Below are 70,440 nucleotides of genomic sequence, written 5' to 3'. Positions count from 1 at the left end.
GACACCGGCCAGTCGCATGAAGGTGTGCATGTCTTCGATGGTGTTGAGTGCGCTTCGCACCGCCGCTGCGATGCCGTCCTGCTTGATGGACGCAAGATCAGCTAGACTTTTCAGAAGGAACGAATGGCGGTGGACCTCTTCCAGGGCTGACGCGTGGTACCTGTGGAAAGAGAAATACCCTTGTTGGTAGTAGGTGTAAAGCTTTCGATATGCTTCTATGTTGTTCCTAAACCTGGACTGATCAACACACTCTTAAGCTTGAGCTTACAGACAAATAATATAATTGGTTTTTGGGGAAAGGAAATGGCGCAGTATCTGTCTCATATATCGTTGGACGCCTGAACCGCGCCGTAAGGGGAGGGATAAGGAGGGAGTGAAAGAAAAAAGGAAGAAAGAGATGCCGTAGTGGAGGGCTCCGGAATAATTTCGACCGCCTGGAGATCTTTAACGTGCACTGGCATCGCACAGCACACGGGTGCCTTAGCATTTTTCCTCCATAAAAACGCAGCTGCCGCGGTCGGGTTCGAACCCGGGAACTCCGGATCAGTAGCCGACAAATGCTTTTTTAAGGAGCTCGTGAGGCCGAAAAGACGGCGTCGGCGTCTCAACGGCCGCTGCTGCCGTGGCTCCGTCGCGTCGTTAGTGCAGGAAAAACCTTGTGCAAGCTTTCAACTTCTCGCGGTGCCCCCCCCCAGGAGCGTAATGTCAGTATTGTTAGAAGCCACGCGCTCCAAAGCATCTCACAAGCACAGAGGTCCAAAACCTAATGCTCCTATCGCCGATGTTCTACCCTCTACTGAAACGTTTCGAATAATCTGCATATGTAGAATTATGGCAATATGGACTACCTAGGGGTATAGAAAAAATGTGGGAAATCACGCATTTTTGATACACTTTGCCCATGTTTTTCATATGCTGCTAGTTTGGTTTGTACACTATTTCTATATGTGTACAGGGTGAAGCGGACTGCGTAAATATTTCGAAACTCCGTGTGCGTTGTCCATATAGTCCTTGCACACTCCGTGGTTCAACACGGTGCTTATATTTACCATACGAAAAACACGGAAGTCGTTTCGTCAGAGGGCCGTACAGTCAAGGCGTTCATGAGCAATCGTTTGTTTATCTCGGCTGGTGTTAGTGCAGAAAGGCGGCCTAGAGTTACAGTAGAGGCTCCCCACGGGAGGCATAGTTTCGCTTTTGCTTCTCACAGGTCTCTCGCGCCGCAATTGGCCGAATGCCATCACGTGGCCTCAAAGCCTCCAGGCATTGCAGATAAGCCAGCACATCCACGCCCTTGCGCACTCACTGTCGGAAATCCTTTAATTCACCAATCCTCCTCGTTATTCATAATAATTAATAATAATTGGTTTTTGGGGAAGGAAATGGAGCAATATCTGTCTCATATATCTTTGGACACCTGAACCGCGCCGTGAGGGAAGGGATAAAGGAGGGAGTGAAAGAAGAAAGGAAGAATAGGTGCCGTAGTGGAGGGCTCCGGAATAATTTCGACCACCTGCGGATCTTTAACGTGCACAGACATCGCACAGCACACAGCCGCCTTAGCGTTTTTCCTCCATAAAAACGCAGCCGCCACGGAAAGAAAGCATTAGAAACTTGTGGCGTCCTGAAAAAAGATGATGTTACCTATCCGCAAAGCTTGTAATTTCTAGATAACTTATTGAGGAAGGCCTGAGTGGAACCGACGCTCTACTGGCAAGTGTGTGAATCACTGAGACAGTATTTTAATGAAAATAAAGCAAATTATACACGCGCGATTTTGTGAATAGTGCTAACATCGGCTCTAAACGCATAACCAAGCATGAAGGGACAATAGCGCTGCTTTTAAGAGGCCTGGATCACCGGGATACTTTAGCGAGCAAAATGGCAAACCAACGCCCAACTCTACTCTCAAAGGAAACAGTAAAGACCATAGAGGAAGGAAAACTCAGGAGAGGCCTCGCTACCCGAGCAGCACGCCAGAAAGTGTGCCGGAAGTCACGCGCTTTCACAAAGACTACTGGGAATCTATGGCCGAAGGCGCAGCCAATAGTAACGCCGGGCGCAGCGCCGTCGTCTGCTGCTTTGTCTGCTGCGCATGCGCAAGAGTGCTGAGACGGCAGCTAAGTAGGGGGGATGCATGGGGGAGCCGGCTTCAAAAAACGCGACGTAACAGCCACTCCCGAGTTTTTTTCCTTCCTCCATGAAAGTAACTCCAAGGCGGCTAACCCTAGCACGTGCTATACGCTGCGCTTCCGTACCTGTCGAACCGGAATCCGTTCACGAAGAGCGCGGCACGTGTCAGGAGGTCGGAGTTGCGCCTCGCCGTGTCCCTGACAGCAAACCAGCACTCGGGCGCGTCCACGAAAGAATCGTCACAGAGGGTGGCGCTCATCAGGGTACGGTTGTCCCGGATACCGTCGGCCAGACGTCGGGTGACCGTGCACGAATCGCTGAAAATCGCCACTCCTCTGATGCTTCGGCTCACTATGACCACGTCTGCCAGGCTTTCCAGCTCATGGACGTCCATTAAGGTACCGGCAACGAATCTCAGCGTTTTTATGGTCTCGTTTCGAGACAGGGGTTCGAGGATGACAGTCCACCACGCATTTGGAGCGCTGACGATTTCGTCCTCCGATTCTACGGTAATTGAGAGGAATTGAAGCGCTGACGCAGTTCTCAGGTAGTTCGCCAATGCTGAAGACACTGCTTGGTCGCCTCTTGTGACCTCCAGGCTCAGTGACGTCACGTGGTCTGCTGAAGGCATCGTGCCGAATAGAGTTATGTCAGTCAGTCTATGCTTGAAAGTAGGCTCCTCCAAAGTAAGGCCGCATTCCAACGGTTCAAAATAGTCGAGAACTCGGCATGTTTTCAGAGACACTTTTTCTTGTTGTCCGCTCTCCTTTAGGGCCTTGAAGACCCGCTTACAGTCGCCGAGATCTGAATAATGTTCTTTCTGAATGGTCACTATTCTCAGATTTGCCCTCCCCGCAAGAATGGTGAAGAAACGCTCCCACATCTCCGCCGTCCAAATATGTAAAGGAAGAGTGAGTTCTTCTAATCTGTCATTGCCAGCGAGTGCGGCAAGCCAGCTGTCATAGCTGCTTCCATCCTGACAGCACTCAGTCCTAGGAGTGTCGATGATGTGCAGCGCACGAATCGCATCGTTCTCCGATATGATTTTCTCAAGGAGGATTGCACTTTCAGGCCCGAATCGAAATCCTCTCAGCGTGAACGTTGCGATGGTCTTGTTCTCCAGGAGAGCCCGAAGCAAGTCGTTTAGAAAGCCTTGATCTTCTTGGTCGGGGTCTGCCTTCACGCTCAGCGTAGTCAGCGTAGCGCTGTTTCTCACACATTCTGTGAACGTTACGCCACAGGCTTCGCCTAACACCGACTCGTCCAGCGATATTTCTTTCACAGTGGTGTTGCCCCTCAGAGCGCTGAGCAATTCATTCCCTGAACTCTGGTCCATTTGCAACTCGGGTATTCTCAGGGCGGTCAATGGCGCCGTGCGAAGAAGTGTCGACAGTGCGGAGGAGAATTCCGGCGAGCATTCCGGGACTCGGCATTCGAACTCTTCCAAGGCCGTCAGGGTCGAGATGGCGGCACACGCATCCTCTGACATGTCACCGTAGGTCGTATCGAGCACAAGCTTTTTCAGATATACGTTGTCCTGCAAAGCATCGAAGAGAACCTCTTCGGGTACATTCAGCTCGTTTAGGTTGGCGCAGACCGATGTGACGCAGCAGTGTGTCTTCAGAAGCAATCGCACGAGAGCGGCGACTTGGCGAAGCGTCACTTCTGGTCGGTGCCTTTTTACGGGAGGTATAGCGGAGAAGGTGAACAGACACAGTTGGCCATTTCTCTCGGGCAGGTAGCGAATTTCTAGCCCACCGTGGCACAAGAACTCGTTCCACGTTGAAAGGTTCTGAGCTATTTGGCACGTCCGTCCTTCGGTCCCTGTACAGTGGAGGCAGCGGCCGATGTCCTGTCCTGAGAAGGGGCCTGTTGCGGCGTCTAGGTTTACCTGATCGATGCAGGCAAGCACCAGTGGGTCTGCCGCGAGGAACGCGCTGGAGAGCTGGCTGGCTTGCCAGTGATCTGCCATGTCCACTGCGCACAAAAGAATGCGGGGCTTGCGCGATATGCTTAATTGTGCGTATCAGAACGGCCGGCACCACTGCGGATATTCGTATTCCTTCGGAAGAGCTTAAGTTCGCTCATTTGTGGCCGCGAAAGTAACACAGGTAGTTTCAGCCGAGGTTCTACAAGCATTATTGTGCTTTACTTCAGAAGTAAGCGAAGTCACTTCTAATACGTGCGGTAACTAATTATGTAAGTTTTGTCTTGCTTGAACGGTCCCTAAGAAGCACAAAACAATCACGACATATGACTGCGGTACTACTGAGGCAGGCCTTGGCGACCGTGATATCTTTATTCCTGTAAACTCACGGGCTATGTGCTCCTTCTCTCAACACTCACACTACAGAAGTCTTATTTAAGTTGTGAAATTTATTTTACAGAGACCAATCCAGATGCGCCAAGGGCGGTTTAGAGGACCATTAAACCCTAGGTTCCTGGATTCAGTCGAGATGTGTCCAGTACATTTCACAACATACCTTATACTGGAGTAGGATCACGAGGCTACACCTTCTACTGTAGTAACCAGTCCTCACGTGCCAACCACGCGCTATGCGGGATCGAAGCTGTATGACACCTGGCTCACAACTGTTTCACTGCAACAAGTTGTGAAGTATGAAATGAATGCCACTTGTGCGTTCTGGGCGTACATTCTCAACGGGCACTGAAACTTCATTGGACGTCTGCAGGACGTCTCCGACGTTTCCAGGAAGCCCAAGGGAGTTTCAGTGCTTATTGGGTTTTCGAATTGGAAACTGGACGAGCGTGGGATCAAAACCCTGTCACTGAAGCCTGTGTCGAGTTGTAATTTTGTTTCGTTCAGGGCGCATTTGGTTTGCGGTGCTTACTAAGAGCGGTGGCCTCACAAAATCAATCAGCCGGTCAGTCACTCAAGCATTCAATAATATTTAATCAGAGATAATTGCGCCGAACCTAGCATGTTCATTGGACACGCTGTATTCAGCATTACGCTACGACACAGTAACCTATTTTTTAGAACTTCCGGTTTATTCAAACTGATGCTTCGCGCCTTCTATATCCCCCCCCCCCCTCTCCTAATTAAAGAAATCGTTTTATTAGAACACATTTCTCGTCACCCTTAGCTCGAACCATCCTGACTGAACCATATAATGCGTTCGAGTTAAGCCATCATCCGAAGGAAAAAAGCTGCCTGCCTCTTTGATACGTCCAATAGGCGTTTGAATGCGCGCCTGCTTTGGCTTCAAAAAAAGAGAGAGAAAACCGAATTTTTTTCCACGCTTAAAAAAAAAAAAACGCAACACTTTCTTTTTGCCCACAGTTTGATAATTATGATAGCGAATGCAGAAGGCGCCCCTTTTTTTCGACACCAAAACAACGCCGCCTCATCTGCCGAATGTCAAGACTGCTTTACCTTACCTCACGGGATAAGCAGCCAATAAAAATTTTTCGCAAGGAAGCCGAGAACTAAAACAAGCGATGCCTGTCCACAGATGGTTTATTACAAACGCTTTCTCAGACAGAAAATCATACAAGGTCTACCAGTGCATGAACTGCAGGCATAACAACTTTTGCTTACATATGCGTAATGTTGTACGGTGAGCTTCGGTTTCCATGTACTTGGAAGTTGTTTGTTGCCTAGGAGTATTATTGCTCTGTGCGTTACGTGATATGGCTTAATATAAAATTTAAATAAGTTTTTTTACAATACCGGCAGACGGCAGAATAGCCCGCAGGGAACTTTTCCGGCAGTTTGACTCCATTGGCTGATTACGGTCACATGACGGCATACAGCCAATGAAACGACACTGCCGGAACTCTCTTTTTCCAGCTGTTTTGCTCGCGAAGTACCCTGGACAAAAAGTTGCAACAGCCGGCAATTAAACCTAACCCAATGAATCTCAGAACGCTACCTAAAGGCGGCATACTCCTAGGGGAAACAACTATTGATTTGAAAAAAAATTGATTTTTGGGGAGGAGAAATGGCGCAGTATCTGTCTCACATATCGGCGGGCACGTGAACCGCGCCGTAGGAGATGGGATAAAGGAGGGACTAAGAGAAGAAAGGAAGAAGCAGGTGCAGTAGTAGAGGGCTCCGAAATAATTTCCACCACCCGGGGATCTTTAACGTGCACTGACATCGTATCACACGGGCGCCTTTGCGTTTCGCCTCCATCGAAACGCGGCAGCCGCTGTTTTCTTTTTCCACTTTTAAAAACGAGAACAAAAAATTCCTTCTCGAGAGGTTATGTGCACGTCACGTCACTACAGCGAACCAATCAAACAGCACTTCCGACATCCTAACCTGACGGCTATTCTTCCTGCTAGCAGGATAGCTACTCCCATTATATAAGCCCCTCAGTTTGCGCTTCATGAACTGGCCTGGTCATGGTCTCGTCTTGGGCCTTCAGTCGGCTTCCACGCTAGTCAGCCTTGTCCCGATTCATTCGACCCGCTTCATATCACTTTACTTATACTATAACAAAATGCATTCGCTATGGTTTGCGCTGCAGTAACAAAACTCGCAACAGAAAGTGGATATACCAAATCAGTGGCATGTCTCATAAATAATATAGTGGTCGGTAACAGCGCAATGCCTGACATCCACCAGGGAAGTGCAAAGGTTTATAGTGCTAGGCATTTAATATTGAACAGCGCTCACCGCAACACATGAGCCACGCACGAAGAGACCAATGCCGCCTTAAGTGGTTCTTTCTCACTTACCAATTTCGGGCGACAGCTGACAATGTCGCGGTTTTCTGGCGTGAAGTAGAAATGCCCTCAGCGGGGCAACGAACGCCTGTGAACAAAGGCTTCCTCTTCTTTGCCCTCAGTACCGCGTTGAATCGTAGTTGGTGTTGTTAGCCTTTCACAAGATGACCGACCCACACTTTGGGATCGGCCAAAAATCGGGAGGCAGAGGTTTCTATTCACCTGTACTCAGTAAAGGCAAAGGAAAAGCACGGGGGCGAGCAACACCAGTGGATTCTACCTCAAGAAGGGCATGGAATGAAAAGGGATAAGATTTTTGCGAAAAAAAGAGGGATAAAAAAGGAGTAATTAAGTAAAAATGTAATAATGCGTAGAAAAGAAAATATTGTAACGCTTAGCAAGGCAGTCGATGAAATTCTAGCAAGAAATTTTGAACAGCGCTACAAACAGATCTGTGGCCGAACCCAAGTGTGGTGGCGCCAAATGATAGCAAGAGCGGGCTGCTCAAACTAAGGCCAAGATGCTGCAAGGAATCGTGCCTTCATGTGCAGCCTCAGTGAAGAGGAAGGGGGAGGAAGGAAAAAGACGAAGAGGAAAAAGAGAATTGATATCGATGACATGTTGAAAAGGCAACCCTCCAACGTGGAGGCAGGTGTTCGGAAGCAGGGAACGAGAGAAAGTGTAGACCAGAATGGAGAGCCCGTTCTCCGGCGCGGCCATTTTCCGCCGAGTGGCGTGCCGCGGTGCGGGAATTTCTTTCGGGAATGCTGGGCTGCGGCAGCTACTCGGCGGCGCCTGCATACAGCCGCGATTTTCGTCACTTCGGGTAGTTGTGTTTCAGGAAGTCTTTGCGTTATCAAAGTGATAAACTTGATGCGTTAATCATGACATTTAGTTCAACATTAGGCAGTTTCACGTACGTACAGGGTTACACGTACGCGTTGTTTCCAGCGCCGTCTACTAACAGATGCAGACACTGCTGTAGCCACTCTAATACAAAACGAGTCAAAATCAAGCCAGTCGAACTGCGTCGCACGCGTCGCAGCATAGAGAGAGAGAGAGAAACTCTTTAACGAATAATAATAATAATAATTGGTTTTTGGTGGAAAGAAAAATGCGCAGTGTCTGTCTCATATATTGTTGGACACCTGAACCGCGCCGTAAGGGAAGGAATAAAGGAGGGAGTGAATTTAGCCGACGTTTAAAAATCGCTAGCATGCTACTCTGCGTGGGAAAGGGAATTTGGAAGGTAAAGACGGAAGGAGAGGAGGTCGCAGCATTGTTATGACCATAGTCCTTCAATGCTTTGAAGGACTGTGCTATGACGAAGACAAACGCTACTTCGTCAGGCATAACAGCTGAAAAATCACCCTTTTATCTGAAAAACAAAAGCTATTTGTCACTTGAAACATTATGCGAGGGTAAGAACGGGTAAACTGAAGGCGAATACAATAGTTTAGAATACGCTATCGCGTCAAGATATTAGCGACAAAGTTGTTATCGCTGTGAAGCGGGCGGGCAGGGCGCCGCCATGTCAGCGCTATGTACGCAAGCAACGCAAAGACCGCAACGTAAAAACCCGAATCTCACGTACGCCCGTGAGACTCACGCAGACTCTTTGCATTCAGCGCATGCGCACTGGTCACCCGTAAGAGCTCTACGTATGTGAAGCTTCTACGTACGTGAAACTTTCACGTTGGTTGTGAAGGCGCTTAGCACACCCTCGTGTTATCGCTACTGTTTTAGTGCTGCATCGCCGAGAAAACTTTTTTGGTCAGTATCAAGCATTAGGTGTATGGCTAGCACGCAGTTACAATTGCAATACGAGCCGCCGCGGTGGCTGAGTGGCTATGGCGCTCGGCTGCTGGCCCGAAAGACACGTGTTTGATTCCGGCCGCGGCGATCGAATTTCGATGGAGGCGGAATTCTAGAAGCCCGTGTACTGTGCGATGTCACTACAAGTTAAGGAACCCTAAGTGGACGAAATTACCTGAGCCCTTCACTACGGCGTCTCTCATAGACTGAGTCGCTTTGGGACGTTAAACCCCCATAAACCAAACAATTGCAATACGCTGTTAATCCTACTTGCCAGCCATTAAGCTATCCCCCCACAAACAGGGCTTCGTTGTCGCCTGCGTGGTTGAACACGGAAAACGTTGCACAAGCTGCGGCATGTGCATGCATGGCTATACTTGAGCGTCTAAAGCAGTCTTGATATCGCTTCATCTAGACGGACCAGAGGCAGACAGCGAAAACAAAAAGAAAAGTCTGGCGACCATAGATGTCACCGTCACTCGTTCGTTGCTGCTAGCCACGGAACTTATTTTCGCCGTACAAGCGGCTGTGCTTCTAGACATGAGTTTGTGCCCGTTGCCAGTGGGCTGCTGTCGTGTTCTCCGTCCAGGGGAGACTCGTAGGAGCCGTTGCCCTCACGACCGACTGACGACTACCGAAGAATACTCCTCCGAGCCAGGCCGTCGGCATCGAAGGTGAGTGCGAGGCTAAGCCTCGCGGCGAGGGTGACGTGTCCGTGAAACCTGCTCTCGGCTGTTAGAGCGAATTTAAAGTTCTTTCGCGCTGCTTCCGCAAGCAATGAATAATAATCAGCAAGCAACACGGGGCGTGTAGAGGAGAGGTTTTATGAACCATCGCCATCGGGTTTCTGGTCCGTGACGGAAGCATTAGGCTTAGCTCACTATAGGCAGGCCAGCTGTAGGTACTGAGCCAGCCAGGAAGCTCGCTGCCTCAAGGCGGTTTAGATATGCGAGCCCGCTGCTGTTCGTGTCACGGAACAACGTGTCACGGAACAAAAACTCGTTTCGAACGGTTTGCGACCAAGCCACCCTGTCGTGCCACCGAACGCCCAGGGGCGGATATGCACTTGAGCGACATGTGGTTTGGGGCCGTAAATGCGGTCGGAAATTCTCGCCAGCCATTTCCAGCAACTCAGAAGAACGGACGCTGCCTACGGTCTGCTGCACATCGTCTTTCCGCCGCAGTCAAGGTCGGCAGTTAGCTATTCCTACTTTTTCAGCACCGCGGCGTAGGCTTCAGTCGCGCTTACTTTGGTTCCACGGTGAGTAGTGTGTGCAACTGGGATATATTTGCGTTTCTGTCACCTTTTTTGTTCTTTGCAGATGTGCTCACTCCAGCATTCTCATACTTGATCCAACGGCACTGGTGCATTTGGCCCGCGATGACATCTGGCCCAATATGGAAGCTGCGGGTCGTGCAAGCTCCTTTCGGGCACTCACTGTCTCCAGCCACAAACGCTGTGTTGTCGGGTGTTTCTAGTACACTGCATCGCAGCCTCCAGTCTTCTGCGTTTTAGATAAATGTGACCAATATTTATCGAAACGAGAAGACTGGCATGACTGCAGATGAAAGCGCTACCCCCAAAGGCTGTATCAACACCATGGTGTCGCTGAAGGGCTGTCGAGGATGCAGTTGAGTGGAAGCCCCCACAGTACAGCCAGTGTACAGCGTGACCCTAGGACGTCTTCGGAATGCGCACGACAACCATGGTTGCAAGAAGAGGGCTTAGTCGGGCTGCTTGGCGCATGCTGATGGGACTGACAGGACAGCAGAGAACACAGGCTCTTCCGTCCCGTCTGTCAGCAGTGTTCAGCCGGTTGCATCCATGGTTGCGTTTGGCAAATTTCCCCCTTTTATCTTTGCAGATATGCCCGCTTAGGGTCTCCCTTGGACACGGACAGCATGGAGGCTAATTAGGAAGTCCCAGCTCGGATGTCTGGCCCCGGTCCGGCATCCATGCACGGCGCAAGATGTTCTCGTGCTGTTTTGTGTGTGCTGCTGCCTCCCGCCACGAGCTTTGTACTACACAAGCGACGGCATCGCAGCGTCAAGTTTTCTGCGTTTTTCGTAAGGCGGACCACGACGGATCGAAGCGATAAGACATGGCTGCAGATGAAAGCACCCTCTCCTCATATTTTTGCCGTCTTGAAACATGGAATAGGAAGTAAGCCCAGTTCGATCGAAGCTCGCGTGACATACTCCATTTTTGCTCCGGACTGTACGGGAAGTGTGCAGAATGTCAGAAAGGAGTGAAAAGGCAGTGAGCTGTCCTCCAGCGCACTCCATTTTATAAAAAGGAGTATGTTAAAGGACAGCTTACTCTTTTTACTCCCTTATAGGCGTATTCATGTTTATAGTGTAGCATGCACACATCCATGTTTTGCAGATACGCCGACTTGAGTTGTCGACGGCATCTCAGCAAATGCGAGCTCGGGTCTCTGGCCCGGTCCGGTATCCAAACGTTACGTAAGATGCTCCATTCCTCCCACGTATGAAGTCTCCTCCATCCACAAGAGCTGTATCAACTTACAAGCCTGTGTTATGTATCTACAACAGTTGATGGCGCACGTAACACTTGGTCTGTTCCCCCTTCATTCAATATAAATTCTCTTCCGGCTTGTAAGCCGCCGCGGTGGCTGAGTGGTTATGGCGCTCGGCTGCTGGCCCGAAAGACGCGGGTTCGATCCCGGCCGCGGCGGTCGAATTTTGATGGAGGTGAAATTCTAGAGGCCCGTGTACTGTGCGATGTCAGTGCGCGTTAAAGAACCCCAGGTGGTCGAAATCTCCGGAGCCCTTCACTACGGCGTCCCTCATAGCCTGAGTCGCTTTGGGACGTTGAACCCTTTAAAAACCAAATCTACCGGCTCGTCTCTGTCTTGCTTAGTCATGTTAGTGCCAGTCACCCACGTCGCTCTAATTCCACCAAATACAACTGCAGTTAGTGCCCTTATTTATGGCCACACACTTCAGAGTTTACTTTCACTTCGCCAAATTCGCACGTATTGCATTTATTGCTCTACACAGCAGTTATTGTCTCAAGTAAGACAGCGAGGTCTATTTTTGTGTGCGTAATATTCTTAATATCAACAAATACTTTTTTCCCGCAGACTTCCCGGTGACATCGTTATGGGCTAAAGGTGTTTATTTGGCATCACGTTACAAACTGCCAAACAATTTCATCCATATTGCTCATTCTCTAAGTTATTGCAAATTATGTCTTACCTCTGCCTGCGCAGTTAAAAAAAAAACAGGCCTTCTCATCAGTATCCATTGCTGATCGCCTGTATGTGCGAATTAGCTACTTTTGCATACTTTCAAGGGGGCCTCTTGGCCAGGCAAGATGGACGTCAGTCCGGCTCTTTTGCTGTGTGCAAAGTTGCTTTTTTTTCTCTAAAATATTTGTCTCTTTCTACTTCGCTTCTTCGTTTCCTTGCATATTTCACCTGTACTTTTATATATGAGCCCTTCAGTTTTTCTTTATATTAGTGTACAGAGATGTTCAGTGTACTTCCTCCTCTCATGTGTTATTAGTGCACAAGGTTGGATGAAAACTTGGGGGCACCAGGAATAGGAAGGCAAGCGCAGTTGTGTCGAAGCTCGCGTGGCATACGCCATTTCGCATACGCATGCGAAAGCATGTATTTTGAAGGAAGGAAAAGTTTTCGAGGTGAGGAAAGGGCACAGTAGCTCTCATATTGCGACATATCGGTGGACACCTCATCCGCGCCTTAGAGCATAGATCTGAATGTGCTTATGTCATCGGTGTGAACCCCTGTCGCAAACTAGCCTCCAACTTTACTAAAACATGTAAGCTAGGTATGTGCAAAGAGAAATGCTATGACACCACCCGGAACGCTGTACGATGAACGGTTGCTCAACATTTTGGTGCGAATGTAGTCGGGAATACTGCTACCATCGCTGGGATTTCATCTACACCTGCATAGATAAGGCGGTGGGGATAGGGGCATGTCGCTTACTTGTCGTGTGGCCTGAACTCTTTGCAATCATCTATCACGCGACTTGATATGACGTCACATTACGTCGTTGTCACGTGACCTGGTTAACGTCACACTACATCACTGTCACGTAACTCGATATGTCGTCACATTCATATGATGTCACAACTAATCACACTAGTATTTACGTTACCTAATTATATTAGCATTAATTGCGCATGCTAATCACACTTCGCTAATTATGTTAATCAGCATTAATTCATGATGTGACATCTTCATCACGTCATAGTACACAACTCACAAGTTCCCCTCACGACATATTACACCGATCCCGTGACTTGGCATGACGTCGACTCGTGATGTCACATGGTGCCGTTTTCTGCGGACCAATCTGGCGGAAGACCTTGAAAGTAAGCCATATAATGCTTTCGCATTAATAAATACCAGGAAGCGAAACCAAAGAGACTTGTGGAACGTGCTCACAAGAGAAAGGCGAAGCGAGGATTGTAAAAGCAAAGGGAGGATCTTATGTGCCATGTTCACTAAGGTGAATAAAAGCAAAAAAAAAAAACCCGACATGCCACAACGACTTTGCACAGGGGCAGAATAACGGTCTATTCTCCGATGGTGCAATGCGGCAAGCGGGCTTCGTCGTCTCCTTCCCGAAGCCCACCTACGGTGCGTGAACACCAACGCTTTCCACGCTGCTGCTTCCCGTCAACGCAACGAGGGTCCCTCCTCAGCGCCTCTGGGAGATCGGTGCGGTGACCTGCTGCTTCCGGACCGTCGTCGCCGCTGCGAGGGCTCCAGTGTGCCAGCTCCGAGTCACTGCCGACGTGGCGTATAGATCTGCCGCCTTGATCTCTCCCTCTCCGCGGCCATCAGTGACGCGAGGCGGCCGTCGAGGCCCTAAATGTCTACCCAAATGTGAGTAAACTGCTTTCGCATTTTGGTTTCCTCTGTTTTGGTCAAATTGATTAGCTATCGATAGTACTCGCCCTCGGTTTTGTTTGCCATGTATGTATGAACTTTGCGAGTTATGCGTGGTATGAAATGTGTCGCTTGCAACCGCCCTGTTCTATTGATCTTTTTTTTTTTTCAGCTGCCGTGCCTTCGTCTCCTCGAGGTTCCTTCCGCCTTGAAACCGGCTCGTCGGTATAGCCGCCTCAACTTTAATGTTCTTTGTGAGCGTTTTTTCACTCACTTTTTTGTTTTGTTTTCCTGCCAGTTACATTTGAGAGATTGCTCCGTTTGATTATTTCACTTTGATCTGATTGCAACCAAGCCCGCTCCAAAGAGCTTTTATTTACTTTTTCTTCTCATTTCCACTTATCAGCCCTAGGTGTCGTACTGTGAGGTCGCGTCGTCCACGCGCGCCCTTACACGCATGTGATGTAGAGTACACACAGCCTGCACAGCCGCCACACTCAAGGTCAAACTGAGGGGTAAAATCCTCTTTTGCACCATTAAACTCCACACCTCCAATCCCCAGACCCGCACCGGTTGACTGCTTACTGTACCTGCCTAGTCCTACGTTATCAACGCCGCATTCCCACAATCGCTTCTGTGCCTAAGCATATGTTATGGACGGATGAGTGACCGTGCGTGAATCATGCGTACCGTACCCCAACAACACACCGCTACCCTTGGTTAGAGGGTAAGCGTCCGGTCACTCTTCGTCGACCATAGACGATAGCTACCCACGAAATTCGCCTTACCACAAGGGCCTCATTTTTTGCTACAAAATAAATTTGCCGGACCCATAAAAATGTTGGTTGGGTGCTGTCAGGGTGCGCGCGCGGATTCCCTGCTTGCGTCATTTTCTTTACATCGCCGCCTTCTGTGTCTGCAGGTGCGCTGGCTCTGGCTTTCCCGTACTACACACGCCAAGTAGGCATGATATTATTTCGTGCATCAAGCGTGGCCTCTTCTGACCTCGGATCTGGCCCTGCAGTGACAGCCGCGTGTCGTGCAAGATTTTTCTGTTCCTCACGAGGAGTGCGATAGGCCGGAAGCATCGCCTTGTCCTCCTCCATCTGGAATGTGCACCGTTACTGCATTCAGCGTGCTCTTGCCACGACCGGCATGCATCGGCTTCGCTGCGGCATTAAGCGTGTTCTGCGAGCAACGTGCTCCTCGGCCTTCATCTCTCATCACAATATCTGACTCTGAAAAAAAAAAAAATCTTCCGTGCTTTCTAACGTGGCCCTTTTCACAAGAATTGCCAATAAATCTTTTGCAAAGCAGTTTCGTACAAACTTGTCGCCACTTGAGTGCTTGAACGAGTTGTGGTTGATGTGACTATCACGCTTTTCAGTGCTTCCTGGCGCTGCAGCCAAAATGCAAGCCCCTCCACAATCTAGAGATTTAGGTATCCCTGGGCGTCGCCACATTGCTCGTTGGGCTGTTGTGTGCACTTGGCGCTAGCACGGTGGAAGCGGCAGCGGTACCAATATAGGAGGCGTTCCAACAGCCTCCTGGCCTAGTCTGTCAAAAAGGGATTCAGCGGGCTTCAGTCTCGCAGTGATTTGCCCTAAAACTAAGAATTGAAAAGTAAAAAAGTAGTCACTTTGCACATCCAGACCATTAACTCCAATTGCAGAGCAACAGAAGGAACAAAGACCATGACGTGAGCATCTACGTATTTCCTATTAAAGTATATTACCTAGACTGCCACAAATATATGGAGCATTCGCAGCCACATTTTGGAGCAGTTACATCTGCCCGTTAGACAAAAAGAAATTTGTTACGAATTATGGGGGCATCTTCAGAAAAACAAGGTAGTGTGTACCCCCCCCCCCCCCTTTATTTAGGGGTGTGTAGGCAAATCACTACTCGTTAAGTGTGGCCGGAGCAGCAGTAGACGGCAACGCGTTACCGTAATCGCCGTATGGCTTCCGTCTGCGCTAAAACTCTCTAATTACGTTTCCGTGGTTTCAAAAACAGGTATGACATTGTCGTGTTCGTGGCTACGAACTATAGATAGGCACTAATCACCAGACTGCAAATAAAACGTGGATTATTAAATTATAGCTCACTAATTAGCGTAATTGTTACAATTTATTTCCTCGCGGCTGGCAGTTTGTTCCTGAAAACTTTTTCCTTCTATTTTTTAAATCACCGTATCTATAAGATCTTCTGAAAGTCGAAAGAAAAATACTGTTCATCCTTTGCGTGGTTTCTGTGCATATGACCACTCTGGTCCGGCTAATATATGAGTTAGAATTTCGCCGTACTTCAAGAGTATATCGTAATTTTGATTTGGAATCACGTTTATGAAACGCTAATTAGCTCAAACTTTCGCAGCGTTTTTACCAAGCACAGTCCCTTTCAATTAAACTTCGACCAAAGAGGCGCGAATTGGTATGTAGTGCTTTTTGTGCTTCAGATAGTTCGAAATGCGTCCGGAAAGCCTTTTAATCTCAACAATTTGAGGACTCTATACATATGTCTCCACACACGCGAAAACCTAACGGCAACTTGGGAATCAGATAAGATGGTTAAACAGCTCACACATCTTTATTGTTATTAAATTAACTCAAAGAAGGCTACAGGGTTATTCAGCCAATTAGAATGCATTTTCTTAGCGCAAATTCAGACAGGACGTATACGAATGAGACACTAGCATGCAGACAAATGCTGAACTTGAACTCATGGTTTAATGACACGGACTAGGTGGGCAACTTCATGAGATTTCGACCTCATGAGGTCGACCTCAGTCTCAAAATGACAACCTCACGTCGTGAGGTTGAGGTGAGGTGGGCGACGGCTCGAAATTTTGCGAGTGAGGTCAGCAAATCAGACCTCAACCTCACGCGTGTGTGAGGTTGAGTGGGGTCCTCATTCAGTGAGGTCGAAATTTTGAGGTCGAGACTTTTTGCAGTTGCCACGTCTTACTTCGACGAGTGCCGTTTCCGAAGCGGAGTTGAAGCGCATCACCGCAGTGTTCATGCAATGACGCTTGGTGTTCGGTTTACCCTGTTTGGACAACAGGATGCGACAGTTCCCTCTTAGCTTCCGGTGCAGTGCCGTAATGTCCGTTCAGTCCAAGCCTACAGGAAGGCGCACCCTTTGGTCTTCCCGGAAGGAGTGTTACTGTCACAGCACGCCACTCTCCCTCCCCCTTGCCCCTCTGGCGTAGCACCCGGCTGCCTGCCGGTCGGCTCAAACTCCCAGGAGCGCGCAAAGCACGAAACTCACGTTGACCCGCGGTAGCTTTGTTTGATGCCGCAAACATAAGTTCAGTCCAACAAGCACGCAATAAATTCTTCGCAGCGCGGATAGCCCCGAGCAAGACTGCTTCGTGTTCTAGCTCGTTGCCGGTGCTGACTTCATGGCTTTTGCCTTGCAGTCAAATAAAGGGGACCCTGCTGTACATTACAGGGTGACTTAACAGAAACTGGAGTAGTCGGCACAGGCGAGAGAATGTGATTCAGGTGGTTCCTAACATGGACACCTGCTGATTTGACTGAAAAGCACGAAGCCAGAAAAACCTGTATAACACCATCGAAGCTTTTGATCGTCTGCATACCGTCGCATTGGAAGGTACATCGACGACCACTTCCTTTATATTTGGTAACTATTCTCAAGCCTGAAAAGACTATCGTGAATACCTCCCCCCTCCTCCCAATTTCTGGGAGGTGGTGTAGAAGGGCTGTGTTTGTCAATTACCGGTTCGTACGTGAATGAACGAGAGGCTTCCAATACTAACCAGTGTACACGAAGCAGGTTGCCGAATATTGACACGTATAAAGTACCCACCGACGTACTGGTGGTAACCGCGTACGGGACACCCCTATCCGCAGGCCATATACTCTCTCAGTGTTCATCCCAGATTATAAGCTTCTCTTATTGCGTGCACATCAGTAGAGTCTGTACACACCTTATTAAATAATATCATTATCATTTTGGCTTTCCTGTCTCACAGGATTCTCAGCATTGTTTTTAACTGAAAAACTTCTTAATCGCTTTTTGTTTTGTTTTTCGTTTGTTTTCTGAGGTAGAGCAGCCGACCTCAACCTCACAATTTGAGGTTGAGGTGCGTTTGAATGAGGTCAGCTGTGGCCTCAGGAAAAGTGAGGTGAGGGAGTCTAAGGAGACCTCAACCTCAACTGATGAGGGTGAGGTTGAGTGAGGTCAGAAAATTCTTTTTGAGGTTGAGGTGAGGTTCAGATTTTTTAGGTCAAATTCCCACCTCTGGACATGAACACAAATATATACGCAGAAACAAGAAGCCTGAAACCGACAGATGAGCGCTTACGCCACCACTTCACCTTAAAGAAGGAAAAGACAACAACAACAAAGAACATCAAAACATTGTCTATAAAGCCAGCACAATTATATAGGAGCACGTACCACGTGGTCCTCTAGAAAACGCTGCTATTTGGATGACAAAGACACAGACGCAGTGCTAACACATTTGCCGCCTTCACTGCGTGTCAGGAGAGACTCCAAAATTTACCTACTGCTCTGTTGCTTGAAGATGCATAGCACAAGAATGTTCCCGAATGCAGGAGTGCGTGATGGTCTGCTAGGGGCAGCGGCTGAAATGTTCGGCCAGGAAGCCACGCGTTGCAGCCGACTCGACTGTAGTGTGGTGCTCTTGCAATCTCTAGTTGAAGCACCTTCACGTCTGTCCGATGTAGCTTTTTCCACAAGACAGAGGAATCTTGTAGACGACCCCCGTTCTACAGAGGACAAATTATATGTCGTGCTTCTTCGTGCAGGTGTTATTGCAATGTTCTTGCCCCTTGACTTTGAGGCAGAGCCGCGTCAATTTTTAAGGGGCAGAGAACCCATGAATGTAGGGAACGGCAACAGGCCTTGCTTTATGATAAGGGTGCCTGTTTGGGCGAATTGGTATATCATGACGAAAAATGTAGCTCTGGAAACACAGGTTGGGTGGGCCAGATTAGTTGGGTGGGCCCTCATTCCAGGAGCCCACTGGCTTTTGCCTCCGCTCTTGACCAGTTCACCAGCCAAAGCTGGTCTGCCAGGCGCGATATGAATTACTCTGGCATGCTCATAATGTGGTATAAGCTAGTTGTCGATGGACAGTGAAAAACTCATTTCGGTGCCTGTCTTTCTTTCCGTTTATTCCCTGTGTTCCCCTCCCCTCTGTATACGGTAGCCTACAGGGCATCACCTGGTTAACCTCCCTGCCTTTCCGTTCTTCTGTTTCTCTCTCACTCTCTCTAGCCACTTCAGCACAGAAGGCGCATTGCGGATCGTACTAATTTGGAAACATATAGCTTAATTTGACTGGGTTGATATAGGTATCTGATTGCATTTTACTAGGGATAATCCCTTTATTACCCTGTCCCCAACTACTGGGCTTGCATGCGCTGTAGAAGACGTGAACGAAGAGCTGCACGTGCAGAAGAAAGAGGGTCAGAAGAAGACGAGTCACGGGCCGCGTCGCACGCGCTGTCCGCTGTTTTCCGATCTCCCGAAGGATAGCTCTTCGCCACCTTTCGCTGTCCTTCTGGTTCTTGCAGGCGGAGAACTTCAGCCTGGATCTCCCGGCTCCGCAGTCTCCCGCCTTTGCCTGGACCCACGTGACTTGCTGTCGCCATGACGGAGAGCGAGGAGGAAAGCGACGGGAGCGAGGTAGGCCTCGCCTATGCACTAGAATCGGAGTATCTCCGAGAGATGGTGCCACTTTTCATACTTTAAGGAACGGTGCGTGTCAGAGACATCTGGCTGTGCGATGTCAGTGCACGTAAAAGAACCCCAGGTGGTCGAAATTTCCGAAGACCTTCACTACGGCGTCCCTCAAGCCTGAGTCGCTTTGGGACGTTACACCCTCATAAACCATAAACAACTTCTGGGGCGGCTTAGTTTCCTGCGGAATACCAGGTGACGTGCACGCGCAGTACGAAACCATTTTATACAGGCGGGAACAGTGGTCGCTTCCAGCTAATCAGTACAAATGCGAGGAGGTTTCGCTTGCTCATCGCCCGTTAGCACTTGTACGACCTCGCGGTTCAGCCGTTGTTGCGCGCGCACAGCACTTAGGCGGCAACGAATTTCACCCTGTCTCGACACCTGATGAACAAGCGTGAGTCCACCATAGATCCTGCGGCGTTTACACTTGATTCACTCACGCCACGCCGCGACCGTGGGGTTAGTTTAATATTGGTTATGGTGTTATTGGCGCAGCGGCCACAGAGGCTTGACTTCCCGCCTCCGTGGTTGTCCGAGATTTTGACGAGGGAGCAGTCGAACGCAACCGCCTCCTTGTACTCTGTTATGGGCAGGTAGAGATGTATAGCCATGCGACGGCCGTTGCGTGCAGTACATTGCGGGACATGTAAGCTTCAAATGTGTGAGTATCATGTGCATGTGTGCGCAGGAGACGACGCAGGCTGGCTTCCACAGCCGCGCCCACAAGCTGGCCACGCTGTTCATCATGACTGCCGGCAGCGCCAACGCCACCCGCTTTCCCGAGATGTCCATCGCCCACGGCGGAGGTGGGTATACTCAAGTCTTCTTCCAGGCAATGGTCATTGGGGGTGTTTCGTATCAGGAGGAAGGGGACGTGTGATGTAGGACCTTGTAAACACTACGGTCTCAGTAGCAGATTAGCGCGTTCGGCTTGGCCATTAGGATGCATTGCAGGACCCCTTAGTTTTCTGAATGCAGGTTACAGCAAGCTCTAGAACAATGACAGCTATCTGATAAAAAAGCGGAATTCTTCGCAGCCACTAAAAACCACTTCACAATGCCAGCCACCTGAATTACTGAGCTCAGACTCATGGATAGTCAACTTGCGGTCGTTTGCCAACTTCTGTTTACTGTTTGAGCTTACTTCTGCACAGTCGTAGCGCCTCTCACCTCTACCCTTGTACAGTCGGGCACAAAGAAGGTCTATGGACCACGTGCTCCGTAAACAAAGTCCATAGCTCTAATATTAGCCGTCGGATTGAGACCACACCAACAATAAACATAAAGGCTGCTAACAATAAATCTGTCGGCTGAGTTTACGGAGCACGCGGTTCAGAGACTTTTGTCCTCCACTTCACTTGTGCCGTGTTCTTCAGTTTGGAGCTCATCATCAAGTAGGAGACGTACGTATGGTTCTCTGCAGTTCCGTTCATGCTGGCCTACCTGGCGCTGCTGGTCGCCGTGGCGATGCCCATCATGCACCTCGAGAGCAGCCTGGCCCAGTTCTCCGAAGACGGCAACCGCGGCATCTTCGGCGCAGTTCCACTCTTCATAGGTGGGTCGCCGATTGCATCAACACTCCGGTGTGGACTAGTTTGTTGTTGACAATAAATATCGCGAATAGCAGGGCAAAAACAAACACTGCAGTAAACACTGAACCCTGATTGGCCCTCTCTCTCTCTTCCCTTCTTCCGCGTTTCGGTCTCCTTTTCTAAATATTCGTTTCCAGTATTTTACCAGTATAAGATACAGCTTGAGAACACTTGGGGAAGTGCCTTTCAATGAGGCTTTCCACGCCATGGCAGCTGCCTAGTGTCATGAATTCGGTGTCAAGCGCATTGCACCTGCTAGCGTGTAAGTGCAGCTGCCGGGCAGGTGCAAGCCTAGTGACCGCGTCACCATGTCAATAAGCGGAAGCCATTGGATGGTTAGCCTGCTTTGAGGGGCTTGGCAGCTTTGTTTTTGAGTTTTATCTGAGAGTAACTTGGTTGGCCGTTGCAAGAGAGAGTGAACGTGCTATACTGGAGAGCTGTACGCTCGATTCCTGATCCCCAGTGCAAACACGCAGAGGCTCACGGCAATGTGAAAATGGAGAGGGTTTATTGCTCTTATGGCAGATGCCTGTAGTCATCCGTCGTGGCATTCACAAGAGATGCAGGAATTCAGAAGAACGGGCGTGGGGAGAGAGGAAGGCGACACAGCAACTCTCGTTTAAAATACATTCCTGTGGGAACCGGGAAGGGTGAGGACAAATGGGAGAAAGGTTGCGTGATACGGATGTTCTCCGAATACGGGTCATGTAAGTGTTGATTGAGTTCGCATGTGCGCAAAAAAAAGGCCTGGACAATCAGGCCATGTTTGCTTATATTTTGGCTGACCCTAAAACACTGCAGAGCTAAGCCACCGAAATAATTATACACTGGTGCTTGCGCAATCATCCGCAGGCCTGGGCTACACCATGAGCCTGTGCGCGGTGATGCACATCTTGGGCGACTCGGTGACGCTGTCCCAGCACCTGCTCCACCTTGTGTCCTCGCTGCGCAACCTTTCGTGGAGCGGCTGCCCCGCCGGGGAACTGGTGGCCAGCGACCGAACTTGCTACGCCGCACCGGCGGTGAGCCTCTTTGCGCACGCGTTCCCCGCTTTTTGGTGGGGCAACGAAGACGTGGCAGTCTTTGCCGAAAGTTCCCGGTCCACTTAACGCCCAGGCTCCCTCGCATCTTCCCCTTTGATACCGCCCTTCTCTCTCCGTTTTTTTTTTCCCGGGGGAAACTACCCTTCTCTTATGCCCACGGGCGTCTTTGACTATTTCCTTACCACGGTAAAACAGGCAATTTCAGGGTGTTTGCGTAATATTTTATTCACTCTTAAATTAAAAAAAAATTGCTTTCTTAAAGCACGTCATGGTATGACTTGGTAGGAACAATAAATTGACTAGCGGAATTCGAGAGACTCGCAGAAAAACTTAGAAGGATAATAAATGTATTCAATGAGAAACTAGAACAAAAAATCTACAATATACGTTTTATATGTTACTATGTAATATGTTTACTGCTAAATAGTTCCGTTATTTTTTGCTGTCGTCTACATGATATGTATTTGCTTATAGTAGTTGGGACCCTTAAACAATTTTTGTTGGATCCCTGAAGTTGTTCGTTCGTATTTCATGCTTTATGCTAAATGAACAAGCATCCAAATTTTCAAACAAGTACCATAACTTACAGAACTGCTCATGGTAGCGGGTGGAGTAAATGAAACAGCGATAAGAAATATGCGAGGCTGCGTAAAAGACGAATTAAGAGCTCGGCTGTATGGACATGTCAGGAGTACCGCTGTTAGGCTTAATCTATTCTCCTGCTTCACCTGCGCTTTGCAGCCGCTGTGCAGTAACGTGCGCTCGCGGCTGGCGGAGTCCTTCCGTCGGGAGCAGCTCGACCAGGGGCTGCCCACCTCTGGAGGCAGCGACGGTGCTCTGGTGGTGGCGGTGCCCGCCAGAGACTACCGCCACGAAGCCGCAGGCTGCATACCGGGCGTCTACAACCCTGTGCACCAGCCGCAGCCGTGAGTTTTAAGTCTGAAATTTTTGCGGTGTCCATACTCTTGCACAGCGCCGCCTTCCGTCCGCGCCTCTTGGCAACATGCATACCTACTAAGTACGGCCAATGCGAGCATGCCCAACATTGTATTATGATATTAATTATATATGATATTAAAATGGCTCCATGGGTGTCGTCATTAAAACACCAGCGTAATATGTTTCTTTTCAACGGTTAGGCTAACTGTATTTGTTTTTTTAATTGTTTCATGTTTCCCCTATCGGTAGTATCTCTGGTTTTGTGTTTCAATATGTACTTTTATCTAAAATGTCATAGTGTTTACCTGATATGCTTTAATTAGCCATTACTGTTCGCGGTTGCTATTGCTGAAAATGGTCACTAGTTTATCCATTTTATTATAAGAGGTCCCATTACAGCATATTGCTCTGGGACCTCTTTTTGTCTGATCAATCACTGTATGCATGCATTTCTCATGTATTTTTAAGAAATAAACTAAACTTCAAACTTCCCACACATTGACATCCACCCAAGCGCAGCCATACTACAGAGGAAAGCTAAACAGGTTTCTCAGAAACTTCGCAGTTAAAAAAAATCATCTTTCTCAGAAACTTCGCAGTTAAAGAAAAATTCATTCTGGTCCGGGGTTCGAACCCGGGACCAGCGCTTCACCGGAGCAGTCGCTCTACCAACTGAGCTAACCGGGACGGCAAGCTTATGGTAGGGCGAGAGCGAATTGATCAATAACTCGAAGTGGGAACAGTGTTTGCTCAAATGTTTTGGGAAAATTCCCAAGGTGGAGTATATTTGTAATTAGGGAGTAAGGAATGACCAACATTCCTCGACAAAATATTTTGTGTATTGAAAAACTGCTAGGTACATGTATAGAAATATTCAAAGTCTACTCTTCCGAAGTGTAACAAAACCTTTCTTTTAGTGTGTTTCCGTCGCTCGCATTGAGCAGTTAAGACTGCCACAGAAAACCAATGGGGAACGCTTCAGACAATACCAAAAACGATATAGCAAATAAAATGTGAGCCTGCCGCTAGGAGATCTGCCGGATATTTGACTGTTTTAGTGAAATGTTAAAGTATATGAAAAAAATTGCGCTCATTAACTCTTTTTCGTCCAAAAATGCTTTTGTACAGAATTGTTAGGTTGGATATGAGTTGCCAATAAGGTACCTCATGGGTGACGTTGGTGAGATAATTGAGATGCTTTATTCCCGCGATAATGGTATCTGAAATTAGGGAGAAGAAATGAGTGTGTGCAGGGCACGTAATGATTGGAACAAAAAACCGACAGTCCATTAGGATAGCGGAATAAATTGCAAGAGGATAGAAGTGTACAAAGGGGTGACCTAGATAGGGGTGACATAGGGGTGACTACTTGGAAGCTGGTGGGAGGCCCTTGATGTGCAGCGTATCTAGCTGGCCTGATCATAATGATGATGACATTCAGAGGAATATATGCCAGTCTCTCAGATTCGTGATTTTGCCGTACTGACCACCACGAACGATGCTGCAGTTTTGCCACTGGTACACTTGGTTGTGCATGCCGTCGTGCAAAAAAAAAATGGCTGGGGTTCAGCTGGGCTTCAACCTAGTTATACGAGCGAAAGCTCTGTTAGGCATGGTCTCCACTGTCTCAAATCAAATGTCAAGTTCAAAGGTCAACGTCAGGTACCCAATGGTCATAGTTATATGATCACGTGGTCATACTACCATAGCCTGGGTCATACCACCGACACGCAGTTAAGTTCGGTTTGACTTTGTGAGGCATTGAAGGTCACTTTTGATTTGGTTCCCGCTGTCTCAAATCAATGTCAAGGTCAAGGTCAGGTACCCTATGGTCATAGTCATATGACAACATGGTCATACTACCATAGCTTTCGCAACACCACTACGCAGTTAAGTTCGGTTTGACCTTATGAGGCATTGAAGGTCATTGTCGATGTGGTGCCCATGGTCTCAAATCAATGTCAAGGTCAAGGGTCAGGTACCCAATGGTCAGAATCATATGATCACGTGGTCACACTACCACAGCTTGGGCCATACCACCGCGCAGTTAAGTTCGGTTTGACCTTGTGAGGCATTGAAGGTCATTCATCGAAATCGGAAGCTGTAGTCCGAGCAGTAGAGCTCTCGCCCTAATATAAGGGACGGTTCGGAAGGTTAACACTGGTTCTTGCGCTCTACATTTTCGGTGTTGCTCCCGCTGCTAGAATGTGACCCCCTTCGTTGACCGCAGGCGTCGTGCCGGAGTCCCCTGGGACGGCGGCTCCTTCGACGAGATCCGGGCGCAATCGCTGCTCTCGCTGGCCGCAGTGTGGGTGCTGGTGTTTGCGCTCGCTCGCCACGGACTCACCAGCGCCAGGCGGGTGAGTGGACGCTCTTGAGGGTGTTTGGAGGAGGGGTTAAGTAACAGAAAGGCGCAGTAGCCGTTTAGCTGAGAGAAGCGACGGAAGAAATAAAATGTAGTTAGAGAATGGCTCTTGTGAGGCGTTCTAGATCAATTTTGACATTTTGACCGTCTGGGGTTCTGTAACCAGTTGTGACATGGCGTAGTACACAGGCGGTTTTGAATTTCGACTCTATTCAAATTCGACCGCGTCTGCATGAATCCCATCCTGCGACTTCCTCGCCAGCCGAACGCCATAGCCATTGAGCGTCTGCTATGGCTGCTATGTTCGGTATATTGACGTCCGTGAGCCAACAAGCGGAGACGAAGGTTTACTTTCTGGTCTTTGTCAGGTCAGCAGCTGTCGCCATCTGGGTGCTGCAACACGCGGTGTAGAACACACTTCGCCTCGTCTTACATCATCAGCTCTTATTAGCTCTTACTCCTGTTAGAAGGCTTAGTCCGCGTGTAGATAGATAGACCCCCCCCCCCCCCCATTTTTTTTCTGGAATTTCAAATTCATGGCTTCAATGCAGTATGTTTCAAGTAACTTATTAACCAAGCTAAGCATTGAAAAATAACAAGACCCTCTCGTGTGGTTCGACTTGTGCAGCATTGTAGTCAGTAGCCACGCGTCCAGGTCAGTAGGTTTTTAGAACATGCACTCATTTTGCTAATTAACAAACAGAAATAAACAAATTTTTTCTGTTCACTTGAACGCAAAATTTCCAATGTAAAAGCTGTAGAGTAGTCTAATGATAGTGATTAGTTCTTGGGTAAAGGAAATGGCGCAGTGTCTGTCTCATATATCGTTGGACACCTGAATCGCGCCGTAAGAGAAGGGATAAAGGAGGGAGTGAAAGAAGAAAGGAAGAAAGGGGTGCCGTAGTGGAGGGCTCCGGAATAATTTCGACCACCTGGGGACATTTAACGTGCACTGACATCGCACAGCACACGGGCGCCTTAGCGTTTTTCCTCCATAAAAACGCAGCCGCCGCGGTCGGGTTCGAACCCTGGTACTCCGGATGAGTAGCCGAGCGCCCACACTGAGCCACCGCGGCGGGTCAAGAGTCGTCTGAAAAATAGAGATTTCAGCTTTTTCTTCCAAGTAACTTCAGGATGTTTTTAGTTCAGAGCTTCAAACACAGCGCACAAGATTAAAAAAAATTGTCCCATTAATATGGGCTTCTGCGTCGCGATCTGAGCACCATCCAACAGCTCTGTCGGAAGGAGCATGTCCAAGGTATTTCGCCGTCATGAATCCAGCTGAAAGAAGCACCTGCTTCCTAAGAACGATCACTGTGATGGATGGTCTGGGGACCGATGGTGGGACGTCTTTCAGAGTGCTAACATCGCGAGACAGAAGCGGTGGACGGCCACGTGAATATTTTAAATAACCATAGGCTTTGTTTTAAGCTCGAAATGAAAGAAAAGCTAACGTTTTACGTCTCAAATTTTGTGTTTAATTAGATGGTTCAGAGTTAGCTTATTAATATTTGTTAATTACAAAATAAACGCCATTTAAAATTTATGCTGAACTGGGCAAGACGACTAGCTTCACCATTCAGTAGTCGAGTATTAATTAAGCAAGGCATTTTTTAAAAGTTGTCGTAAGTTAGCCTAAATACAATGTAAATGGGTCCCGCAACCTCTAAAATTACCCACATGGTATCCGAGTTGTTACGAGCACTTCGTCAGAAACAGGAGCCAATGGTAGCTAGGGTTGCATCTTCTTGCCTGAACTCCTAACCCACCAGCCTTGTACAGTTGACGTACATTCTGAGACACCTCACAATTTTTGTGTCCCTCTACCACAGTTCTTCTACGCTATGGTCCTACTGCACCTGGTGACCACCGCCTTGCTCCTGGTGCGCGGAGCAGCCCTGCCCGGTGGCCTGGGTGGCCTCGGCATGCTGTTCTACGCTGACTGGGGAAGCGTGGTCGACGTGGAGGTTAGTGTTTAACAGTGGTGGAACATTACTCAGGGCCCACTACTAATAACGCCCGGTTCTTCTGCGTTGTTCTTTCAGCGGCAGTTAGCGCAGTAGTTTACAACACAGCCATAGCAGTTTGTGCAAATGGAGCTCTGTAGTCACTTTGGGACGTTAAACCCCAATAAAGCATTGTAGTTGTTCTTCGCGATGTTATACAGTTTTCAAACTGAATGTGCCTAAAATAAGCTGAAAATGTACAGTCGCGCTTAATATGACCTGCAACGCACCGGCGATGATCGGAACACGGTTTGCGCTTCATTGCAGTAAACGCGCCTCTGTGCTGACTACAGGAATCTACATCTTCAAATTGGTGACGCATGTATGGACTTTGACCAGAACTCGACTCCCACAACTTCGTGAAGGAAGCTCAGAAAACATCCTTTTTTGCACACTTTCATCGACAAAAATCATGCTTAGTTCCACTGTACCTGTTGTAAATAAAGTTCAACGCATGAGCTCTCCATGCTATAATATTAGCTTTTCGTACCTGGCAGATGTGGTCCAACGCTCTCTACGTGTGCCTTGAGAGCGTGGGCGTCACGGGGTCCGTCTACCTTGGCGTCGCGAGGCTCAACAACTTCAAGAACGACTACCACGAGTGAGGAGCGGCCGTGCCATTTTATATTTGTCAGCAGCGAGTGATTGCTCCGAAAGCTTGCTAAGCTGCCGGACCTTGTCTGCGGAGCTTGCTGTTTCTTACTAGAATATTCATCATTCTTTATTATAATATTCATTATAAGAATTACAATTAGACCGGGATTGCATAATGTAAATATAATTAGCGATTGGCGGCACAGTTATTGCTGTTCTTCAGCGCCTCGATTGCTGTTCTTCAGCGCCTCGAGCGCCTCCATGTGCTCACCGCCGACAGCGGTCAGCCTTTGTCAGGGCTGTGATTATGTCTGAACAGAACGGAAACGCGAGTATTGTTGCACCTCCTTTTTTTTGTATTCATGGCAATGGACCTCCACGTGTCGATTTCTCCCTTTTCAGGGACGTCACATTCGTGCTGGCGGCCGATACAGCGAGCAAGGGTCTGCGCACGGTGATCACCTTCATGTTCCTGGGTCACCTCTCCGCCAGCATCGGTGTCGACGTCCAGATGCTCGTCGACTCCGGTTCGCACTGCGGGAGAATTTTAAGGAATATATATCTAGAAATTAAATTACAATGTGCAAAAGAAACCAAGGTATGGGTATTGCGGTACTTTGAGTCACAGTAAATAGTGCACCGAAAATAATGTACCCAAACTTTGTCGAAATACAAAGTGTGTGTTATACCTTATGTAGGGTTGAATGTCTGCTTCTTTTTTCACGCCATATGAGTGTTGGCGCTTAAATATGTAAAATAAATAACAGTGCATATAGTGTGTTTTACAATCTAGCTTCGCAATCTCAGGAGGCATCACTGGCGGTTCGATCCGCCACTTGCTCTAATGCTAAACCATGATGCGGAGAGGTCGCAACAGGGACGACCTTTGGGCTTCTGCCGATTTTTTGGTGTTCTCAGAAGCGCATCGGAATACAAGCAAAGAAAATAAATGCTCCCTGTTGGCAGCGCCATTGATTTATTGTGGAACTTACTTTTTGCTGTGTGCCGATGTAGTGTGGAAGGCTCATATTTTTCCAGAAATGAGTAATCGTAGCAGGCACATCGCCATCTCGTTTCATTGAATGACATCTTCAAAAGTACAACCTATACCGCAGAAGAAAGCGCGTTTTTTTACCAGCCATCAGCTTTATCCTCGCTCTGCGGCAGCTTGGCGCGTAGTGTTCAATGGATGGCGCCTATAGAAAATCTTTAGAGTATGGCATGTCAGCTCTGCTTGCCGATTCCCAACGCCCTTCCACTTCCATTGATAAAAATGTGCATCTGCAACAATCGCCGCCCACTACCAATCGGTGCAGAGTCCGATCCCTCGGCGAGCATCGTGCCCCAGGCCATGAGTGCGGTGCCGTGGCCGCCGTTCTGGGGACACGTCCACTCCCTCTGGATCGTCTCCACGGTGCTCCCCAAGTTTGTGAGTGCGGACGTTGCAACCGCGCTGCATTTATGTCATGGCGTAAATTTATCGATAGTATAGCGTGTAGCGTCTAAAGTAGCAAAGCTGTACGCGCGCTATCATGGACTCTGTTGTGGAGGACTTTCCGTTAATTTCGACCAGCTAAGGTTCCTTAACCTGCACTAACGTGGCACAGCGTTTTTAGATTTTTCCTTGTACGTAATGCAGTGACCAAAGCTTTGATTAGATTTCGTGACCGTAGTTTCAGGAGCCGATTGTGAAAGCAACGGGGCCTCCGCGAAGGGCCATGGCGCAGCGATGCGCCCCTGTGCAGTTGCACTGTGCCGTCCCTTCTTGCAGTGTCTCCTTGCGCCATTGGCGGAATTTTCGAAATGGAACACTTCGTTGTCTTCCCCCCCCCCTCCCCCTCCCTAAAAAATAGACTTCTCAACTTTGCATTCTACTTGGGATTTATTGCGTTGACTTAGCCGCCGCTTGCACTGTGCCCATGAATGGTAGGCTGCTGCCAAGCCAATGCAATATAACCAGAAAGAAGAGGAGATAAGTGTCGTCGCAGTAATTTTTTGCCGCCAGCAATGCACAAAAAAATGAAACGGGTGGGTTAATTCTACGCTGTATTGGAACAGTTGCTGGCAAATGAGAGCGCAGTTATTATCCACCAAAGCGTATGTTTCTAAAACGTTTATTTGCGCGGTCTAGAAGGGTATTAAGGCGGCAAACTGGGCGTGTTGGTACATGATTGAAAAATGCAGCGCAGGAAACACAGGGATAGATACGAGGCGACAGGGATGGCTGGAAGTTGGAAGATCACGGTTGGAAGTTCAGCGCCGTCCACGTCGCCTCGTCTTTGTCCCTGTGTTTTCTGCGCTGCCTTTTTCAATTAGATGGGTATACGTAAATACGAGGTGCCATTGATAAAGAAATGGCTGGGGCTCAATGTGGCTTGAACCTAGTTACACGAGCCAAAGCATGGTCTCCATTGTCTCAAATCAAATGTCAGGGCCTCAGGTACCAATGGCCATAGTCATATGATCACGTGGTCATACTGCCATCGCTTGGGCCATATGCCACGTAGTTAAATACGGTTTGGCCTTGTGAGGCTTTGAAGGTCATTGTAGATGTTGTGCCCACTGTCTCAAGTCACATGTGAAGGCCAAATGTCAGGGTCAGGTGCCCAGTGGTCATAGTCATATAATTACGTGGTCATAATACACTACCTTGGGCCATACCACCACGCAGTTCGGTTCGACCTTGTGAGGCACTGAAGGTCGTTGTTGCATCCACATTGAAGTCGAAAGTTGGACACCTAGGAGTAGAGCTCCCGCTCTAGAACATCTCTGAGCACACACGGCTAACGGGAGCATAACAAGCTCGAATAGTTTCGCGCATAACTGCTTGTATAATGACATGCCTTATTACGACATGCTTCTATATTAACATCGCACTTTTGTTCTGCACAGAAAGCGGGGGGGGGGGTGATATAATGATTTCTAAATCGTATTCGTATTCGATTTTTAATTCGTATTCTTTTCTTTTCCATTCAGCTATTTGCATATATGCCCTCACTGTCACTGAAATAAATCATTCAGATAGATGGATTGTAAGATCGAATACCCGCCGCGGTGGCTCAGTGGTTAGGGCGCTCGACTACTGATCCGGAGTTCCTGGGTTCGAACCCGACCGCGGCGGCTGCGTTTTTATGGAGGAAAAACGCTAAGGCGCCCGTGTGCTGTGCGAAGTCAGTGCACGTTAAAGATCCCCAGGTGGTCGAAATTATTCCGGAGCCCTCCACTACGGCACCTATTTCTTCCTTCCCTCTTACACTCCCTCCTCTTTCCCTTCCTTTACGGCGCGGTTCAGGTGTCCAACGATATATGAGACACATACTGCGCCATTTCCTTTCCCCAAAAACCAATTATTATTATTATAATTAAGATCGAATGGAATCTGACGAAAACATTATATCATAACGGTTTTAAATTTATTACAGTCCTTACACCCACTCTCACGAAAAAAAAACTGAGAGCACGTGGCCTTGTTAACTGCTTTAGAAAACAGTGCGCCGAAGCAAGGTGACCTCATTGTTTCCGCTTTCCACCTGTAAAGATGATTATAAATATAACTTCTAAGTTTTGCGGACAAAAATGGCAAAAGAGTGCAGTTTTATCAGTTAAATTTTAGTCCTGGAAAACTTTTATGGGTTGTTTCCTGCGTAAGCAGCATCAGGATAGCCGATGTTTGCTTGTCTGCAGTGCTAAATGCGAAAAACTGAGGTTCTAGTCTTCTCATCTTGTAAATTTTTGTAAAGTGTTCATTAGTAACATCATTCGTTTTCAATTTTTTCCAAAGCATGCGTCGACCGTCTACAGCTCTGTTTTTATGGCGGCAGTTCTCAGGCCCTAAACAGAGATTTGCTCCTGACAAACCATTTTTCTTGCCGCACGTGATGTGACCCAACCACTGACATGCGTCTCATCGAAATTAGCTTTCCAGCGAATTTGTATATATATTTTCGTCGCCTTACACCACAGTTGATCGTGCCGGACATCCTGCTGGAGCTGCTGGCTGCCTCGCACCCTCTGGTGGTGGCCAACCGGACCCTGGTGCATTTCTTCCTCTGCGCCCTGCTCGTCACCGCCAGCACCGTGGTCTGCAGCCCCGTGAGTGATGCCACAACGGGTGCTCACCGGCAATGCAAGAGGCTGAATGCCATGGTGTTCTGAAGAATTTTTTCGCAAAGATGTTAAACTTTAAAATGAAAAAAAAATTCTCGATGCTTCCATTCACCGGTATTTCTGAACCATCCCTGCTAGACAGTTACCTCAATGCAATAGAATTAATGACAGTGCACGTCCGGTTTCTCTACGATGCCTTTTAACGGGACAGCGTTAAGGCTCCCATTCTGCACAAAATCCGGCGTCCTCGGTGCTGTGAACGAAAAAGCCCGAGCGGCCAACTTATGGCCAACATAGGCCACAAGATTCTGCTTAGCCTGGCGCAACCTGCCATGGTTGAAAAATGGGCCAGTATCGTGATCTTGGCACGCCATCCTACGTGACCTTGTGGTATCACAACCAGCCCACCCGATTGTGAGCAAAGTGCCCACCGTGGCAGGTGACATTTAAAATAATGATTGGTCGCTATAGGTCTCACAAGCTTTGCGGATGTCAGCACCTGCCATCGCACGGCAGTGTAGGGCAGCGGCGCATTGCTTAACCGCTGAACCACTGCTCCAGGAATGGTACGAGGACTCCCAGGGATATTCGAATGTAGTAAAGTCCAGAATGACTCATTCCGCATATAACCCATTAACGCTATCGCGTGATCGCCTTAAGGCGGAGCTTGTCTCCTGCAATCTTTTTCCAGTAGAAGAGGAAGCAAACTTGACCAAGTGGCGTAACAAGCACTGTTTTAGGCAATTGCGTTTTCAACGGCTTCATTGAGTGCATGTTTTTTTCGTACTGGGTCCGGAAAATTCATACGCTGGATTTTTCTCTGCAAAACTCCTTGTATTTCTGTCCGTTCAAATCTGCGCCTTGGTGGTTATCCGGAGAGAGTGCGATGATATGGTGCGGGTTTCGTGCGTCGAAGTAGCTGAAGAGCTCTTTGGAGGGTGCTATCTGTGCAGATGAGTTCCGTATAGACCTGTGTGTAGGTGCACTTGAACGAACACTAGGGACAAACTGGTGTGTATTGATAAATGATCGCGTTGTAATGAAAGAATGCGCTACTTCATTGAAATTGGAGCTTTTATAAGCTAGCTAAAGCCAAAAACTGAAATACAGCTGTCGTCACAACCGTCTGATTTTGGAAGTAAATTGCGGGGCCTCGACACAGGGCGCGTATCCTGGAATTCCAGAGGAGTCCTTTTCGGTGTAAACGTCACGAATGTGATACGAGTGGTGGTAAAATTCTTGGATGCAATTTTTATCGCCGGAAAAGGATCATTTTGTGCCGGAAAACTGTAAGCAAACTAGAAAATAGCCACAGAAGTGTTTCTACTAAGAACGACAATATGGTGGAGTTTTCGTCGTTGTCTCTTAAAGGGGATGGTGACTGTTCGTGAAAACAGTCGCACGTGTCATGATGTTAAAGGCACATTTTAAGCATATTTCATATACGCCAGAAGACAATACATGGCAACTTGTTTTCGTTCCTGTGTACCTGTATCGGCACCAGGGCGGCGCCACCATGGCGTCCATTTTCGTCCACTACCAGGACCGGGACCTGCGCTTCTTGGTGCTGTTCCTGGAGTCTGTCGTGGTGCTGCAGTTCTGCGGTGCGTTGCTTATAGCAAGGATGCGCAGTTCTTTCTTACCTGGCTGTGAAGAGAGCGCGTAGTGAATATTTTGTGTTTGCGCAGCAGGGGTTTTGCATGACGCCTTGTACGCATTAAGGACGTGAGCGCAATACTTGTTACCTCTGCGGTTTATGTCAACAAAGTAATTTATCGTCAGTCGAAGATAATGGCACACAATGGTGAGCTCTAGGGATACCCTCACTTGCGGTTCCTAGCGCATGCACGCAAGGTAGGTACAGTCTTTGTCAAAAATATACAGGCCATGGGGTCTGCTTCCAAGCCTTGAAACGGGGCTCTTGAGCACATTTGACAACCCTAAGCTTGGCAGGGTCGAGGACTCAAGTTCCTGCCGCCTTCGTGAGGTTAGAGTCCCTGAGTATGCAAGACGAGCCACACTGCAGGGCTCAGAAGCAGACCCGTTGGGCCTTATACTTTTGACTAAGACTGTACGTAATAATGGCACTGCACAGCTTCGTACTGCACGCTATTCTCTTAAAGAAGTATAGGCACCTAATTTTTGGCGCATGTTTTTTCTCTACAACGATGCGGAAGACACTACTACGCATGAATCACCATGTGATATTCGCCTTCGACCGCTAAATAATTTATAATAGATTTTTTTTCTCTCATGCTGTTTACGGTTCGGGTTCAATAGTCGAACGATGGCTGTGACGTCGAAGAGTGCTCTTGCGTTACGTGAAACAAAGGAAAAAGTCCATATAATCGCCTTTCTCAAGAGCAGGAATGACAACGAGTGAGGAAGCAACGATTATATTGCAGTTTTTTAATGTCTCACGTGACCTGTAAGTACACGTTGACACCAGTCTTCATCCGGCTGTTGAGGAACTGAAACAGCACGAAAAAGAAATGCAATTACAAATTATTTAGTGGTCGTAGGAGAATACCAGGTGGTACCCGGTAATCCATGTATAATAATGGCTTACGCATCATTACAAACTAGAAAACGCACCCCCAAAATTTAGGTGCGTATACTCCTTTAGGTTCGCAACAGCACACTGTATAAAGACACAGAAACAACTGTTATGGCTTTATTGAGTTCATTGAGTAGCACTCAGCTATAGCGAGTGTACCTCGTAAAACTGCTCTATTATGGTTGCCGGGAAGGTGAGACCTGACATGACCAGTGACTTAGCGTACTTGCGGACCTTCTATGACACACTGACATTTGTCTCTGTCTCGCAGGCCTACACAGGCTCAATATTATCTCCGAAATGATGACCGGCCGCGAATGCAGCTTCTTCGTGAAGGTCTGCTGGACGTCGGTCATTCCCCTCACCGTAATTGTAAGTAGCGGCTGAGCGACTTGTTTTCGCTAGCAGCCATTTCTACGTATGCAGTGCCTTTTATATTTGTCCATGCCAGCTTTGCAGAGTGGTATTTTGCTTGTATTTGCCAGCAGCGACTTCAACAGGCGCGAAAAATTCTGCCTATGTTGTCGTCGTCCTATAAGCCGGTGCATTATGGCGCTCTAGGGAGGCATCAGAGAGAACATTTTTTTCTTCACCAAATGCATACAACTGGACTGTTATTTATTTCATACCCTTTTTTTTCTACCGAAGTGGTGCTTCGGCACTACTTTTAAGGAACGGTTTGTTTGGTCAAACTTTATTCAATGGATGGACAGCATGTGAAGAATCTTAGAAGGATCCACTACCGGATGTTCTATAGACGTAGATTTAAATCCCATAAAGGAATTGCGGATTTTTTCGGGACCGTCCGTTACAAAAAAAGAGATGTGGCCGAATGAGTTTCCCATGCATGCTCATGCCGGGAATTTGGACGCCCTGAGGTTACAAAACTTAAATTTTAAAATTTCGCAGAGACTTCCATGGAATGTACTTTCGCGGTTGTTTGGTCAAACTTTATTCAATGCATGACCAGCGTGTGAAGAATCTTCGAAGAATATCCACTACCGGATGTCCTATGGACGTAGATTTAAACCCCATAAAGGAATTGCGGATTTTTTCGGGACCGTCCGTTACAAAAAAAAAAAAATGTGGCCGAATGAGTTTCCCACGCATGCACATTGCTGGAATTCTGAGGCCCTGAGGTTGCAAAAATTAGATTTTGAAATTTAGCAGAGACTTCCATGGAATGTACTTTCGCGGACGGTGGACACCAAGAGTGCGTCCGCGGAACATTGGTTTGACACAACTTCAAAAACAGGAGAAAGCTTCACGAAGGGCACCCCAAGTGCAGTTACTGCCCCCCACTTCAAACTCCTGCTGTGCAGGCCACTGATTTTGTCCGTTCAATTCTCTTTATACCGAGTTCTCTAGCGGTGTAGCTGGTGTCCAACGATATATGAGACAGATACTGCGCCATTTCCTTTCCCCCCAAACAAATTATTATTATTATTAGCTGGTGTCGCAGATATCTGCTGAGGGGTTTTTGGATTTAGGCACCCTTTTCTCGTCTTTTTTGAGCAAGCCGTTTTATTCGTTCTTGTCTCCTTAGTTGCTTTTTGATGCCAAAATCAATTTGCGTGAAAATATCTGGCGACATGGCATGCCTGCTTCTCCTGCAACTCTCCCGTGAACATAGAGCGGGCCGCGGACGTTAGGACCTAAACGGGACGTCCGACGCATATTTTGGGTTGATTTAGTACCCTGGTTTAGCGAGCCTCGCAGCATGTCGCGCGTGACCCTCTGCGTCAGTTGTATGTAGTAGCCCCTTTGGCGATTTTAAGGCGAAAACCTTTAATGGCTCATACTCGCAGTGACCGTCCGTCCGGTCACGTGACCTCGCGGTGTCCGTCTGTTAATCCTATGTCACGTGACCATATCCGTCCGTTACATCCTAGGCCACGTGACCGTGTCCGACCGTTACATCCTAGGGTACATGATCTTGTCCGTCCATTACATTTTAGGTCACGTGACCTTGTCACGTGATCACAACCTGCTAGCTGGACTGTGAGCAAACTGCCCACTGTGGCGGGTGGTGTGAGACGCCGCCAAGCAACAACTGCGCATGCGCAGCGTGACGTCACAGCTCAAATTCAAATCAGTGCAGTAACTCTCAAACGGGATTTCGCCTTCTCGCAGTTAAGAGATATCTAAGTGCCTCCAACGAATTTTTATTTTCTCCGCAGTGCGTGGTTTGCGCGGAAGTGGCCATCATCGGGTACAAGGAACAGGGCCTCCACTACCCCATGTGGACCTACGCTGCTACAACATGGCTATATCTCGTGCAGCTCAGCTGCATCCCGGTGTTTGCCATTGTCTTCATGAACGAAACTGGTCTGGTGAGTGAGGGACAGAGCTGACGAAGCAGTTTATCAATGCGAAAGATTGAGACCGTATTTCGCACAGATGTATTTGCATGAAATAGGGCCTTTCGGTGAGTCGTAATTTTTAAGCACTAAGGACGGGACCAATTGTACTTTCTTTTTGCCTGCTGTCGTACTTACCGCTGCTTGGGAGTGGGCTTGCATGGCGATGCTCGCTGTGCGTCTGCTTTTGGTTCAGATAAACGTCAAAGTCGCCATGCCTCAAGTTTCAGGACTGCTGCTTTGTTCCTTAAATTAGATGCGCTTGCTTGTTTGTGAGAAAGTGCTTGCTGCATTATCGCCTTGAGTAAGTAATTACGGCGTGGCGCATTAAAAGGGGATTTAAAAGTTTTTATTCTACCAAGAAAACCAATCAGATATAAACAGGAACAAAATCTAGCGTAACCTACACAAAGTGCTGAGATCATTGGCGCTACTGGGATTCGAACCCTCTACCTCTTGCACGCAGCATGGATGGTCTAATACAAGGCTATTTATTGTCATATGCGTAACCGGCGTCATATATACTTGTCTGGATCAGTGCTCAGGAGACAAAATACAGAATGACTGAGCCGCGAGGACCAATGACCTTGTGTTTGACGCTTTTTGGCTTAAGCTGTCCCTGCGCCATGAAAACGCATTATTAAAATCACTATTATCACAAAATACAAATTAGCTGAAGGTTTGCAGGCAACGTGCTCGTGCGCAGATGACTTTTAGGTTTGTGACACTACGTTGTCGCTAGCAGTGCCCCTACAACTTAGCCCGTCCGGCCATTTGCCCTTTTGTTTTCAAGTTCAGCACTGTGACAAGCCTAGAGCTATCTACACAGGTCCGACGCCAACTGTACAGAGCACGCATACGAATATGATGCGCTAGCACTTACAGTGGCCATTCCCCGAATTTAACCGTTTGTGTTTGTTTTTCTGAAGCCTGCTCTGTGACAGGCTGCATTCCTGCCCGCCGGCTTGTGGGCAACGTGCCCAGGTGTATATATAAGTATATATACATGGCAGCATGTGATGACGTCGTGCGGTCACGCGGCCTAGGTGGCTGGTGGGCGATGAACAAAAAAAAAAAACTCCGTAGAGCGCTAGCGCACGTAATTCGGACTTGACCGAACTGTGCGAATCAACGGAATTTTTTATATCAAATTGCGGTCTCCTTATAATCACAACACAACGTCAATCTTTTATGTGGCGGCCGACGTGATCACTTTCACTCTTAATCCTTAGTTTCTTTTTCTTCTGAACCTGTGACTGGCCCAGTACAGCCATTTAATGCATCAGTTAAATAGCGCTGATTTTACAGTCGGCTTATACGAGAAACATGGCCACGTAAAAGCCGATTGCTCGAGCGTTGACATGAAATGAGTAAGGAATGTGTAGAATGTTTTACATCAAGTGTTCATTATAGGCGACATGCAAACCTTCGCATTTTGATGCATGCATTAATATACTTTAACCCGTTTCGCAGCAGTTGTGGTTAAAGAGGTTTTGGAAAGAGGCCGGCAGGAAAGCAGAAATGTGGCTTTTTTCTTGCTGTGGAAGGATAATGTGTACAATTTATGCTGACTTAAGCTCCAGAGTAGGAACGCTGACATGAGATATGCCACTCGTTAAAAGATGCCACTCGTTAAAAGATTATCACCCCCTTTATCCCGCTGCCAGAATATGAGGGACTGCCTAGTCCCTCTGCCGGCGTGGGTCCCAGCCGCCTGGGACCAGGTCATGGTGTACAGGCAGCTCATGGTCCTGGAAGGAATGGACACGGAGGCCCGCCAGAAACCCCCAGAGGGACAACGGCCGAAGGCAAAGGTGCTCTCCCTTTGAGTTTATCTCTATCCTTTACAGAACGCTGTGTAATTTGCCCATCTCTAAGGAAAAGGCGCAACATAGTATTATCAGCCTGTACAGACCCCTGTGTAGTTTGCCTGTCTCTAAGGAAAAGGCACAACATAGTCTGATCCGCCTCTACAGAACACTAATTTTCCCGTCTCCAAGGGAAAGGCACAACATAGTCTGATCAGCCCGCACAGACCCCTGTGTAATTTGCCTGTCTGTAAGGGAAAGGCACAACATGTCTGATCCGCCTCTTCAGAACACTATGTAGTTAGCCGGTGCCGAGGGAAATACACATGTTCAGTAGCCTGCACTTTAACCTGGACGTTTAGAAAGGCAAGAATAACACGTTGGCTTAGTTGGTGCATGTTACCAGGCTGTTGTCAGCGCAACATGAGGGTATAGGGACCAAACCAGGGCGGGCAACACGGTAAGGCATTTGCATAGTTCGCTAGAAGAATGAAAATGAAAACGACTACAACGTAAATCTTTAAAGCCCAAAACAAGGCGTGCCCAAAATAAAGAATTTTGGACACAGGTATTCTTTGGGATCCTTAGCGCTGTGTCCCGTCTCATAATATATATTCTGAATATGTCTCATTCTGGGCTGTGATCCGCATAACGCTACTGATATAACTAGTCGCCCAAATTAAATATGTAAGAAACCCACCGCTGTTGCTGAGTGGTTAGTGCGCTCGGCTACTAACCACCTGCCTTAAATTCCGACATTTTATGACAATAATGTTTTTTTATCTCTCTTGGCTACTAAGCCGGAGTACCCAGGGTTGATCCCGGCCGGAAAAAGGCGCCCGTGTGCTGTGCGATGTCAGTGCACGTTAAAGATCCCCAGGTGGTCGAAATTATTCCGGAGTCCTACACTACGGGACATCTTTATCTCTTCTTTCACTCCAACCTTCCTCCATTCCCTTATAGCGCGATTCGGTTGCCCACCGAAATGTGAGACAATTGCTGCTCCATTTCTTTTCCTGAAAATGAAATTTTCAAGAAACAACGCTGCAAAGAAAAAACTCGACTTTTCGCCGCCCATCGTGGCAACGTAATAAGAATAGTCGTCTTCGCATCCTTTCTGACCAAACCCTTTGTCAGTTGCCGCCTCTTCTGACCAAAGTATTTGCGGGGATATCACTATCCTGCAGGTACTCCGTCGGGGGCCAGTGAAAAAGAGCTCGAGTTCCTCGTCGAGTACCGAGGTTCTCGGCAGCCCTGATCTGTTCGTGGCCAGCCACACGAATCCGAGCCCCGGTTCGGGCAACTCGCGCAAGGGCAGCCTCGGCTCGCCGCGAAGTCAGGCCGGCAATCCCGGCCCCGGCGTAGTCCCCGACTCTGGCACTGTCCACGTGTCGCGACGGCTGAGCTCAATCAGGCGGTCCATGATGCGCCCCAAGCCACCCACCGTGGAATACGTCTCGTCGGAGGTAACGAAGAGCTCAAGACCTGCGGCAGCCTCCACAGAGACATGTGGTCATGAACCAGCCGACCACCGGCCTCACAAGAAGGGCTCAGACCGGGGAACTTCGCTAGGCAAGGGCCCGTACCCACCCAACGCAGCGGCTCCAGTCGACCACGTGATGGACATTGCATCCTTACCAGCGGCAGGTCATCAGTCGGAACCAATTGGTCGAGGCATACGCGAGGAGAAGCTTCAAGAAAAGCCCCCAGGAAAAATACAAGATGTAGCCGTTGTAGTGAAAGGTGAACAGGCTAAACGACAATCGAAGAAGACGACACGAGCCCAGAAAGCGGGCGCCAAGAGCAAGCTTTCGACTAAGTCTAGCGTGACGGATGATGGCGTTAAGCGCGATATGAAGGTTGGCGCCGTGTCACAAGGCAGCGGCGCTTCTGTAAAAGTGGCAGGCGCGCAGAAGAAGCCCCTGGTGGGACATAAAATGAGAGCTGAAGAGGACGTCCCTGCTAAGTTTCATGCAGAGAAGGCTGCGGCCTGTTTGCAGGAGGAGCCGAAGGAAGCGTTGAAACGCTTGAAGGTAAACAATTGTCTTTTCATACGTTTCGTCGAAATCTATTTAGATGTGAAGTTAGTTATGCATTTTGAAGTTTTATGCATTCAGGCTGTACACCTTTTTACAAAATGGCGTGCGCTAGAGGCCAGCTTACTCTCTTCTGGCTCCTTTTGGTTCAGAGTGCGTGGCATTTGACTTCAGACTTGGGAATTTAGCGTCAAGAGCAAGCGAAATTCGCTGCCACCAAAATTCTCCTAATCGATATTCCCCTAATCGATAGTTCCCCAATTCTAAAACTCTCACGGAGCTGATTTCACTCGCTCTTGACTCCGAATGGCCGAGTGAGAACGTGCCTTTCGTGGTGCCCGTCGTGGGTTCTGTCGCACGAGACGCTTCTTGTAACGCGACAAAAGGCACAGGAGTGCCCTCATATTTCGTCACCACGTGACCTCAGATGTCGTGATAATACTAGTTCTTAATAATAATTGCCTCACGACGCCCTACGCAGGAAGAAGTCATGCTAAGGCGGAAGCGCCGGAAGCACAAGAAGGCGGCCTCAGTTCCGGCGGCGGTCAGCGCTGAGCCACATGACGTCGCCAGTGCGCAGCGCGCAGCTAGCGTCGGCAGCGATTTGGCCTGTCAGCCTGCCGTCGTACGCGCTCCTTACTTGACCACCATCGACAAGACCACCGCGTTTCGCTCGTTACTGCGGAATCTGCTCTTAGGACCAGAAGAGCGGGCGGATGCGTTGCAACGAGTCAGAAGGGTTTCTAGCGAAGCTGCATCGAAGGAACGCATTGCAGCAGCCTCACCCTGGTTTTCGCTTGACACCCTGCGGACAGCTCCTCCTACCGGGTCTGTACCGCAGGCGGCTACGGCTGCCACGACGGCGTCTGGAGGGAGGCTTAGCGTTCCTGAAGCTAAGCGCGCTCCTTTCGGAGGCGGTGTCGTTTCTGGCGTGCCTAGGGGCAGTGCTTCGCTGGGTCCCCGGCAACCGACGCTGGCTGAGCAGCAGGAGGAGGACATCAAACGTCCAGCGAGAAGAAAGTCTAAGGCTGATGACGTGAAACGTAAGGTCTCCGTCGTCGGGTCGGTCCAGGAGCATGAACGGCGGAAATCTTCAATGCCCGCCATGCCGGGCAGTCCTGGTCTCAGGAAAACTGGAAGCCAAGCCGAGTTAGCTCCTCGTGCTTCCCGCGCGCAAAGCTTAGGAACAGATGCAAGAGAAACGCGTCCACAGTCGCCGATAGTGGTGTCGACGCGCTCGAAGCATTCCGAGCGCGCAGGTGCTGCTGGGAATACCGCCCGTGAAATGAAGAAAGCAAATAAGGGTCAGCAGGACAAGAAGCACAAGGAAGTGCCGAAGAAACCCAGCCGCACGGAAACATGATCTGAGACGCGCGTACACTGCGAACCAAGTCTGTGGCGCTGCTGAGTGGGAGCAGCGTAGCACGGCAATCCAGCGCTCCATTTTAACGCTGCTGATTGAAAGTTAGAGAAGTCTGCGTTATTTTGTTCGTGAGATGAGCCGCACAGCGTTCCCAGATTAGGACTAGGTGGGTGCAGCACTGCCTTGAAGTGTAAAGGAAAACTTGGCGGAGAGAAGAGCGCGCTCGTCCTTTAAAGATTCGAATCTTTGAAATTTTCTTCGGACAGAATTTAGTGCAGGCCATGCCAGTGTTTGTTGCAGTGTTAACGCCCCCCCCCCCCCCCCCCCTTGAATGTTCTCTGAGGGATACAGAACGCAAGGATGCACACATTAAACAGCATATCACAGTTTCATACTAGTTATGAGTATTTGCTCTAAATCACTGCATGTACGGTGTGTAGTGTAGTTCACAGTATTGGCTAAGCTGCGGCTTGTAGAGGGGCAAATCACTACATGCACGGTTGTTAGTGTAGCTCACAGTACTGGCTAGGCTGCGGCTTGGAGAGGAGCAAATCACTGCATGCACGGTGTGTAGTGTAGTTCACAGTATTGGCTGAGCTGCGGCTTGCAGAGGAGCAAATCACTGCATGCACGGTGTGTAGTGTAGTTCACAGTACTGGCTAAGCCGCGGCTTGCAGAGGAGCAAATCGCTGCATGCACGGTGTGTAGTGTAGTTCACAGTATTGGCTAAGCTGCGGCTTGCAGAGGAGCAAATCACTGCATGCACGGTGTGTAGTGTAGTTCACAGTATTGGCTAAGCTGTGGCTTGCTGAGGAGCAAATCACTGCATGCACGGTGTGTAGTGTAGTTCACAGTACTGGCTAAGCTGCGGTTTGCAGAGGAGCTCAGGGCTCCTGGTTGGCTGCCTTCTGAAATACGCGTGTTTCCTTAAGGGAGCATTGTCTTGCCTATGTCCTGTTCGTCATTTCAGCTAGGATATTAGCTTGCGTTTGTTTCCTGACCCACTCTGCTCTCTTGTGGTTTCCGGTTAAAGTGACCCTATAATTTTTCTTTCCGTGGCTCGCTGTGCTGTTCGCAAGTTTCAAGGCTTTTCATCAGCTTCCTCGTTTCTACGCCATTGGTGGGAGCTGGAAGGATAGCGTACTTTCCTCTTGAGAGAGACCAGCCAATCTGTTGTAAATGGTCAGGTTTAACGCCATGTTATTAACCTCTTGCATAATATGCACATATTCTCTGACTCCATGGATGTCATTCGCTCTTCAAAGCCGCGCAGTCCCTGCAGACCTCCATGACGACCTGAATGAAGTCCTTCATACCCTCTACCCCGCCACGATCACAGATCCTTTTAGACACTCTCCAAACCTTCTCTTCAGCGTCGCCCAGACTCTTGTTCTCCGCAATAGGCTCACCGACACCTCATCTCGCCGGCACCTCTTTCGCATGCAGTTTGAACCGTCCTGTCCCAGCTGCCCCTCACCCTGTGCCGTCTGGAGCATTCTTTAATTGCTCAGTAGCCCTCTGAGCTCCCGAACCTTTGATCCCGCCTTGAGAACAAAAACACCTTGTGCCATGGCGCTCTCTAGGCCCAGATGCTCTTTGGCCATAAAAAAATCACAATCATCACAACAATTTAACTGCCTCTTGCAAAAGTGTGCAGATTGCCCACAGTCCTTTGGGCGGGTTGTGCTGACTCAGAAGGGCCACGTGACTTAGATGGCCCACCTGCCTTCTACGTATTTCTGAGGACCACCTGTCAGAACCATGCTCGTGATTTTTCGCTCACAACGCAGACGCCGAATTTTCTGGAGAATGGGGCCTTTATGGTGTCCGCCGAGATGTGAGACAGTGCGTCATTTCCTTTCCGAAGCAACCAAGTTTTAATTTTCAATTTTAAAGCTATTCAAAATTGTTTTTTTGGGGGGAAAGGAAATGGCGCAGTATGCGTCGCACATCTCGGCGGACACGGTAACCGCGCCTTAATAGGGATGGATAAAGGATGGACTGAGAGAAGAAAGCAAGAGGTGCCGTAGTGGAGGAGTCCTGAATAATTTCGACCACCCGGGGACCTTTAACGTGCACTGACATCGCACAGCGCACGGGCGCTTTTTTGAGTTTTTGCCTTCATTGAAACGCGGCCGCAGCGGTCGGGTTCGAACCCGGGAACTCCGGATCAGTAGCCGAGCGCGCTAACCAGTGAGCCGCCGCGGCGAGTGAAAAAGTTTGGCGCCTGAATTGGTTTTTTTGAGGAAAGGAAATGGCGCTCCTTAACTGCGCCTTAAGGGAAGAAAGAAAAGATGGACTGGGAGAAGAAAGGAAGAGAGTTGCCGTAGTGGATGACTACGGAATAATTTCGACCACCTGGGGATCTTTAACGTGCACTGACATCGCAAAGCATATGGGGGCCTTTGCGTTTCGTCTCCTCCGAAACTCGGCCGCCGCGGTCGGGTTCGAACCCGGGTACTCCGGATCAGTAGCCGAGTGCGCTAACCACCGAGCTCAAACTCTTTGACTACAAACTCGGACTACAAACTACAATTCAAACTACAAGCTCTTACTGCAAAGTTGGAATTTTCCACCAGAGAGCTCACTCAAAAGTAAATTGCGTGGTTTCACGAGCGCCGATCCTCCGTAGGCTATAGTTAGCGGCAGTACCCTATCGTTAATACCTTATCCACACGAGAACCACACAACGGATACAGCTCCACGAAAGGCGCCCTACCCGAGAGGATTAATTGCACTTCTCTTGATAGTTCCGGTATGAAGGCCACATGTATCCTGCATACGTTGGTATTCATGCAGGGTGCACGAGCGGAGATGGGGGGTGACTTTGTGAATGTGCCAGTGGCACCTACTGCGCGTACGTCGTACGAGACACCTTTTTTTAGAGCTTATTGATTAAGCCGATTTAGGGCAGAATTCTTGTGAATGTCAGTTCTTTTGCGCCCAGAGGGGCTGAGGCGAAAGCCGAGTGGTCCCGGGAACCGGAAATGCTGTTTCCGGGCCGGCGATGGTTTGAATCCCGCTCGAGGTTTTATTATCGTAAATTTCTTTCGGCAGGGTACATACCTTTCCCACGAAAAATTTTAGTATTTTAATAAAGGTTCACCTTCGTGTTCAACATCAAGCTCGCTGCGGTTTGCGGAGGAGCTTTTTTACAGCTGGCTACGAATGGGAGGAATTGCTTAACCCCCGCTGCGGTGGCTCAGTGGTTAGGCAGCTCGGCTACTGATCCGGAGTTCCCGGGTGCGAACCCGACCGCGGCGGCTGCGTTTCGATGGAGCCGAAACGCTAAGGCGCCCGAGTGCTGTGCGCTGTCAGTGCACGTTAAAGATCCCCAGGTGGCCGAAGTTATTCCGGAGCCCTCCACTACGGCACCTCTTTCTTCCTTTCTTCTTTCACTCCCTCCTTTATGCCTTCCCTCACGGCGCGGTTCAGGTGTCCGCCGATATGTGAGACAGATACTGCGCCATCTCCTTTTTCCCCAAACCAATTTTCAATTTTCAATTGCTTAACATCGCTGCGCCCCATACTCCTCTGCCTCTATAGCGACGGCCAAGTGCTTTCAGGCAGCAGATATATAACATTGGTGACTGGTTCCGCGTCGGGCAGTGATCGAGTCCGGCTCGTAATGCGCAAAGTTTTTATCTTTCTATGTAAAAGCTTCACGCATGTCCAGCTGTCTCGGGCAAAAATTTTGAAAATTGGAAAATTGAAAGGTACTGTTATGGTAATATTGAATGTAATGGTCCATTGCTCTGATATTTAGCAAAATCTTTCTTTTAAAGTGTTTCCGTCGATCGCATCCAACAGTTAAGACTGCCATAGAAAACCAGTTGGCTACGCTTTTGACGATAGCAAAATGTGAATAGAAAAAATACAAGACTTCCGTCGGGTGATCTGCGGATACATTGATTGTTATAGTGAAATCTTATATAAAAAATTGCGTTCATAAACGGTTCCTCGCTCAAAAGTGCTTTTGCCCACAATTGCTGGGTATGTCTCCTTTTAGGTTTCTTGAAAGCACCTGGCGTCAACATTATATATTTTACAGTTGCTGCACGTTCTCGTTATTGGTGCCTGAAATTTGCACTACGGCAGTTCTTTCATTCTCGTCACTATTCCTTCTTCACAATGTGTTATGCGCCGCGATCGCTATGATAATTGGCGATAGACGTCCTATGCGTTTAAGCGCATACGCCAATTTCATTCTCTCACTTCTGCCATGCCGGCCGGCACGTGTGTTCAGAAGCATTAACCACACAGTTATGCAAAAACGTGAACAGTTAACATAGTATACAAAATTGACGGTGGATTAGCTCGGCTATGCCAAGATATACGTAGCGAAAGCTAAGGCATAGCTTGGTGAGCCTTGGTTAATCTTGATTGCAAGTTCAAGTTAGTCTGGTTGTCTGGATAGTTGTTGTCACGTGGTTCGTCACGTGGTTCGTCACGTGGTTGGTCACGTGGTGCGGTGCGGCCACGGTGGGAGTGCGAGCACGGTGAAACTGCTACTTCGTGGCCAATGTAACTTTCGATACAAAACCGCCGCAGGCTACGGAGCTATAGACAGGTGATGGGTTTTACTTTACGTTTCTCCAAATAATAGTGTGTGCGAGTACTCATGTGCGCACTCTGGTGTTTAGTTTTTCAAGCACCGCGTTCAAAATCAGATTAAGATGCACTGCAGAAACAGAACCGATATCTTGATTGAAAGCCACTTCAGATAATTTAAAATGCCTGAAAATATTACACATTCTTCTATGCACACCAAAGTTTAGATAATAATTAAAGCCCCTGCAGCATGAAGCTTCGAAACAAGAACTGAAAATTACACGTCGAACGGGACAAGCAAATCGAACTTGCATGTGGTAACTGAAAAAGGCAGCAACTGGCCGGACAGAAATCAAATAATTGACTATGAAATATCACAAAAGTGTGCTGTAACTTTAGTGTTTTTCTTTTGTCTCGCATGAAACTGTCCATCAATGTGTGTGCATATATCAACCTTGAGAACTCGAAAGTTACTTGGCTGCTTTTGTGGCACAGTAAAAGGTGAAAAATAGGACTTTTGATCGGAGCTAACGCGTGACCTTTTGTAGTTGCTTGCAAACCAATTGACATAGTTCTTGGTAGACGGGAATTACAAACTGGAAAAGATTTCCGAGAAAATTTTTGATGGCGCGCAAATAAGAGAGCATGAAATTTTTCTCAGGGTATACTCAGAAGCGCTCATAGTTACGAAATGACGAAATGTCATTGAATGAAAAGCAGAGTGCTAAATACGTCGCAAACTTCATCTAATATGAGTGGATGTGGGCTGGGGCATGTATGTTCAGATCATGAGTCTGGAGTGCCAGCACAAGGAGAATTATTACAGTTCGAAGAAATCAGACTTGCAGCAAATATTCCATAGGATTGTTAATGCGCATCTGGTGCTCCCTGTGCCATGACTGGAGCGGCCGGCAGCCGCTGCAGCATCATGTGATTAGCTAAGCCGTTGCAGGGATGGGCTTAGTGATAGTAAGGCTGCCGCTGTGTACATTTGCATTGTCATAAAAAAATCGAACAGGAAAAATTATGTTTCATTTTTGCATAGAGAGGGAGCGGATGCTATTAAATGTTTTTATAGCGATCTGAAAAGTACTTTAAATATATTAATGCAATAACATATGCAGGAGGGTATGCGCTGTGTCACTCTTTTCACTGAAGGGAAATAAAGAACAAAAACACTGAGTAAAGTCTGGCTTCTTCGATTTACAAAACTAAAATGCCACCCAGCTTGTCTTCTTTTTCAAAAGAGAAATAGAAGTCTATTAAAGCGACGCTACCGAAAAGAAGAGATCTTAATGTAAAGGATCTGGCGGGTGTTTCAAAATATTCGACGCAGAATTTTTTTTCTTAAAGCTGTGAGGGATGAGTCGTTACCGTTTTTTTAGGTTGAGTGTACACCAATGCGGATATACTTTATGAAATGGAGATTAATTTAAATAAGGTTGATTAACTAAAGCTAACCCCTAGGCCTTTTAAATTTGGCTTCTGTTCAAAAGATTATATTAGGAAATGGACAGTCGCAAACATCGGAAATGAGCACGTTTAAATGTCAGGAATTGGCAACGTGGTCCTAGATTCTGAACAGGAAAAAGTAATCTTCGAGCGCTGTTTCAGTTGGCTTTTCCACGTCGCTCATTCACCCAATGGCGTGGCACCACATGGTGTCTTCACAAAAACAGCGCCAACAGCTTCTACGTCCTAAAACACATTAGCCACAGGAGTACACCCTGCGAGAAGTATTCTGTAGAAGGATACAAGTTAAAAAAATTACGATACACTTTGGCAACTAAAGTGTTGAGAGGCGAAAGCCGACCAGTCTGTGACAATTTTCACTATGCCGTGACGACTTCCGGAGAATGTGCCGTCACACCGTTGCCGTTGATATATTGATACCCAAATTATACAAATTTCGGGGATCTTAAGTAATATTTAAGCTTAATTACACGTTTCCCATCTAATTTGACGCAAATCCGACGTTTTTCCGACCATTCTGTGACAATTTTCGCTATTCCGTGACGACTTCCGGTGGATGGGACGTCACACCGTTCCCGTGGCGGTATTGACGTCCGCGTTATTTTGACACAATTTTGACATTTTGTCTATAACTATTTAACTAATTACTTTACACTCATCAAAGATAGCTTCTAGGTTCATTTTTTCCTCCTCTATGTGAAGCAACCATTGGTTTTCTCCTATCTTTTTTAGTTCCCGAGTTAACACGTGTGACATCATCTGCTAACGGATGGACGACAGTATGAGCCATTAAAGGCTTTCGCCTTAAAAAAAGCAGCAGCAGTTAACACTTGCCCACGGTCCGCGGCGTCCTCTATTACACCGCTGGCCATTCGAAACAGTAAACGAAAGCAGCTTTTTAATGTTGCACTACATTAAACAAGTCAGGTGTCAAAATTCCAGAGCTTATCATCTTTATCTTGTGTTAAACTTCTTGTTTAGGTAAAAAGAGAAGTTTCAGCAACGGACTACTTTTTCGTCGTGGAGGAATTGTGTGGGGCAGTTCTGAATATGGGGGGAACTTCACTACAGACTTCAGTTGTATCCAGTTATAGCGACACCATTTGGTTCATGTGGAACGTTAAAAGTCCAGAGCAAAAAGTTCAACGTGTAGCTACTGGTTCCAGACAGGCTCGGCAGCGCACAGAAAACGAGGCGTGTAAACGCTTGTCTTGAGTGCCTTAGTTACAGGTCTCGTCTCCTTTACGCTGCAGGAGCCGTCACGAATCAGTATATATGGCGGTGACTCGATTCGCATAACGTCGGTCTGCTTGCTCGATATAGAATTTGTATTTTTGAACCGCTGGCGATAGATTTACTGTCTTTCTTCTCCGTGTCATTGTCCGGTGCTATGGGGGGGGGGGGGGGGGGGGGTTGCGAATTCCCTGCTAGCCCTTCTGGGGTGGTGTCGTCTTCCATGAAGCGCCATTGATAAGTCTAGCCGTCAATGTATGCATTCCTTTCTTCTCTTCCGTCTTTTTGACGGATTTCCTCTTAAGTACAGCGTCCGTCAAAACTTCCCAGGCCAAAGGGTCTGCTTTAAAGCGCTATAGTTGTGCAGTTACGACACCGCCAGAGCCCAACATCCCTATAGATGATAGGAGAAGTATCATTCTGACCTCTGAGAAACTAGATACTTTTATGGCTGTCACGGGGAGCAGGATATACCGCAGAAAAGCAGACTTTGTGGCCTGGAAACTTTTAACCACATCTGTACGTACCAACTGGCCAAGGTTTCACCTTTCCTCCAATGAAAGCGGCTCGAGTTGACGATATTGACTAGGCAGCGAAATGTGCGGAATTTAATAATTATTGATCTGTTGCATGTCCTTCCATATTTTGTAACGTTGCAGAACGTTTTATATATAAACCTTTAAATAGCCTTTTTCTTCTCGAAACAAATGGTTAAAATCATTGACATGGATTCCAAGTAAGCAGATGATTCCAAGCCGCCCTATTACCGTTTTTGCGTATTTTTAATCGAGAGATTGGTTTACATCATTTTATCACGCTCAATGCGCAAGGAACACATTAAAATACTCAGTTCTGCAGGAACTCATATTATGACCTTAACCGTTTGCTGTTTACATAAATGACATGTCTAACTTTACTTTAATCAATAAAATAAAATTCTCCGCCGATGATAATGACGTTTACTTTCTAGAAGCCATCTTAACTGGAAGGCGACTCTGTTTTGCACACAGAAAATAATAACCTGACTATGCCTTAATTAAACGGAAATAAGTATAAAAGGCAAAAATGACTTTCTGTGGAAAAACGAGCCAGTATTTTGCGATGTGCAACTCTCGTGCAGGTGCTTAGAAATTGACCCGATTGAATATCATGCGTTTGTAAGAGTCGCACTTAAACGATAACAAAGTTGAACTAATCATGCATGAAGCAGTGACATTGAAGTAGCCAAAGCACATGGTATACTCTACTGGCTTGGTTGCTCGGTTGCTCTTGGGGCACAGTTAGAAGGTGACCTTTTCTAGTTTCTTGCAAACCAATTGGCATAGTTCTTGGTAGACGGGAATTACAAACTGGAAAGGATTTCTGAGAAAATTTTTTATGGCGCGAAAAGAAGAGAGCATGAAATTTCTCTATCGTATATTCTCAGAAGCGCTCATAGTTACGAAATGACTAAATGACATTAAATGAAAGGCAGAATGGTAAATACGCCTCAAACTTCATCTAATATGAGTGGATGAGGGCTGGGGCATGTATGTTCAGATCATGAGTCTGAAGTGCCAGCACAAGGAGAATTATTAGACAGTTCGAAGAAATTGGACTTGCAGCAAACATTGCATAGTATTGTTAATACTTATCTGCTGCTCCCTGTGCCATGACTGGAGCGGCAAGCAGCCGCTGCAGCTTGATGTGATTAGCTAAGCCATTGCAGTGATGTGCTTCGTGAAAGCAATGCTGCCGCTGTATACATTTGCATTGTCATAAAATAAATCGAACAGGCAAAATTATGTTTCAGTCATACACAGAGAGAGGGGGGGGGGCGCTATTAAATGTGCTTAGCGATCTGAAAAGTACGTTAAATATAATAACGCAATAACATATGCAGGAGGGTATGCGCTGTGTCACTCTTCTTGCTGAAGAGAAATAAAGAACAAAAACACTGAATAAAGTCTGGCTTCTTCGATATACAAAAATAAAGTTCCACCCTGCTTGAGTTCTTCTTAAAAGAGAAATAGAAGTCTATTAAAGCAACGCTAGCGAAGAGAAGAGATCTTAATGTAAATGATCTTGCGGGTGTTTCAAAATATTCGACGCAGAATTTTTTTTCTTAAAGCTGTGAGGGATGAGTCGTTACCGTTTTTTTTAGGTTAAGTGTACATCAATGCGGATATAATTTATGAAATGGAGATTAATTTAAATAAGGTTGATTTACTAAAGCTGACCTATAGGGCTTTTGCCTATAGGCCCCGTTAGCCTTGCTGGGGAGGTATCGTCTTCCATAGAGCGCCGTTGATAAGTCTAGCAATCGATGTATGCATTCCTTTCTTCTCTTCCGTCTTTTTGACGGATTTCCATTTAAGTACAGCGTCCGTCAAAAGTTCCCAGGCCAAAGGGTCTGCTTTAAAGCGCCATAGTCGTGTAGTTACGACACCCGTAGAGCCCAACATCTATATATATATATATATATATATATATATATATATATATATATATATATATATATATATATATACGTTTAAATAGCCTTTTTCTTATCGCAACAAATTATTAAAATCAATTATATGGATTCCAAATCAGCAGATCATCTCAAACCGCCCTATTACCGTTTTTGCCTATCTTTAATCGAGAGATCGTTACACTCCATTTTGTCACGCTCAATTAGCAAGAAATACGTTAAAATACTCAGTTCCGCAGAAACTCATATTGTGGCTTTAACCGTTTACCGATTACTTAAATTAGGTATCTAGTTTTGCTTTCATCAATGGAATAATATTCTCCACCGATGATAATGATGTTTTCTTTCTAGAAACCATCTTAACTTGAAGGCGCCTCTACCTTTTGCCCACAGAAAATAACTACCTGGCTATGCCTTAATTGAACTGAAATAAGTATAGAAGGAAAAATGATTTTCTTTGGAAAAAGGAGCCAGCGTTTTTTTTTTTCTGATGTGAAACTTTCGTGCAGATGCTTAGAAATTGACCCGATATAATATCATGCGTTTGTAAGAGTCACATTTAAATCATAACATAGTTGAACTGATCATGTATGCAGCAGTAGCATTTTAAGTAGCAAAAGTAAGTGGTACACTTTATTGGCTTCGTAACCTGCTCTCAATTGGCTGAAGAGGCGATAGCACTTTTTTCTGATTCAGTCGCATATGAGCTTTTACCTAATGGGTCGAAGCATTTCACACACAAAAAAACGATATTGTGAAGTTATATGTGTTTACAAGATGAGCTGCACTGTATTTTCAGCCCTTATGCGGACAAGAAAACTCCACAGCCCTTACGTGCTAATACAACTTTCCGGGAGTTAGATTCATAGCGCCTTAAATTAATTATTTTTTAAATAATGTAAGAGCCTAGTAAAAAGAAGAGAGAGCACCACGTCAAAAATACGAAATATCTTGTAGCTCTGTTTTAACGACATATCTTTATGTTGGTTTGTAGAATTTTTCTGTTGTACTGCTGTTTTTTATCTGTAGTACTTCTCTGCATGCTTTAGTTCCGTTTTACCGTTCTGTAGTAACTAGAAAAAAATTCTGTTTTTACGGCAAAGATTTCTGTTGATACCTCAAGTTTTAAAACATTATGGAAAATTTGTTGCGATGACAGAAATTTCCTCTTGTGTTTTTCGATTGGGAAGAAGCAGTTTTACAGTTTCATAATCGCTGCCTTGGCTGAGACAGTGATTGCCTTAAGAAAGACTTGCATGCTTAAAGAGAAACCACGAAGAAATTACGGCACGCAGAGAACCGAACATTAAACCATGTTATTGTGCACTGCCTTTCCCGATATACGGAATGCTGCAAGGAACGATAAATGAGTGCACACCTTCAGGCATACAATGAGCGAACTATTGCAGTATGTAGATGGCTCATGGAGTCATAATGAGATCAGCTGGGATGATCTCGCCGTTTTATCCTTACATCTTGAAGTCCGCATTTGCTTGGATTTGCTGGATCTTAATCATTGTTCACTGCCATTCAAGTTTCTGTGCATGCATGGAAATTTGCTGTTTCCACGAAGACCAACAAATGCGATAAATGTGCGGTTGTTTATTTTTATTGAAAACTTAATACGTTGAATGATGTAATGACATTGAAACTTATGAAAAACGCGCTACAGGTAGTCAGTGTTTCTGTAACTTTGTTGTTTTTTCTTTGTGGTGTTTTATCTCTAGTGTTCGAGCTAGCGTTAAATTAATTAATTAATTGAATTATGTGCATTTAGTCTTTTTTTGTCTCGTGCACAAAAGGTTTGTTCTTGTGCCAAAGGCGGTTTCTCCGTTTATCTGCCTGAACGGTCTGAGTTGGAACGCATGAAAATATGCGACATTTTTCTCAAATTATATTTTCAGAAATGATCACTAGTTCTAAGGTATATAACTATCACTAAATGAAATACAGGAATATAAAAACGTGCAAAAATTGAGGTAAGAGGGCTGAATGACGGCTGGAGCTTGTCTACTCAAATGAATCTGATGTGAAATGTCAGTACAACCCGAATAATCACGCCGGTTGAAGAAAGCGGCCTAGAAGCAATAGTTGCGCAGGATTGTTGATATGCATCTGCTGGGCTTTGTGCCAAGACTTGACTGCCTGATGGCCGCTGAAGTTTGGTGTGCTTGACCATAACCTCCTATATTTTCATGCCTGGTCATCTGCTCCAAAAGAAGATGCCGACCCTCTCACTTTTGGACGAGGCTGCGAGCGTCGCTGCTCGGCGATCTGAAGAAGTACGTCTGCGGCGACGAATGAAGCGCTTGTCACTAAGAGGCGCTTGGATCGAAAAAGAATTCGTGGTGGTTTAGTTCTGGTTAAACCTGGAGTCACGCAATATGTACAGATGGCCAAGTGGAACTTGCACAGTCGAAATGCAAATTCGGCCTTCCGCCGCTCCGTTTCGCTGGGCGTTCCTTCATCTTCGTCCCACTTGACACGGCGCATGCGCACAGCTGTCGCAGCTCGGTTTCGCCGGCGCGCCGCACCGCCAGCAGCAGCAGCTCCGCACCACGTGGCTGGTCGCGGGACCAACCACTTGACGAACCACGTGATCAGCCACGGCGTCGCGCCGCCGGCAGCTGCTCCGCACCACGTGACCAACCATGTGACAGCGTGGCGGCGCAGCCACAGGGTGGTGGCGCCTCCACCGCCACGGCACTGCCACGCTGAAGGCTAGAAATGCTACCGTAATGTAGCTATCGCTACAAAAATCATGGCACACTTTATCAAAAGCTCTTGTCAGATCAGATGTGAAGAAGAGTCACTTGATTGATCTTATCCGACAGCCTCTAACACGAAAAATGCGATATAGATGTGGTGTTGGATATTGCGGCCTTTGATCCCGCACACTTGGAATGGCCCTAATAAATATAATGCCACAAGCTGCAGACGAGAAGAAAGCACCTTGGCAAATATAATACATGTTGCATAAAGATATCGCGCGATGCCCTTCAACAGTTTTCAACCAATGTGCGTCTGCGCCTATCGAAAGCCTTTGCGTCGAGAAAACTTCTTCCTCCCTATGGAAGCTGCTGGAGCTGGTCTTCAGCACTTGTTCGTTTATCAGCTTGTTTAAAGATTTTTCTTCTTTTAAGAGAGCAAACCATCCTTTTTTCCTAGCTGTGTTTAACAGGCAAATAAGCGCCCATTTGCCTGATCTGTTTGTATCCACTTATCATAGGAGTGAGGAGTGGCCGAAACATTCCAATTCCTCACTGTACGGTTTTCCTCAGAATATCTAAGCAGTCTATCCAGAAGACAAATCACAAAAGTTCTGATTGAGTCTATTTCCTCTACCATGCACTGTCAGCCTTACCTCTCTTATCTAGACAACAGCATATTAAAGTGGGTGCAACGAATGCGCGTTCAATCGGCAGCAAATACATTATTGTTTAAAGGTTACACGTCAACCCTACCTGTAAAAACGTGGCTTTGCAAAAAAAAAGGAAATTTTGTGCCATAGTGTATGAACTGTCGTTTGTGCCTGCAGCCAGAAGCTATTGATCATTGCTTTAAACTTTGTCGTTATGCCGTGTTCATTTTTTTAGACATTATTCGAGCGTTACATAAAAAGGGCATTTTGATTATGCCCTATACCATAAGGTTTTTATCCGCAATGAAAGGTTCTAATGTTCCTTGCGAACATTTAGTGCTCATGGGACAGTTTCGCCTGTGGAAGAGCCGCATGACAAATCGCCGCGCAGAGCCGCCATGTTCGTCGATGTCTCTATGCAGAGAGCAGTGTGCTGTAGAGCAGAGGGGAATATGTTGCGCTAGATCGACCTACTGCCTGGCTGCCTTTACTCGATGCATGTGTGTGTTTCCGAGAACTTTTATGTGCAGACAAAGTGAGAGCAGGATGCTGGTGTGACTATGCATGAAGGGTTGCGGTATCCGACCTGGTTAAGTCGGGCTTAAACCTTTCAAGTTGGGCGTACTTCTTGCAACGCTGATGTGTTCGCGCTGCCAGGTGTTCGACTCCGAGTCACTGATACTGATTTCATTTCTTATTTAATTTGACGAGGCGTCTCTGTGGCTGCTGCTGGGCAGCGGCAAAAATCCAAGTATGAGAAAGACCCTCTATCGGCGTTGGTGAGCGTGCGAGTGCTTTGGCGCTAAAAATGTTTACACCTTGAATATCATTCCGATAACCAGGCTAGGCGCGAACGCCCTACATACAGTCGCTGTTCTCAAACGGTCGGCAAAGCCAACGGCAAGCGGCGAGCCCAAGAGACCAGTATGCGCACATATTATGGTGAATAGAAACATGTTTATAAGTTGGTCAGATAGGGTACATTCATTACACTCCATTTCACTCTCTCCATTTGCTCCTTAGGGGTCAGCTGACTGAAAGCACTAGCTGCACGTTCGCCCTCTAAACATCAAAAGCGCATTAGGCGCCATTTTACCGCAACGTTAGATTTGCGCTTGGACTGGTTTTTGTGTATTTAAATCCAGGCTCCAATACAATGAAAGGCGATCTCTAGTCTAATCGTGTTACACCTACGCGTCAAACCCAATTTGCGTGGGAAATGGTCAGAAGCAGCAATCAAAACGCTGTGTTATCTTGTTACAATGACACGGGGTTTCACAACACTACGAGAAGACTAATTACACCATGCTCCACGAAATATGCATCACTTAGTGAGTGCTAGATAACACCAACATCTTCAATAAATAATGCAACTTATATTCGCAACTGAAAATACGATACAGTTAGGTTCAACATTTCGTGCTCTTGGTGAAACCTTGGTTATTGTGTGTTCAACGCTGGGTTTTAGTCTAGAAATATAAAAATATATTTCAGTAAAGCCTGCGAACACGTACTGGTTTTGGCAAATATCGTGCGTGTTGCATTTTACAAAACTACAAAATAAATTGCTTTCTTCTAGGACAGGGATCATTGACGCGCTGCATAAAACAGTTTGCTCTGTGCGTCACTCATTTTACATCTTTTTAGCGCTCCAGCCTCCGGCCTAGTATTGGCTGAGCAATTTCATCTTATTGCGCTGTGACGTAGTCCGCGGCCTAATCACCTCCTTAAGCATGCGCGTTTTTATCCAGTGAATCATGGTTGCTTTTTTAAGCGTTTAATAATTTTTGCTGCAGCACTGTTTAAAAAGTGGTGGAATAGTTTTTTTTTTTTTTTTGCAACTCTGTTATCTTGCACCTCAAAAAGAAACTCACAGTGTCAGGACATGTTACTGCCATCTGAGTGCCAGAAAACTAGTAGTAATGTACAGTATTTACCACGGTAAAATTTAAACTGTAAAAAAAAACGTGTTTTTTGTTGCAGGTTGTTTTTAGATTTAGCGCGCACTGTGTTTGTACATTGCTCGGGAGACTTTTTCCTTGACGCAGTGACTTGAAATACGAATAGCACTTTTATTTTTGGAAATTATCCGACGCTGTAAATCAAGATTCCGGCCAAGTGTCATGTATTTAGCTGTGCCTTGCATGGGACAAATAAAAAATTTGATGCAATACCTTCATGCTGAAGAAACTGCAGAAGATGTGGCCATTGCTCCTGAAAACAAACAGCAGCTGTGAAAAAACACGAGACCGTTCAAGGCCACTCCTGCATCTTGCACAGAGTTCATTTTTTTTTACTTTTTATGATGTGGATTTGTTTTCTTTTATGGTTTTAACAACGACACTTGTCTGCGTATTTCTCGTGGTTCGCTAAAAACAGCCTTCCAAATCTAACTCAAATGAGAGCCTCGAAAATGACGTCAAGAACCAGCGTGTGCGCACAGCTGCTGCGAATTTTTCGTTAGGGCAGCAACATGCGGATCTGAGGTCTCAAACGGGCGTTATGCAAGCGTAAAAGCCTGGCTACTTAATTTAGGAGCTTTCGAGAAAGTGAAGCTCTTCCCTGCACGTCCACACGTACACAATTCGTTCCAAAAACAGTGCAAACAAGACAAGGACGACGGAAAGAAAGGACAACATGAGCGCTGTACAGAACACAGCGTGACGTGACGATGCTGAGTTCGCTATAGGTGACGGTGCAATACATTACACACTTTGCAATTGTTTCGCTATATGCGGCAGTGCAATTTACAGTTGACTACACTCACCGCGCTCAAAATATGCGTCATGGTCCAGGTGATGAGGGTTGTCTCGATGTTATTGGTTACTAGCGTCGCCATGCGTGCAGGTAAACCTTTTTTTTCTGTTAAGAGAACATGCATAATAGCTGCCCTGAGCAAGTTAACTTTGTCATCGAAGTGTGCGTGCAACAGACGCAGCAAAGGATCTGAGTTGCGCGCTGTTTAGAACTAGGAAAATAAACAGCAGCCTGGAAATTCTGCTCGTAAAGCTTCGTCTCGTTCGGTAATCATGCTCCTTTTGGTTTGTTTTTGATCGAAGTGTAAATGCGGCGTTTCCTTTTTTGTACTGTCTTTTACAGCGTAATAAGTACACCACATGTCCTTCATCATGCCCTTTTCTCCAGACTCATAAACCTACCCACTTACTGGGTTAGTAGCTTGAAAGCCTCATGATTGGATATAAATTGAATCAGACAATACAGCTATTCTGGTTGTCCCGAAAAATATACCCTTGTGTCTGCTACATGCCAGAGGTGCAAACCTAGAGGATTTTTGGTCGTTTTATGACGACCAGGAGAAAAACCTAAAGTTTATTCATATTACTACGTATTCCAGAATGAAATGCAAACGCAAAAACATGCTTTTTTTGAAGCGCATCGTCCCTCATTTCAGTTTATTATTACACACAGAAATGAAGACAATAGTTCAGTCATCCAGTCTATCGGCCTCTTGGCTAGTGTATACGTCCACAGAGAGAAGTCTCCATCAATCTCGTCGATGATCAGCAATGACGATTGGCGGACTACATGGCAGTCTACCGCCGCCTCGTACACGCCTAGGAGCAGGTTGGGGGGTCGGTAAATGCATTGGGCGATTGGCTGGCATTAAGGTTAGGTTGAAGTCGAGCCCTTAGAAGGTTGTGGCGTCGCACCAGTCTGCCCTGTCTTGGTTATAGTTTTCCTGGAACGATTGGAATCGAACGGTAATATTGTATTTGTGGGCTTCGTTTTCGGAGCCCGCGGTCCAGCAACTCAGTGCCACGGAGCCTGCACATACGCGTACGCGCTGAGAAGCACTTTGTCCCAGTCTGTACCTATGTGCACACGCGCTGAGAACTGTGTACGCCACCAAGACGTCGCTTGGAAAAAACAGGCGGTTGTTTGTCGCGCTCATGCCAGAGACAGGGCGCGAGTTTAATGCCCTTTTTTTAAATATCCTGGAATCATTTCCAGAGCCTCAGGGCAGAAGCTCACCTCGTATTTTTCTGCGGTAATTGATTAAACCGTTTGGCAGACCTTGAACGCGCGGAACAAGGTCGCGTTTTTGTTTCCTCGTCTCTTTGCTTTTCTTTGAAATATTTGTGGGTTTCTCAGTAGGCACAGGCCACTACCCACCGCGGGTTCGAGCTTCGCGCGAGCCAAGGGCCCCGATCAGCCGTCACCACACGCACCCTGGGGCACCGCTGCGGCGGCGTTCAACCTCTGAAGAGAGGAGAGCGGCTCGCCGCAAGAAACAGGCCTCCAAGTTCACAAAGAAGACGTTTATTGACGCCGTCCTCCAGCGGTACATACACACACTCAACAGTCACCCCGTCCCGGGGCGCGCTCAGAGCAAGGCTCCGGTGCGCGCTCGGGGCAACAAGAGAAATGCGCGCCGCTAGCACGCCGCTGCAGGAGATTGTCCCCGCGGCAGTGCTGTGATCTCTCTCGTGTCGGCCGATGGGCCGTTTGCGAGAGAGAGTGGGCAGTCAACGCAAGGTGCGCCTGTCAGAGGTCGTTGGACCCCTGGACAGGCTCGAGCCGCGGCGGATCAAGGACCCACGCTGGCGAGCTCGAGTATGAACTGGTCCGAACGGCAGAGGCCGGCCCGGACGAACAGTAACGTACGCACCTTACGCTGTCTCGGAGGGGTCTCTTCTCTCTCTGGGGCCCCGCTCGGAAGGTCGCGCGACCACCCCAAACGGGTCCCGAATTCCCGCCAAAAGTCACCAATGGCAAAGGCCCTTGGGAAGCCGGGGGCGGAGCTGCGGCCGAATGACAGCGATTAGCCACCAGCCGCCTCTCCGCCGCCCGAGGCGGGAGAAAGGGAAAGAGAGCGACGCGGGATGCCGCGCAGACGCCACGGCGGGAATCTAGCAGGCTTCCCACATCCTCCTCTCCTTAAATGCCCTCCTACCCATCGGTGAAAGCATGCGGCAAAATAAAAAACAAAAAATTAATCCATATAAAACTACCACACTTCAGTTCCAGCCATAAACTCAAAAGACAAACAAACAAGAACAGAAAACAAACAACACTTGCATACGTTCCAAGGAGACGAAACTAACTACACTGTACACTGTACACAAGGCCAGCTGACAGGTGGCCTGCAGCCTCATAATGTTCGATGGCGCGGCCCATTGGGCCTGTCGGCGGCCAACTCACGCTTTTGCTGCCTTCAGGGTCCTGGTGGACGATTTATCGACGGCGGTCCCATGTCCTCCACAAGGTCATCAAGGTTGAGCATGAGGAGGTCGACGACGCTCGACGATGCCGAAGAGGACCCGCACGGGAAAGGGTGCTGTCCTTCCTGCCCCCTTCTCGGCGTTGCCTTTGATCTTGGGAACACGCACATCATCCAAGGCACGCACCGGCACAGAGGCGGACATTCATTAGTCACAACGACCCGCTTGTCGGAATCGTTCCGAGGCGCCGTGGCAGGGGTCAAAGGACACACAGACGCACTCTTCACACAAAAACCATGCCGCGAGACACTCGCTCCTTAACGAGCAAACCACTCCCAAGCCGGAAGGGGAGACTTTCGCCGATCACTCCGCGAACCAGCCGGTCCCGTGTTCGCGAGGAAGGCCGCACCCGTGGGGTCAGAACATAAATGAAAAGAAAGGGGCGCTGTACAAAAGCAGGCCATCTCTGCGCTACAAGAAAAGTGCAATCGCGAGTAGGCTGAACTTTACATATGTACAAGGCTGGTTTAAAAAAACTGAACGCCAACGCAAACGTATATTACATATGTACAGATCTCAGAACGTTAGAAGAAACAACGAATAAACTGGAAACAAAAACATGTTAAAGACTGACTAAAACTAACAAACGACTAAATAACTGCACAAGGCTGGAATTGAGCATGCGGCAAACAAAAAAAGAAAGAAAACGCCGTGCTTCACCTGGGGTAGGGCCCGACGAGAAAGCTCGCCAGCTAGCTGAGGCTGCGTGCCTTCGGTTGCGGAAGAGTCCGCCATCCGGCATCAATCACATCGGTGACCGTCGCCTCAGATTGTACCGGTGCTCGGTACGGTTGCGTTCCGCAGCACCAGTTGTGCCTTTGCGCTTGCTTGTGATACCAATGGGTACCGACGCAAACTCGTCAGACCGTGACGCATAGGCCTTCAGGTCTGCGATGTGGGCACGGCTGGTTTTCCCCGAAAGGGGATCCTCCAGCAGGTACGCGAGCGGCGACCAGACTCTAACCACTCGGTACGGACCAAGCCACTTAGGAGCGAGCGAGGCTGAGAACCCCTTGCTCGCATCACTAAGAACGTGGTTACGCTTCAGGACAAGATCGCCCGCCTGAAAAGTCAGGCTGCGGCGCTTGCGGTCATACTGAGCCTTCTGTTGGGCTCTGGCTGCCGCCAAACTCTGCCTTGCTCTATTGAGAGCCCGACTAAGCCGGTCCCGAAGCGTCGACGCATAAGCAGAGCAGTCTGCCCGCGTCTTCTCATCCCCGAGCTGGCTCTGCACGACGTTTGACATCGGATTCGCCAGCTCCCTCCCGAAATTGAGGAAGGCGGGAGAGAAACCAGTTGAGCGATTCTCAGCGGTTCGAATGGCGAACGCAAATTCGCTCAAATGGTCTGCCCAGTCCTTTTGACACTCGGCAAAGGCCGCCAGCATTGGCTTGAGCGTTCGGTTGATTCGCTCGGTCAAGTTGGACTGGGGATGGTAGGGTGAAGTGGGGTAGTGCTCGATTCCGAGGGAACGGCACGTGTTACCGAACACCCGAGCGGTGAAATATGACGCATTGTCCGTGATCAGTCTTTCCGGAAAGCCGAACCGACAGAACACTTCCTGGAGTTTATCCAGCACCGCTCGTGCTGACACTTTCCGAAGCGGGTACAACTCGACCCATTTGGAAAAATGGCCAGCTACTACCATCAGGTGAATGAACCCCTGCTTACTCCTGGGGAAAGGCCCCATCAGATCGCAGGTGGCCATCTGCCAAGGACGCACACTGTCAATTGGTTTCATCATTCCGGGCGGCTTGCCGCCCCTTGACTTCACCGCTTGACAGACATGGCAGGAACGGCAATAGCGGAAAATGTCACGCTTCATGCCGGGCCACGTCACCGATTGACTCAGTTTTGCAAAAACTTTGGAGCCACTCAGGTGACCGGCCAGTGGTTCGTCATGAGAAAATCGCAACAGTGCGCCTCTCAGACTTTTGGGGATAACCACCTTGAACGGGTCAATGGACTCATCATCGGTGGCTATGTATTTCAGCACGAGCCCGTCATGGCCCAGCAAATATGAATCCCCCGGGGCTCGCCGCGGCACACGCTGGCTTTCACCCCCTGCGCCCGCTACAATACAAGTAGCGTCCCGGCGCTCCGTCTCCCTGAGACCGTCGCTCATCTCGCGACACATGGGGTCATTTTGCTGGGCTTTCAGCAGCTCTTTCCGGCTGAAAACGATTCCAGTTACCCCAGAGGGGGGCCTGGTCTCGTCCCCCTTCAGGTTTGCAGCCAAAATTTCCGCTCGCGACGGCGTTTCCGAGGCGCTCACGCGGAGCTTTGCCTCTCGCCCGCTTTGCGAAGCGCTGCTTGCCTGGTTAGCGGAATGGGTTAGCCCGTTTGCGGGCTCCCCCTCCTTGCCGCCCGGCGGCTCGTCCGCTTTTTCGCCCGCTCCGCCTGCTGGCGTCAAGGCGCCGCTGGCGAGTGGGGCACGGGATAGCGCGTCAGCTACCACGTTCGTGCTCCCCTTTCGATACTGCACCGAAAAGTCGTAATGCTGTATCAGGAGAGCCCAGCGCGCCAGCCGACCCGCAGGCTCGCGGAGCCGCATCAGCCAACTGAGCGCACTGTGGTCTGTCTGCACCACGAATTGCGTTCCGTCAAGGTAGACGTCGAATTTCCGCAGTGCAAACACGATGGCGAGGCACTCCTTCTCGGTCACGGAATAATTCCTCTCCGAGGGTAGCAAGGAGCGGCTGGCAAAGGCCAGCGGCTGCAGCACGCCATCGAAATCCTGTAGGAGAACTGCTCCTAAACCCAGATCGCTCGCGTCAGTCTGGACTACGAACTGTCTGGTCAGGTCGGGTAGCCTGAGCTGCGCTGTCTCGGCAATGGCACTAGACAGGAGGCGAAAGGATCGCTCTTGCTCAGGCCCCCATCGCCACGCGGCAGTCTTTCCCAAGAGCTTGGTCAAGGGTGCCTGCACGCGGGCACAGGACGGGATGAACGACCGATAGAAATTGGCCATTCCCAGAAAACGGCGGAGGCCGCGTACGTCCTTGGGCACGGGAAACTCGAGTATGGCTCGGAGTTTGTCCGCATCGGGCTCAATGGAGCCCTCGCCCAGCGTGAACCCTAGCAACTGAACTCGGGTCCGCGCTATTTGGGCAGCGACTGCGCCCCGGCCTCAGAGGAGGCTTGGGCGGGCTGCACGAACGCAGGAGGCAAGGCGCCCGGTTCGATGAGCGGCGCGGTTTCCACAGGGAGCCGGGCCAGCGCCTCACCGTTCCCAGAGCAGAATTGACCGCTCGCGGGGCACGGCTGCTGCTGTGCAGGACGGCCGGTTGCGGCAGCGTCGCACGCACCGCTTTCGCACTGGGTGCAAAGCACGCACAGCGGAGGCATGTGATTGACGGGTGCACCGCAGGGTGCTCCCGATACAGCTCCAATGGGAGCTGCGTGATCGACGTTGGGGGTTGTAGCGCCGTATGCCCCAATGGGGGCCGCGGCCAACCACGGTGTTTGGCTATTCGAAGGAACAGCAGCCAACGGATCAAAGGACGCTTCGACTCCTAAGGGAGCCGACACGTAGCTGCCGAGTGCCCCGATGGGGGTGGCAGACATGGTGCGCAAGCGTGATCGTCAAGGCGACCTGCTCGGCAAATGTGCTATCAAAGGCTAAGAGCCAGTGACTTAGCACGTTGGGCGCCAGTTGTGGGTTTCTCAGTAGGCACAGGCCACTACCCACCGCGGGTTCGAGCTTCGCGCGAGCCAAGGGCCCCGATCAGCCGTCACCACACGCACCCTGGGGCACCGCTGCGGCGGCGTTCAACCTCTGAAGAGAGGAGAGCGGCTCGCCGCAAGAAACAGGCCTCCAAGTTCACAAAGGAGACGTTTATTGACGCCGTCCTCCAGCGGTACATACACACACTCAACAGTCACCCCGTCCCGGGGCGCGCTCAGAGCAAGGCTCCGGTGCGCGCTCGGGGCAACAAGAGAAATGCGCGCCGCTAGCACGCCGCTGCAGGAGATTGTCCCCGCGGCAGTGCTGTGATCTCTCTCGTGTCGGCCGATGGGCCGTTTGCGAGAGAGAGTGGGCAGTCAACGCAAGGTGCGCCTGTCAGAGGTCGTTGGACCCCTGGACAGGCTCGAGCCGCGGCGGATCAAGGACCCACGCTGGCGAGCTCGAGTATGAACTGGTCCGAACGGCAGAGGCCGGCCCGGACGAACAGTAACGTACGCACCTTACGCTGTCTCGGAGGGGTCTCTTCTCTCTCTGGGGCCCCGCTCGGAAGGTCGCGCGACCACCCCAAACGGGTCCCGAATTCCCGCCAAAAGTCACCAATGGCAAAGGCCCTTGGGAAGCCGGGGGCGGAGCTGCGGCCGAATGACAGCGATTAGCCACCAGCCGCCTCTCCGCCGCCCGAGGCGGGAGAAAGGGAAAGAGAGCGACGCGGGATGCCGCGCAGACGCCACGGCGGGAATCTAGCAGGCTTCCCACATATTGGAGCCCCTTAACACGTGCCATAGCGTTGATACTTGACAGACTGATGATGATGGCGTGTGGATATCCAGCGGTTGATAATTTGTTGCCTGTAATCTATCGCCCAGAGCACCGATGCATGATTTTCTTTCACAAGAGCGAGACACGATAACGGAATGGAACTTTTCTGAAAATTTATATTGTGTCCTGGACAGAATCTCTGCAATTCTTCGGAAGATTTTAAAACATTGATGAGACGCATGCGAACTTGTGGTTTAGAATACTCCCCTCCAAGCAAAATCCATTTTTTGTGCACTTGAAGGGTCAAACTGAGCCCTCATCTGATTTTAGAAACTTAGCAAACAAAGACAATACATCTGCAAGAACCAACATTGTCAAAAAACACCAAAACAACGTGCACATATTAGTTGTTTGTTCAAGCTTTCCAAATTATTCTGGATTGGCATGAACGCTGTTTGAAAATCTGTCGCTGAGGATGAGCAAAATACATGACGCTTTTAATCTCTCGGTGTTTATTTATGCCATTACCACCAGGGCTCGTGGGCATTATAAGACGTGGGCATCATATCTAACAAAGAAACGATGAAAAATAAAGTGCAAACAAACAAAAAAGTAAAAGACATAACTCTAAATAGAGAACTCATAAGGCGAAACGCGGAGCACACTCAAAAACATGAATAAGATAAAAATGTACAAAAATGATTACTCAGAGCTGATCGAAATGTTAACCTTATATACTAAGGGTTCATAACAATAAGGTTAAAATACCAGAGTTCTGCGTGAAAACTCACTTTGTGAAGATTGCTCTAGGGTTGGAATTGATTCCCGTTTGGAAGAAAGGAAGGCCTCAGACGTTGCTGGCACATACCCACTGCGGGGTATTGGCCAAGACACAGGCGGTTAATTGCTGGATGCAGGAAAGTTTTGATGGGAAAAGGAGTGGTAATAGTATGTAGTCTGGTAGATTTTAAGACAGAAGGAGAGGGTCCTGTTAAATTGGAGATCAGGGACAGGAGAATGGCTTAATGTGCATAATAGTATACAATGCCTGTTATGTTTAAATGTAGTACTGAGTGAGAGCGGGAAAAAGAAATTAGATTGGGAGTCGCTTCGTTTCTTGAAGAAATTTTGCACAGCAGAGCGCACACTCCTATAGCTTCGTCCAAGCAAAGAAGCGCCAATGGAAAGAACAACCACAGAGGACACAGGCAAACCAGTTGATGAAATGGAATTTGCAAAAGACGCTTCCTCAAATGCTAGAAGCGGCGGCAGAACAGCAGGAAGTGATCTATTTTCAAAAATTATATAAAGCGCACTTAGGACAACAGACAAGGGAGACCAAACAACACAAGCGCTCGTGTTCTTGGTCTCCCTTGCCTGTTGTCCTAAGTGCGCTTTATATAATTTTTGAAAATGAAAAACCAACTAGCTCAGATGTCAATTCTGCTTCAAGTGATCTATTGTCTCAGGTTCGGCACAGAAAGGGCACAGTGGGGAAGTCGCCAGGCCAGATCTGTGAAGGTAGAAATTTAGAAGGGGAACCCGGCAACGCAAGCGCGTGAAAGAGACCTCTAGTCTGCGTGAGCGCCAGTCTTTGCTACTCCAAGGATGCAGAAGATGCTGATATTCGGGAGATGTTGTAAGGCAGCAAATTCCTGAAATATTGTGTAGCTGCGAAACCTCACCGCAGCGGTATATGCACACGTTGGCAGGACAGCAACAATTGGGTCGCTGAGAGAGGCTCTTGCTAAGGAATCTGCAACCTCATTTAAGTGAAACCCCATGTGACCTGGTACCCAAAGCAACCTTGCCGAATTTAGATGGAGCAGAAACAGGAACTTAAAGAGGCGTAATGCCCGAGACTAAGTGGGTGAGGATAAGGAAGCGCAAATGGACAGAGTCTGTCATAACCACGACCTGGGAAACGGTAGTTTCTAATTTTCGTAAGGCTAAGATTACTGCTAATAATTCAGCCAGAAAAATTGGAGTGAAGTCAGGAAGACGGAGAGAAAAAGACCAATCCAGGGAAGGCGAAAAAATTCCCACGCCTGCCTTTTCGCGATCCTGCGAGGCATCGGTAGCAATAAGAACATGAGAGGGAAAGTACCTTAGGTGGTCCTGCAACAGACCCTGAAGAAGCGGGAAGGGCTGCAGCTTTGCATTCAACGGGAAAATATCATCGAATTCAATCTGGACAGGTGATGAGTTGTTATACATTTGGCGGACATCTGTGAAATGAATATTTATGTGATCAAGGAGGGACTGCACGTAACATATCTGCAGAGTATGAAAACGAGACCAGGCGGCACTGAAAAAGGAGGACGAATACATTCTTTTTCTTCAACCGCCTCTTGTATCCGATGCAGCGCCTGCTGTGCAATGACGCTGCATAAAAACTCTAAGCCTCTCCGTTCCCCTTCAGCACTGAGTAGGCGCAGGCGCGTACTTAAGATCTTCTCAAAAGTGGGCGCCAAAATACTTTATTGTGAAGCACCTTAGAAAGCAACACAGAACGAGCGCAGTAAAAGAATGCAGTGCTAAAAGATAGCGACCTTTATTGCATTAGTTTTTAAGTCTAGTCTAGAAGCTTGAGGGAATAATGAATATTTCCAAGACTTGAAATTGTCTCATAACTAGAAAATGAAAAGCCAACCATTTTTCATGTGAACGGTTGACGCATGGGTAAACTAATCTTCCATTGTTCTTTGCGTGAGCATATTTGTTGCCGGGGGAAACATGAGGACAATACGCTTTTTGTTCTTACTTTAAGTGCATCTTGTTTTCTAGAACTTTAGAGCGTTTGAGAATCAATGATTGCAGTAGCAACAGTCAACCACGGCTACCATTATCCGTTTTTTTTTCTTGTATTTACTCTAAACTGCCACTCCTTCGCATTGCTGCCAGATAAAGTGAGAAACGTGATTTTTGTTTTCTTTTGCAATACAATCAAAAAGTTATAAATTACACAACACCAAAATGCCGTTCATATACGCAGCAGCGGTAAAAGCGCCCAGAATGTCACGCAGAAAAGCAGAAGCAGTCATGGACCTTAGTGCAGCTATATTCTTGCTGTTCAGGTTCTTGACATCTAAAAGGATTTTAGATGCGAAAATTCAGGTTTGGTAATCATTAAGCATTGTGTGCATTGAGCCATTCCTTTCGATTCTTCGTCCTTATGTCGCTCTTCCTTGGAAAATAATTGCAAAAGAAGCACAGATGGCATGCGCTGAATATGATGCATCTTGGAAAACGACCTTCCCTTAGTTTAAAGTACAAATGTGTTGTATTCATACAGTTCTGAGAACGTATGCTTGCTTTGCAGCTCATTCTCAGCCTCCCCACGCAATGCGGGGGTAAAAAAAATTATGCTGATACTTTAAATGCAGGCCTCGCGAAAGATGGCGAAATACTGACGCACAAGTTTGTTTCACCGCTGCAGTGAAGTGCCTGCTGGTGAACGGATTATATTTTTAGACGCACCGACTGTCATTATAGAGTTCATGTGGGACCGCGAACCAACGGTTCGCAGTCACACATGAACTCTGTTTTGTTGATTTGTAGTTTTGTGATTTGTTAGTTCTTGTCTTCTTTCTTTGTTTTTTTTTTCTGCAGCTTTCCATGGATGTGCACAATTCCTGAAATAAGTACAACTCAGTGCAGTGCGGTGCAGTGCAGTGTGTATGCTGTAACCCATGAACGTATTTTAATTTCCTGTTATCTGTGTTTCTTGTTTCACTCCGATCAATAATGCCCGCTGGGCCATGAGGGTATCTGAAATAAATAAATAAATAAATAAATAAATAAATAAATAAATAAATAAATAAATAAATAAATAAATAAATCAATAAATAAATAAATAAATAAATAAAAATTCACAGCGATTCATTGCATGTATCAAAGAACGATGCCCAAGACAAAATGCCTGCATTTCGCTTGCGGCGAATCCGGGGGAGTTCCCGGGTTCGAACCCGACAGCGGCACCTGCGTTTTTATGGAGGAAAAACGCTACGGCGCCCGTGTGCTGTGCGATGTCAGTGCACGTTAAAGATCCCAGGTGGTCGAAATTATTCCAGAACCCTCCACTACGGCACCTCTTTCTTCCTTTCTCCTTTCACTCCCTCCTTTATCCCTTCCCTTACGGCGCGGTTCAGGTGGCCAACGATATATGAGACAGATACCGCGCCCTTTCCTTTCCCCCCAAAACCAATTATTATTATTATTATTAATGAGAACTGAGATGGAGGGCTTAGAGGTTGCTACTTTCAGTACGCGGGTTTAACAGAAGGAATTTGGTGGGTAGCCAACCGGAACATTTTACTGGTTAACCTCCCTGCCTTTCCTCTACCACTTCTCCCCCTCTCTGGTGGGAGAATGTGGCCAGATTGACTGCCTTGATGACCGTGAAGACCATGAAGTGCATGAAGAACAGATGGAACCGAAATGGTCTTTGTAGGTGAAAAAAGAACTGTCAGGGTATAACTTTGCAGCACGGACCCGAAGCCTCGAAGCAGTATTAGGAGATGAAGAACACGATGTGCAATGCAAGCCCGAGAGTGGTTGCAGCACCAGGCGTGCTCCGGTGCGGCGATAGCTTACACAATAGTGGCAGAAATTCAATGCATTACGTGCACTTTTTTTCTTGCAGAATGCAACAGCTGCATCACATAGGTAAGCTTCGAAACCAACAAGAGATTGCAAAGATGTGCTCGTGCAAACTGAGACAGCTCCACACCCACGCAAGGTTGGGTTTGTCGCTTGACTACCGAGATTTGAGAATCCCAGTGAGGCTCAGAGTTACGATACTGATGCAGGGGACACTCTGAATATTGAAAGTCTTCAGAGTCCTATCTGATGTCACCAATGAGGTTTGGTTTTGTACCGCAGGGACTTAGCCAGGTTTTGCCTTTGTGTTATTGAGGTTAAGAGACTCACCCGAATTCTCAAAAAACTGCTCAGTAACACGCAATCCGCCAAGCACTCTCTTTACCAGAACAGAAAAGGGCGACGTCACTACCATAAGACAAAATCTTAATTTCACAATGCGATCATGAGAAAACACGAATTGCTGTGTTCTTGATGATATTATGACATAGGGGCTTAAGATATAAAGCGGATAACAAAAGAAATATTGCGCAGCCCTGTCGAACAGATCTTTTAAGGGAAATTGGATTAATAAACTTATGATTAAGGATCAGGCTTGTAGTGGCCACGGTTTAACGTAGTTCTATGCCTTCAAGCAAGACCTCAGCAATGTTTTCACTCTGCAGTACGTAAAACAAAAATCATGGCACACTTTATTAAAAGCTCTTGTCAGATCAATGTGAACAAGAGTCACTTAATTGATCATATCTGACAGTCTCCAACCCGGAAAATGCGATATGGATGTGGTTTTGGTAAATGCGGCCTTTGAACCCGCAGACTTGGTATGGCCCTAATTAATCTAATTCCACAAGCTGCAGACGAGAAGAAAGAAACCTTGCAAATATCTTCTAATACTTGTTGCATAAGGATATCGGCCGATACCCTACAGCAGTTTTTAATTAATTCGCGTCTGCGCCTCTCGAGAGCCTTTGCGTAGAGAAAACTTCTTTCTCCTTCTGGGAGCTGCTGGAGCTGGTCCTCAGCACTTGTTCGTTAATCAGCTT

General features: G+C 47.8%; 4 protein-coding genes across 4 annotated transcripts in view; 3 read left to right on the top strand and 1 right to left on the bottom strand.

The window, feature by feature from the left end:
• Positions 1-4,105, bottom strand: part of LOC144100065 (uncharacterized) — a 4,656-nt gene extending 551 nt beyond the window's left edge. The window contains exons 1-2 of the mRNA XM_077633109.1: positions 2,259-4,105; positions 1-160 (exon numbers count right to left, since the gene is read on the bottom strand). The exon at positions 1-160 is cut by the window's left edge and continues 551 nt beyond it. Coding sequence (XP_077489235.1) covers positions 1-160; positions 2,259-4,105 — 2,007 coding nt within the window. The remainder of the gene's footprint in view (positions 161-2,258) is intronic.
• Positions 4,106-19,172: 15,067 nt separating this feature from the next.
• On the top strand, positions 19,173-22,830 carry LOC144102163 (sodium- and chloride-dependent neutral and basic amino acid transporter B(0+)-like). The gene is made up of 5 exons (XM_077635478.1): positions 19,173-19,208; positions 19,954-20,071; positions 20,689-20,820; positions 21,710-21,879; positions 22,642-22,830. The coding sequence occupies exons 1-5, from the start codon at positions 19,173-19,175 to the stop codon at positions 22,828-22,830; spliced, it is 645 nt and encodes a 214-aa protein (XP_077491604.1).
• A 1,942-nt stretch (positions 22,831-24,772) lies between these two features.
• LOC144102162 (sodium- and chloride-dependent glycine transporter 2-like) lies at positions 24,773-33,577 on the top strand. The gene is made up of 8 exons (XM_077635477.1): positions 24,773-24,817; positions 25,044-25,199; positions 27,037-27,171; positions 27,708-27,811; positions 28,207-28,331; positions 29,121-29,233; positions 31,768-31,896; positions 33,416-33,577. Exons 1-8 carry the CDS (start codon positions 24,773-24,775, stop codon positions 33,575-33,577), a joined length of 969 nt encoding a protein of 322 aa, XP_077491603.1.
• Positions 33,578-34,746: 1,169 nt separating this feature from the next.
• LOC144100064 (uncharacterized) lies at positions 34,747-42,339 on the top strand. Its single transcript, XM_077633108.1, has 5 exons — positions 34,747-34,840; positions 36,649-36,801; positions 38,496-38,642; positions 39,824-40,669; positions 41,154-42,339. The coding sequence occupies exons 1-5, from the start codon at positions 34,769-34,771 to the stop codon at positions 42,033-42,035; spliced, it is 2,100 nt and encodes a 699-aa protein (XP_077489234.1). The 5' UTR covers positions 34,747-34,768; the 3' UTR covers positions 42,036-42,339.
• The last annotated feature ends 28,101 nt before the right edge of the window (positions 42,340-70,440 follow it).

This window comes from Amblyomma americanum, chromosome 8 (genome assembly GCF_052857255.1).
Source record: "Amblyomma americanum isolate KBUSLIRL-KWMA chromosome 8, ASM5285725v1, whole genome shotgun sequence".
Taxonomy (NCBI): domain Eukaryota; kingdom Metazoa; phylum Arthropoda; class Arachnida; order Ixodida; family Ixodidae; genus Amblyomma; species Amblyomma americanum.
This window is presented reverse-complemented; position numbering and strand designations above follow the sequence as displayed.

Bases quoted from the DNA above. Each gene is read 5' to 3' on its own strand.
- LOC144100064 (XM_077633108.1), top strand. From the start codon at position 34,769: ATGATGACCGGCCGCGAATGCAGCTTCTTCGTGAAGGTCTGCTGGACG. The intron at 34,841-36,648 runs GTAAGTAGCGGC...TTTTCTCCGCAG, and splicing joins TCATTCCCCTCACCGTAATT to TGCGTGGTTTGCGCGGAAGT. The intron at 40,670-41,153 runs GTAAACAATTGT...CGCCCTACGCAG, and splicing joins AAGCGTTGAAACGCTTGAAG to GAAGAAGTCATGCTAAGGCG.
- LOC144102162 (XM_077635477.1), top strand. From the start codon at position 24,773: ATGTGGTGCCCATGGTCTCAAATCAATGTCAAGGTCAAGGGTCAG. The intron at 24,818-25,043 runs GTACCCAATGGT...TCCCGCTGCTAG, and splicing joins ATGTCAAGGTCAAGGGTCAG to AATGTGACCCCCTTCGTTGA. The intron at 29,234-31,767 runs GTGAGTGCGGAC...CTTACACCACAG, and splicing joins CCACGGTGCTCCCCAAGTTT to TTGATCGTGCCGGACATCCT.
- LOC144102163 (XM_077635478.1), top strand. From the start codon at position 19,173: ATGACGGAGAGCGAGGAGGAAAGCGACGGGAGCGAG. The intron at 20,072-20,688 runs GTGGGTATACTC...GGTTCTCTGCAG, and splicing joins GTCCATCGCCCACGGCGGAG to TTCCGTTCATGCTGGCCTAC. The intron at 20,821-21,709 runs GTGGGTCGCCGA...AATCATCCGCAG, and splicing joins CGCAGTTCCACTCTTCATAG to GCCTGGGCTACACCATGAGC.